Consider the following 72089-nt stretch of genomic DNA (forward strand, 5'->3'; position numbering starts at 1 on the left):
TCCATTCGTTTCAGGTGCCATCATGTAGTTTGTGGAGCTCTTCTCCCATTTCTGCCTCAGTTCAGCTGAGTTTGTCATCCATTTGCAAAGTTCCATACCAGCAGCCGCCAGTATCTCTTTGGCATTCGTCGTTATGTGATACGCCTCTTCCACTGAGCGTGTACTTGAAATGAAGTCATCTACGTAAAGTGACTCCCTTATTGTATTCACCACTTGTGGTTGGCTTGTTTCATATTGTTTTAGATGTCTTTGAATTGTCGCTGCAAGCAGAAACGGGCTTGGTGTAACTCCAAACACCACTCTCGTCATCCTCAGAATGCGCAGGTGATCATTCACTTCTCCATTCGGTGCACCTGAGAACCACAGGAACCTGACTGCATCTCTGTCCCCTTCTGCAAGACGTATTTGCAGGAATGCTTGTTTTATGTCTGCCAGAAAGGCGATTTCGTGTTCCCTAAATCTAAGGAGAACACTGAGCAGATCTGGATTCAAATTTGGGCCCGTAAATAAGCAGTCATTCAGCGACAGACAGCCTTCTTCATGGGACGATGCATCAAAGACCACTCTTAATTTTGTAGTTGCTTTGTCCTCTCTCAGCACTGCATGGTGAGGCATATAATACATTACAGAATCTGTGCTGCTGTTTGGTGTCACTTCCTCTGCAATGTTCTGGTCCAAGTAGTCCTCCACCACTTGATTATACCTGCTGAAGAGTGTGACATCCTTCTTAAATCTTTTACTCAGACCTTCCAGCCGTTTTTTGGCAACTCTGTAGTTGTCTGAGAGCCCTACCCTTTCTGGCTTCCATGGCAACTCCACCTGATATCGTCCATCTTTAAACATAGTTGTTCTCTCAAACATCTGCAGAGCCTCATCATCTTCTGGATTCTTTGTTGTCTCATTTGTAATACCCAGAGACTCTATTTCCCAGAATGCTTTCAGTTGCTTGGAGAGGAGTTTCTCTTCCTCACACGGAAGGAACATGCAGGCTGCCTCTGTAACACTTGATGCAGAAACCGGCCCCTGAACAGACCATCCGAAGGTGCTCTCCAGTGCCACCAATGTTTCTGTAAGTCTCTCCACCCTTCCTGTCACGATCTGCCAATAGTAGTCAGCTCCTATGAGGACAGCAAGCTCTGGTTCCTCATTGGATCCTGGGAAGTCAGCCAGTTGTAATCCTCTTTTCTTAAGCTCATGCTGGATCTGTTCACCAGGAACCTTCATTATTGCCGAGCACACTTGTGGGGTCTCCACAGCTTCTATTACAATACTCTGGCTAGGATCCCAGATATTTTGTAGCATAACCTTCACTATGCCGCGCTGTGATCTTGTGGGAAAGGAGGACCCAAATGTGTGTAGTGTCAATGTCTCTTGCCTTATTACTGGTAAATTTAGGCTCTTCACCAACGTTTCATGTATGAAGCTTCTTTGGCTGCCTCCATCTAATAAGCAACGAGCTATCCTTCTGCCTGACGGGCCTTCAATCCACACAGTGTTCTGTTCACCTGGTTTCACTCTTACTGAATGAGGGAGCACGGAGGAGACCACTGCTTCTTCTGGTTGGGATGGGGCCTGTACATCCACCCTTTCACCACCGCACACAGCAACGTGATGTCTCCGTCCACATTTCTCACAGGACACATTCTTGGTCTTACAGAATCTTGCAATGTGTTTCTGTCCCAAACACACAAAACATCTCCCCATTCTCTTTAACTTGTCCTTTCTTTGAAGCGTGTCATTATTTGGGCAGTTTTGCGATTTGTGATCGTCACTCTCACAGAATATACAGGTGTTTTGTTTCTGGCTGGCTGTGTACAGGGCAGCAGTAGATTGTATGCTAGGCCTTTTAAACCTCACATCGTTGAACGGTGGCTTGTACAGTTTATTTTCAGCTTTCTGTGGGTTGTACGACTTTGTCATTTGCAGCGCTCTTTCCCTGCTCTGAACCTCCTTCTGTAGGAATGTAACCATTTCTGACACTTTCCACTCTTCATCTCCATTTCTCTGACGGCTGTATTCAAGAGCTATATCATCTGGAATCATCTTTAGCAATATTGGGCATAACAAGCTTCCGTAGCTTTCTTACACTACACCCAATGACTCTAAACTTCTGATCTGAATTTCACATTCATCATATAGCTGCCTCAAAGCATGCACATCAGAGGATTTTTTAACAGGTGTGAGGTTCAGCAGTTTTGACATGTGCGCACTAATTACTACATCCTTTCTTCCAAATCGGTTTTGCAGTAACTCAATTGCGTTGTCATAATTTTCATCCGTCAACATTAGTCCTGCAACTGCCTTTGCTGCTTGGCCAGTGAGATAGGTTTTCAAATAGGTAAACTTCTCTCCTTTGCATAGTGCATCATTGTGGTGAATAACAGCTTCATATTGACTCCAAAACTCCTGCCACAAACTGGCATCTCCATCATATTTGTGAATGATCAGCTTAGGAAGCTTTACCGATGCTCTCTGTGCCAATGAATGAGCAGAGTTAGCGTCACTCACCCTTTGATGTGCGGCTCGTTAGCGGCAATCCTCATTTCTCTTAATTATGCGCCGTGCACGGCTCTTGGACAGGATGATGCGCTCCTTATATTCCTCTGTGCTTTCGATCTCCATTTCCAGGTCATCCAGAGCTGTTTTACGTTCTATTTCACTATCTAAGGCATACAAGCTGAGCTCCTTTGCCGACAGCATTTCCAGTAATGCGCTCAGATGGTCAGTGTCCGGATCTGGTTTAGCCATTTCGGAGTCAATTTGATGTACAAGTCGTGTGGTAGCACCTCTTATCGTCCCACGTTTCCGTTTTGTTCTTTCCATTTCTCTCTGATGCTCGTCATCTGCCACTCCCGCAGCTTCGGCGGCCGCGGCTCCACGTAAGTCCTGTTCGCTCATTTCTCCCGGGTTTCGGCACCAAAAAATGTTGTGGCGAATCCACTTAGCCAAAAAAATGGTTCGGACATCAATTGGAGAAACGATAGTCTTTATATAAGGCTTCAAAAGGGGGATGTACAACAAATAAACTGCTCGACATCAGAGCAACATATAATGGCTTCCCAAACTTTCTTTGCTAGCTAAAACCCAGAGTAACTTTCGTCTACCACAAAGGATTCTGGGAAACGCAGTTTCTAATGAAATAAACTGTTAAATGCTCCCTTTTAGCAGAAAATTAAATCTATAATTAACAGCCCTCACTAAACATGTGACTAACACTTAAATCACTTACAAAATAATCAAAATGCTGTTATCAAACAAAAACTGCAATAAAGTTACAACAATGGTCTTGTGGGGTGACCGTGGTTCAGGGGGTTGGGAAGCTCATCTTGTAACTGGAAGGTTGCTGGTTCGATCCCCAGCTCTGTCTGTCTTGGTCGTTGTGTTACTTCACCTACCTACTTCACCGTCTACTGGTGTTGGCCAGAGTGGCCAATGGTGCGATATGGCAACCCTGCTTCTGTCAGTCTGCTCCAGGGCAGCTGTGGCTGCTTCCACCAGTGTGTAAATGTGAAAGTGAATGAATAGTGGAATTGTAAAGTGCTTTAAGGGTCTCGAAATCCATTATTATTAACAGATAGCGTATTTTGGGTGATTTGATAGGATTTTATAATATATTATAATTAATATAATATAATAATTAATTAGTCCCAGAAGTAATTGCTTCTGTGTATCATCAGTACTAAGTATATTCAGTACTATGATACGGTGCTGTAGACTATTGGGGAAAGGGGACAACAGTCATTGTTTCATCAGGTAAGTAAACCATTTCAGCCAAATATCAATGCTAAAGTGGAATCAAATTTAATGTGTTCTTAAAAGAGTTTGCCATCAACACTGTGAAACGAAGTTTACTAACTTTATGTTATTCTTTTATTTATTTCATTTTTTTTATTGTTTTTTTGTCCACATTCTGCATTTAAAATAATTTAGAAAAATGATCTATACACTAACAAAATCTGGAACTTATAACAACAGTAATATATATAATAGCACTGACAGAGGCTGATGAACAAATTGGGATTCGGGGCATTTGAAATGATAAACATTTAAAGGCTAAAGTCTATCTTTAACTAATCTTAGGTGAAAATGTGTGCTTTATTATTGTTTTGCCATTGTGGTATATTAGCCACTTCAAGTCAACCCACTGTGTTTCCCCTGATGCCATGTGGTTCTCAGAGCGGAGATATGGTCACTCTTGCCTGTCTTGCCACTGGGTTTAACCCTCCTGTGATGACTTTCTCATGGACAAAAAGTTCCTTCCTTTGGTCCTCTTCCTTGACAAACACCATTCACTATCCTGCAGTACAGAAAGAGAATGTTTATACTGGAGTCACTCAACTCCGAGTGAGGAGACAGGACTGGGTTGCAAGACAGACTTTCCAGCGCAAGAAAATGGATGGATGGATTTCTATATTTATGAATAGTATGTTCATTTAAATTAATAATTCAATGCTTTTGCATACATACATTTGTGTACATCTTTTTTTTCAGTGCTGTTTAAGAGGAATCCAACTCATAAAGTGATTTCCTCTCCTGATGAGGACAGTACCTATTCTGCCTCCTGCTTTGCCAAAGAGTTTGCACCAAAGAAACATGATATCAAATGGCTGAAAAATGGAGCAGACGTCACCAGCAAAATAGATCTGATCACTACAGTTTCTGAATCAAGTGTACAACACAACAAGTTTTCACACAGTAAATTCCAGTGATGTGAATGAAGATACTGAATTCACTTGTGTTTACAGGAGGGCAAAGTAGATCTTTGAATAAAAGCGAGATAGACAACACACTAGGTGAGAAAAAAAACCAAAAAATGTTTTTTTGCTCTATGATTTTGTAATAAATCAAAATAAAACCATAAAACCAAGTCATATAGAATTTGTTTTGAGTAGTTTCTTTAACTTCTAATGTACTGATATGAAAGTGCTAGTTATTTCAACAGCTTCAACTTTTGGAGGAATTTAAAAATAATAAAAAAAATAAATAAAGATAAAGTTTGACGAGAACTAATAGCCAATAAATTGAGGTACAACACATAATACATAATTTTTTTTTCTCCCCATCAGATTTTTTCACAACCACAGATCTGAAAAACAGTACGTTACAATACACACACATGCGTACACATACATATGTCGTCATATATACATAATTTTATCTCATGTCTTGACTTTAAACTTATACATAATCTCCCTGTTTAGCTGAGTATCAATTCCTGATGGGACAGAGCCAGCGGTGACAATCCACATCCTCTCACAGCTGCACACTGACCAATTTTAGCCTGAAGATGAAATCACTCTGTGTCTGGTCACCATTACTGTCAATAAGATGTATATATGCTATTCTTTTTACTTATTTCAGTTTTTTGTGATTGATTTTTGTCCATATTATGCATTTAAAATAACTTACAAAATGATGTTGTGTAGACTACTAAAGAAGTGACACTTATTAGTATATAATAATATATATATTACTATATAATATTAATATTTAACACTAATGGAGAGTGATCAACGAAATGGGACATAAATCAGGACATTTGAAATGCTAAACATTTAAAATGTAATGTATTTCAAGATGGGATTTATTACGCAACATAATCAGCTCAAGTGTTTTCTCTTTAATCACTTCTAAGTGAAAATGTGTGGTATATTATTGTATTTCTATTCTGGTATCTTAATTACTGTTGTCTCCCCTTTCTTAGCCACTGCAACTGCACCCACTGTGTTTCTTCTGGCACCATGTGGTTCTGAAAGTGGAGATATGGTCACTCTTGGCTGCCTTGCCACCGGCTTTAACCCTCCTGCAGTGACTTTCTCGTGGACCAAAGGCGACACTGCCTTGACAGACTTCATCCAGTACCCTGCAGTACAAAAAGGCAATGTTTATACTGGAGTCAGTCAAGTCCGAGTGAGGAAACAGGACTGGGATACACAACAGAATTTCCAATGTGTTGTGAATCACGCTGCTGGGAATGCACAGACTCCTGTCAGACCAACATGTAAGCCTTATGCTAATTCACATTTAATCAGTTTATCTTATTCTATTTGACTTATAACAAGTTTACATGAAAGCTCTGTGAACATATACAAAACTAAACAATTTGAATGAATTTGCACATAAATGCACAGGCTGATATTGTTATAGTCTGTAAGATTTTTGTTAAGTCATTTAATTTCCTTTTCTTAGGTTATTTGAACTCTTGATACATCACATACATAATACATTGCTACAGTAAACTTCAGTGCACCTGCAGTGACTTTCTCGTGGACCAAAGGCGACACTGCCTTGACAGACTTCATCCAGTACCCTTCAGTACAAAAAGGCGATGTTTATACTGGAGTCAGTCAAGTCCGAGTGAGGAAACAGGACTGGGATACACAACAGAATTTCCGATGTGTTGTGAATCACGCTGCTGGGAATGCACAGGCTATTGTTGATCCAATTGGTAAGACTTATGCTAAGTCATTTAATTTCCTTTTCTTAGGTTATTTGAATTCTATATACATCACATACAAAGTACATTGCTACAGTAAACCTATTCAGTGCGCTTTTTCTGAAGTAATATTTCTTATAAATAATTACTGGGCCACATCTAGTGATTGCTTCTTCTAATAAGAGTCAGTTATTGAGTTAATCTCCAGTTTTTGTTTTTTGAAGAAATTATAGTAGAGGCTGACTTTATCGTAAATGCGCCCCAAGCTGCTTATGTTGATAAATAATCTCAACACAGAGAGGAATAACTGTTTGAACTTACAACCAAAACCCAAACTTATTCAAACAAAAAAAAACATAACCAACATAAAATCAAATATTTCACCTCATTAAATAACATGAAATATTGTTAAATATTTCAAAATTCATAATTTTTTCATAGACTTTGTGGAAACACACACACACACATGGTGGAATGAGAACTAGAATATATCCAAGCAGTCTTGCTCATGATTATTAAGCTTTGGTACATTGTCTTTTTTTTAATTCTTCACTCATACGCTGTATTGGGTGTCATATTTGACAGTTCAATGTCACTTGAGAAACAACTGGTTCAGAACTGTTTTTATCATCTAAGAAACATTTCTAAACTCAGACTACTGGTGTCAAAGGCAGAACTTGAGATGATTATTCATGCTATAAATTTTTTTCTCATCTGGATTATTGTAATGGTCTTTTTACTTGTTTCAGCAAATAAGCTTTGGATCGCCTTCAGACTGTACAGAATGCTGCAGCAAGACTTTTAACTGGTACTAACAAGAGGTCACATATTATTGAAAAGTACATTTTAGGTTTCATTTAAAAATTTTAGTTTTAACTTTTAGAGCTCTATATGGTGAAGCTCCACAGTATATCTCTGACCTGTTGAAACCTCCTTCTTCCCGAGCATTTAGATCGTCAGGTCAGAGGTTACTGTTGGTCCCATAGGTTCAAAACACGCTTTTCAGCCACTGGCACCAGGGCTCTTTCTGTTGTGTTTAATGCTGTGTAGACTTCATTGACTCTTTTAAAAAGCAGTTAAAAACATTTTTATACAAACAAGCTTTTAATTAATATTTTTGTCATTGTTTTATATTTTTATTTTATTTATGTTTCTGGTTTTAATGTGAAGCACTTTGTGATTTTTATCTATGAAAAGTGATATATAAATAAATGTTAATTACTTACTGTCCTAATGTTATTGTCCTCTGCGCCTGTCTGAAAAACAGTAGTATGCTTCTTTCCGTCTGTCTACATAATCCTTGTCCTTACTGATCTCTGCCTGTCTCTCTCCACTTTCACTGAGCATTAATACATTTAATTAACTTTAATATTAAATCTGTGTTTGCTTGCCAGTCAATTTATATGCAGAATAGAATACAATAGAATAGAATAGAATAGTCACATTAACTGGAGGGACTCAAACACAGGACTCCTTGGCTCAAAGGAAGGGTTTATTCACAAACACCGGGTGAAATGTACAACAGTGACAAAGTGCTATATACAAGGGATCAGGGCTCCAGGGAATCCACAGGGAAAAGCAGGTGAACAGTCTCACTCCTCTTCTGTCTCTCTTGGTGTCTTACCAGTCTCTCACTCCTCTCTCACACCAGAATCTTTGTAAGGAACAAGGGCAGGTCCACAGTGTCTGTACACAGGAAAACAATGTGTTAACACAAGAAGCAAAACCAAGGGAACTAGATTGCAGTGTCTCAGCCAGGATTTCACTGACACAGGTTAAGCAACAATCCAGCGAAGAGAAGTCTCGATTCTTCCCTTAAGTAAAGGCCAGTTAATGAGACGCAGGTGTTACCCATCTCCCAGGTATGTAGGCCAAAGGTGGGAGCCCACAATGAACTCCGCCCAGGTGACAGAGGGAGAGAGAGGGAGAGGGGAAGAGAGGAAAGAGAAAACACAAAGCAGATTATTTCTCAGGCAGATCTGCTGGACCGTGACAAGAATAAACCTTCATTATCCCAGAAATTTGGGTGTTACACAGCTCTTATAGCAGGGGGAAATATAAAATATAAAAGGAAGACACAAAGTGGTCCTATATACATAAGCAACTGAAGTTCGTATATACAGGTAACAATGTAAAGAAATATGTATAGAATAAATTGTACGGAGATAAGATAACCAAAAGGATGTTAAATTGTCTTATAGAGTCTGACAGCTGCTGGTAAGAATGACCTGTGGTCGTGCTCCATCCTACACTGTGGGTGTAAAAGTCTGCTGCTGAACGAGCTGTTCAGTGCTCATGCAGTCTCAGGCAGGGGATGGGAGCTGTTGTCCATGATGGATGTTAGCTTAGACAAAATCCTCTCCTCCCTAACCTGCTCAATGGACTTCAGAAGAGAGCACTGAAGCTCTGCAGTTCAGTTATTTCCTTTTGTGTCTACAGGAATCCAATTTTCTTTTGGACAATGTGCAAAGTAAAAGTGCTAAGTAAAAGTATATGCGCATAAGGAACTTGTTTGTATAGAAAATCAGTATAGTATGAACATTGTAGCACATTATTTATCTCAGCTTCTGCATATTATTCCCTGCTTCTGCATACACACATTTGTGTGTCCGTTTATGTGTCCGTTTACAGGAGGAAAAAATGCATTTTTGTGTACAGCGCAGCCCATGCACCAGTATGTTAATGACTAACCTCACATTGTGGATGGATTATCTCAGTTGTTCTCCTGACTTTAGTCAAAGTCAAAGCAAACTTTATTGTCATCTCTGCTTTAAACAATACAGTATATTGAGAGACAAGACGACGAGGTTCCAGTTCCATTCAGTGCAAAAAAAACAATAAATATAAGAAGAGTAAGAAATAAATATACACTTTAAGACTAAGGTAAAAGGATCAATAACAATTTAAATTTCGTAAACATGGGCAGGATTATGAGATGCAGCTGGTCAGAATGCTCTCTATGGTGCCCCTGTAGAACATGGTGAGGATGGGAGGAGGAAGGTTGGCAAGCTTTAGGCGTCTCAGGAAGTGGTGGCGCTGCTAGGCCTAGCAACATCTTCACAAAACCTAAAGGAATCCAGTTACTTTTTTTTCTCAGCTTCTAAAACTGTATTATGATATTCCATTTGGTGCTTAGTTGAACTTTCAAATATGACAAATATATACAATTTTGGTTATTGAATGAAATACGTGTATATGCCATATATATGTTGGCACTCAAATTTCCCTGTGCAATGTTTATGCAAACTTTCATTATGATTAGTCCACTAATCTTGGAGCATATAGTATGATGATAATAATAATAATAATAATAATAATAATAATAATAATAATAATAATAATAATAATAATAATAATAATAATAATAATAATAAAAGTTGCTGTTGTTTCTTTTATTTATTTCAAGAGAAAACAATACAAAGTTGTCACTAAAGGATTACATTTGCTCTCTCATTTTTTCTTTCAGACTAAATCATGATGTTCACAGGACGGTTCATGTATTATGACTGAAATGTCTAAGTTCTGGGGGTTTGAACAGCACCTGTCCTGACTAGTTTGAACATGTAATGCTTTGTTTTTCCATTGTTATTGATTACATTGTTTATGCTTTACAATTTTTGGCATTTGTGTTTTAGTTTTGTGCTAGATGTGACATGTATGTAAGACAAGTGAGAAATGCATTAAAAATCAATAAAGAAAACAAATAACTAACTATCTTCAGTTCTTCTTGAATTAAGAAAAATGCTAACTTGCCTTACAGAATACAAGTAATGACACATACTAATATAAAACTGTTTATCTTTTGAAAAATTGTGTTGTGCATCATCATGTTGTATTACTTTGATTTTCCACAAGAGTGAGACAAAGCTCCATGTGTATGAAATGCCTTTCTGTCAGTATTTTTACAGTTTTTTCTGATTGCTTAAGCACATTTTTTGTAACTATTGCCTAATTTTGCAAAACTCTTCACACAAATAAGAAAACCTGTCACCCAATAATCAAAACATTGTAGTTCTCTTGCAAAAGCAAACACAGCTAGATTAACTCTTCACACCTTCGTAAAAATGGTGTTTCCGTATCAAACAGTACACACAAGCCATCATCTACTAAGCACACAATGCGCCAACTGCACACTGATGGTATGAATACAAAACACATCTGGCTTTTGCTTTCTCTGTGCACAAGGTAGGCTATGTCAGTTTGAGCTCATACTTCTGTCATAGATCCATAAGCATAGAGGGATCCAAACTTCAAGTACTGGTGTTTATTCAAACACATCAAAACAAACACAAGTGTTTATTTCCAAGTATAGGATTATTTGCAATCGCCATAATGACTATATGGGTTACTTGGTCTGCAGTGAACATGCTTCCTCTGCCCCCAGCATCTGGTCATCTAGCAATTCTGTAAAGTAACAATTTCAGTATTTTTACATCAATGGTATTGGTGTGTTTCTCATTGGCATATGGCAGTGCTACAAATCTTTGTGCAAAGTGACTGTACTAACCGATTCTCATTTCAAGATGTCCTTATGGTACTTGCTACAGTGTAGCGGCTCAGTTTAGGCTGGACCCGTTGGCCAGCTACCCTCAGGGTCATTCCACGGTTGATTACATGGTCCACTATTGTAGCTCTGATGTCATCAGCAATTCTATTTCTTACTCTTCCTACCCTTCCTCTCCCCCCTCCTCGTCTTCCTTGCTCCTCCTTGTCCTTGTCGTCCTCTTCATCCTACTTCTTCACCTCCACGTCCTCTTCCTCGGCCTCCTCTACTTCTCACTCTTTCTGCTCCCTCCATTGTACTCCGCACACACAGCTTACCTGTATTATAGTGCTTAGGCTGATTGCAAAGTGAACTAATTATCTAAGAAAGTTTTGACATGTGAAAGTGTGCCAGACAGTTGGCAAATTAGTGTTAATGATAGCCATACATGTGTATACTTTTGCTAGGAGTGTGTTGGAAATTTGGTAATTGAGTGTTGTGCAGTGAATTGTGCCTACAGTTTTGCAAAGTGTGTGTTACAAAATTGCAAACTGAGTGCAAAGCAGTTTTTGTGCTTTTAGTTTTGCAAACTCAGTGAGTGGTTTTGCTATAAGTCTGAATAGTTTTAGAGATTGTGCTACAGGAATCACAGTTAGGGTTTAAGCATTCAGAAAAAACTGTAAAGCATGACTTGATAGTGCAGCAGTTTGGTAGGACATGCAGTCCAACTATAGTGTAGCACTGCACTCTAGTGGACGAAGTAATTATGACATGGGAAAGAAAGTAAAGCCAACTGCAAAATGAGATGATGCCACAATGAGTCCCATTGCATGTGGTGGATGAATGGGGTCAAGCACCATAATAAATAAATTAATTAATTAAATTAAATTATAACACAGGACATTTTCCACTTCAAACTAATATTCAACATGGCTTTGACTCAAAACCAAGTCTGCTTATGATTTTTTTATTTTTTTAAGATCATGTGGGAACAAATTACTAATTACTGAGAGCTTCCAAGTGTACTGATACTCTGTTTAATCCGTATAAGTCACAGTTATTATCAAATCATAGTAATGTGTGTAGAGGTCCCGGTTTGATAGTTTAACAAAAAAAATTTTTTAAATGCCCTCCAAAAGCTAGCACTATTCATCACTAGTCATGGAAAACAGAAAACATTCCAGGTTTTACTTGACCACTGTAGCCATGCTGACAAAGAGTCAAAGTCAAGCCAAGTATTCTGTTGCGTCTGCGCTTCCACAGGCCCCGCTGGTTTAGAAACTTATTCCAATTACAGTTTTTGCCCGTTGCTTGAACACCATGAACCCATGCCTAGACTAAAGTAACACAAGTTGAAGCTTTTGTTACCATACCTCAAACACATGTACCCCTACCTTAAACAAAAGCGCTGCTTTGCACCCCAGTTCCAATTATGCAACACACCTACTCCTTTATGCAACACACATGGTCCTGCATGCTACACTCCATTTCATACATAAGACACTTCGCTCACAAAATGAAATTTCAGGGTGCCATTCGGAAAACACATGTATCCAAAATACAAAACACATCGGGTAATTGCAACCACTCAAATACACACCTGAAGGCACTTACTTGCAAAACCGAACACCAATTAGCCAACTACAAAAAGCCCTCAGCGTAGCCATTTCAAGAACTTTGCTAGCATGGATGGAGGGAGAGCAAGAGGAAGAGGAAGAGGAAGAGGTAGAGGAGGAGGAGGAGGAGGAGGAGGCCAAAGAGGCCATGCACGGACCCATATTTCTGATGAAATAAGAGCAACTTTGATGGACCATGTCATCAACCATGGCCTGACTATGAGGGAAGCTGGGCAGAGAGTCCACCCACATCTAAGCCGCTTCACAGTGGCATCTGTAATACGAACATTCCGACTAGAAAACAGGTCTGTCTTCACCTCCATACCTTCTGCTCTACTCAGATGGTTCCATAGCACTGTTCTACAGTATATCACATTACCATATCAAGTGTACGGGGTGCTAATGCTCCTTTTGCAGCCAAAGTGGCTGATTCCTTATATTGAAGTACAGTGTTGTACAGTGGATGACACAGTACATACAGTAAAGTACTGTAAGAAAAATAAGCAAACCAATGACAATATGTGGTTGTATTCCTCCAGAATGACTCGAAGACCTTCTGGGGGAGGACGGCAACGCCTGTTCACACAACAGCAGGAACTTGCCGTTGTGGACCTAGTGAGGGCAGACAATGCCATCCGTCTCCACCAGCTACGACGGAAAATACTTGCAGACAGGCGAGTGTTCAGCAACATAGACCATGTGAGCATCACCACCATCAGACGCATCTTGGGTAAACACAGCATCACCATGAAGCAGCTCTACAGAGTCCCATTCGAGAGGAACAGTGACAGGGTCAAAGGACTTCGAGCTGAATATGTACGGGTACGTGTAACTGTCCCTTACATTTACAATAGAGTATTGGTGAAGTCCAGTAGCAGCTGAATATGTACCATATCAGTACCACATGGATCTATTCTGAGAGCTACACAGGTACCTGTGTGATGGGGTGAGGGTGCTGTATGTGTAGCACTGTAGTACAGTGATATGTTCCCCTTTTTTTCAGAGAATCTTGGCCATGGATGGAGCTGCACAGCCTCATGAATACATTTTCATTGATGAAGCTGGATTCGACCTGAGCAAAACAAGACGACGGGGTCGTAATGTAATTGGCCAAAGGGCAATTGTGCACGTCCCAGGGCAGCGCGGGGGAAACATCACATTATGTGCCGCCATATGCCTTCGAGGGCTTCTGCATCATCATGCAATACTAGGTCCATACAATAGCCAACACATACTCACATTTCTAGATGCTCTCCATGATATAGTTGTACAGAACAGACCAGATCAGCCCAGGTTTGTGGTGATATGGGATAATGTCAGTTTCCATCGGGCTGCTCTGGTCCAGGCCTGGTTCTCCAACCACAATCAATTTGAAGTGGTATACTTGCCCCCTTACTCACCATTTTTGAACCCTATAGAGGAATTTTTTTTCGGCTTGGAGATGGCGAGTATATGACCGCCAACCACATGCCCGCATGCCTCTTCTGCAGGCAATGGAACAGGCCTGCGGCGACATTGAGGTGACAGCGATCCATGGATGGTTTCGACATGCAAGAGGATATTTTCCCCGGTGCCTAGCGGGAGAGGACATTGCTTGCGATGTTGATGAGGTCCTGTGGCCAGACCCCAACAGAGCCCACTTATGCACAATTGTCATGGTTTTTTGTGTTTACAGTATAGTGTTTTTTCTATTGCAGTATTATTGTGTTGTTGTTGTTTTTTTTGCTTTATCTGAATTCATGGTACTGCAATGTACAATATTGAGTAGGTCTATTTGCGTTTTTGGTTGTTTGAAAATGTGTCTCCTGTAAATGTGCCTTCTGAATAAACAATGGAAATCAAGGACTGCAGTGTTTTATATAAAGAAGACTAGTGTGTTCCCCCTGATCTGTCAGTGTTTGCATATGATGCAAGTATGTGTCATTTTGTCAACAGAGTTACATTTTGACAAAGGAATGTCAGGTTTTGACAGCAGAGTTTAGGTTTTGGGAGTAGAGTTTCAATTTGGCACAGATGTGAATGGTATATTTCCCAGTGTTGTGTCATGTGTACTTGTGTGTACAGTTTGGCACAGAGAGCGGAGTTTTGCAAAATGTGTTCAAGCAGTGGGCAAAAACTGTAAACAAACACCCATTGTAAAAAAAAAAACACCTATGGTCACAAAAGGTTAAAACTGTGTGTGTGTGTGTGTGTGTGTGTGTGTGTGTGTGTGTGTGTGTGTGTGTGTGTGTGTGTGTGTGTGTGTGTGTGTGTGTGTGTGTGTGTGTGTGTGTGTGTGTGTGACCAAAAGGGTCATAAAGGCAGGAAGTTTACTAAACAAGAAAACAGAACCCTCACATAGGATGTGTCCCTATAATAAAACACTATAGTCTCCCCCACCATTCAACAGGCTGGGGAGGGGGTCAGAAATAAAGGAATGTCTTTAATCATATAGTTTGAACCAAGACTTTAAGTAACAGAATGACAACATTTAACAATTTGACTCCAACATATTCCTTTAACTTTAACTAGTAACTTAAACTAATGTAAGTCTATAACCAGCAAGCAACCAATAAGGTGATGTAATTTCTACATTTCACTGTGTGTTATACTTGTATAACTATGCACGTGACAAATAAAGAACCTTGAACCTTGAACCTTAATTTTCTGCACTGACACAAGATGGCGCTAAATATGTTCTAAAAACTTTTAACACTTATCTCTTAACTCATGCTTCACAGATAGTGTTAAATCTATGTCCGTTTTTTGACAGCAGGGGTCCTTGGTGTGAATCAGCCTTTATAGTTGTAATGTTTCATGTTTTCTTTAATGACTTCTGAAGTTTAGACTATTTCTCTCTTATTAATCATTCCATGATTATGCCCTTTAGACTCCATTCCTGCAAGGCTGCTCAAATAAGTTGCCTGATTAATAATGTTTAAATTCTAAATGTGAATAATCTGTCTATATTAAAAGGGTAGATACCGCAGGCTTTTAAGGTGGTGGTAACTACCATTGCTTATAAAGCTCTTACTTGATCCAGGTGTCTTATGTCCTATCTAATTACAGGCCAATCTCCAACCTTCTTTTTATGTAATAAAAAAAAAAAATCTTGTAAAACAGCAAACCAATCATCTGCAGAGGAATGATTTATTTGAAAAGTTTTTTGTTTTGTTTTGTTTTTCAGATTTCATAATTATAATTATGAATCATTGTAATACAAAAAAGCAAGTTATGAATGATCTTCTTATGTACTCTGACTGTGGACTCATCTCTATGCCTGTCCTGCTATACCTTAGTGCAGTAGTCCATAACATTTACTCCAGAAATTATAACACAATGCAGGTATTAAAGGCACTCTGCTTGTGTTGGTATAACTTTAATGTGGTAATATGCTTTTGTTTGTATGATTTGGCACCCTCTTGTGGCCACAGTTGGCACTTGGGAAGTTGTAATGCCCAGCTAGTTTGCTACAAGTGCTCAGTGGAGGTAAAACCTTTGCCCACGCATGCCTGTAAGTTTTCATTACATACTATAACCTTAACTATCTGATTTGTGATGCATGTGTAATGTGCATATACTGAGTTACTATTTCAGCTGTGTGGTCATTACTCATTTGTAAACCTACTTGTGTGCTAGCGACTGTATATTAGCATGTGTTGGCTAACTTGCTATGATCAATAATGCTAGTTAACTGAAGGTGATGTTTATGTTTAATTTAGGCAACCTTAAGATTTATGTTTTTTGCTGGTTGTCATGAAAACTAAGTTTCAATTAGTACATTATGTATGTTCAGTGAATGAGAAGGTAATTATCTGTTTTGTGTTTATTTAGTTTTACAAAAAGAAAAGAGAAAGGAGAGTAATGAAAATGGATAAAGGATACCATGTATAAGAAGCCTCAATAACATGGCCTGTAAACTAAGATAAGAGATAAGATAAGATAAGATAAGATAAGATAAGATAAGATAAGATAACCTTTATTAGTCCCACACGTGGGAAATTTGTTTTGTCACAGCAGGAAGTGGACAGTGCAAAAGTTATGACGCAAAAATTAGAATACAATAAGAATAAATACAGTACACAACTGTACAGAATAGAATAAAATAATATACTATATACAGTAGAATAAAATAGAATAAAAATATACAATAAGATAAAAATAGAATACGAATGCTATATACAACTGAGTAAAAATACAACGATGCCAGAAAAGATTATTGCACTTAGTGTTATTTCACATGTGTGGATGACAGCAGTGGGGAGGAAAGACCTGCGAAATCTCTCCGTCCCACACCGTGGGTGCCGCAGTCTCCCACTGAAGGAGCTGCTCAGTGCTGTCACAAACTAGAGATGCAGATCGAAGTAAAGAAGAATCTCAGTTCAAAGCATTCTCTTCTTCTCATTCTGTTCACTGTCTGTCAAACTGGATAAGCTAAACTACGCCCACATCTAGTGAGGACAGAACACTGCTGCTGTGATTTGAATCACACCTATCTGATAGATTCCAATTTAAGCATGATAATGAGGAGTCTTTCTCACACACAAAAGTTTGCTATAGATTTCCACAAGGCTCTGTGCCATGATCCAATACCTTTTACATTATACACATATTACTATTATTAGAAAACTGTGAAAACCATTTTTACTGTTATGCAGATGATACCCAGCTCTATTCATTTAAGATAATACAAATGAGCTGGTTACACTCAGAAATGTCTTAAAGGCCAGGATGACCTAAAAATCTTAGAAACATGATGTCTAATCAGATGCTTACCTTATGGCATTACCTTTGGCTCTAGTAAAGATTTGAGGAATCCTGGAGTCACAGAGCACTTTGCTCTGAGACTGCAAGCTTACTTAGTGGTCCCTGAAGTTTTCAAAAGTGCCCTGGAATAAAGGGAACCCTGTGAAAAACTTGCCTTGTAAAATGTAAAAAATACACATAAATTAAAATGTACCAAAGTAAAGCGATCTCTCTCCTTTCATCTCAGACAGCATGGTCTTACGCCTGTTTGCGACCATCCTTTAATTTACTGCCATCTTGTGGCTGCAGTTGGTTATTGTCACTAAAAGTTTTTACAGGCATGTGTCACACTAGCACCCAACATGCCTTGGTGATGCAGAAAATGATGGATTCACAGCCAGTGCACCTGATGGCTGTCTTCACACAGATGGTGGCTGAGGTGGCCCAAATGCACACAGAACAAGCAGCGTCACCTGGAGTCACTGCAAGCAGATAGACAGACTCGGGTGCTGTAGAAACTATTGTTCTGCATTGTCTTAGTGAAGTCTTTTGCTTTTACTCACAATTATGTGGTCCTATCTTTCTACAAACCCCCTGCTGAGCATGTTTCAGGTTTTTTATGATTTAACCAAGGATAAAGGAGCTCAAAATAGAAGAGGCTGGAAGAGTTCAAGTTCAAGTTCAACTTGAACTTGAACTTGAAGCTACATTTTCATTTTTCCTCAGTCATTTAAAAAAAAAAACAACTGATAAATTTATGGTATAGCTAAAGTAAAAGCCAATTATTCCTGTGTTCACATAGCTGCCTAGTTGCAGAGTAATTATATAATCCACCATGCCTCAGACCTTGCCTTTTAGAGGGGGCATGCTGAAATGTTCCCAAAAGAAAACTTGATGTATTTAATTACTGTGGCAGATGTTGTATTCATCAGATGTATTTCCTGGGATCTTTTGGAGCCAATCGCCTGGCTTGGTGGTGACTGCACCGAGTGCTCCAATTACCACTGGGACCTCTCTTGCCTTCCTTCCTTGCCACCTTCCACATCTTTGCGAGTTGTCCGTCTGTATCTGGAACGCCCACAGAATCTTAATTCGATCATTCTCAAACACCCTAGGAGGCATGTGGGGTGTTTTGACCTTAGGACTTCCAGGTCTCACTAGGCACAGATGTTTCTGTATATTATGTCAGCCACTTGATTGTGGCATTCCATGTATACCCTGCCTGCTAGCATCTTGCACCTTGCTGTTAAGTGCTGGATTGTCTCAGGGGCATCTTTATACAGCCTGCACCTGGAGTCTTGGCTGGTGTGGTAGATGCTCGCCTTTATGGATCTTGTAGAGCTTGTTCCTGTGCTGCCATGATTACTGCCTCTGTGCTGTCTTTTAGTTCAGCTTTGTCCACCTACTGGTGGAACCTCTGTATGTTAGCCACTTATATCTGCCAATGGTACATTAGTGCAGGATCCTGCCATTCCATGATTGTTGCTCCTCTTGAACTTGGATTTCAGCTGCCTGAGGTATTCACTAAGCACCCGGTCAGTTGTCACCATCTTTCTGATGTACTCCTGGATGTTTGTTGTCTCATCCTGAACAGTGGTACGGACAATAATTAGTCCTCGGCCTCCTTCCTTAAACTTAGCGTACAGTCTCAGGATTTTGGGGTGAAACCCCCCATGCATGGTCAGTAGCTTTCTTGTCTTGATATCAGTGGCTTCTATCTTCTCCTTTGCCTTTGGCCATCTTTTTATTCCAGCAGGGTACCTGCTGCCTGACCCTCTGCAGGTATTTGGTGGTTGAAGCTTTTCTAGCCGCCTGTTCTTAGTTCCTGTTTGCCTGTGGGATTCCTAAGTGCTTGTAGCTGTTCTCAGTGCAATGATGCCTTCTGGTAATGCAATCCAATTAGTTCTGACTACCTTCCCCCTCTTTGTTACCATCCAACTACACTTCTCCAGTCCAAACGACATTCCAGTATCGTCATTGTATATCCTTGTGGTGTGGATCAGTGAATCAATGTCTCATTCACTCTTCGCATACAGCTTGATGTTATTCATGTAGAGGAGGTTGCTCATGATTGCTCCATTTCATAGTCAGTATCCATAGCCATTCCTGTCACTGATCTCACTGAGGTGCTTCAGGCAAATGTTCCGTCTACCAGTAGCTGGTGTTTCACTCTTCTGGTATCCCTACCTATTTCTTTCTGTACCCCGCTCATCTATTGAACCATGTGCCTGTTAATCTTAGCCACTACAGGGCTCGCAAAATTTTAAAATCCCTGGTAGCCCTTCGGGCAGGCACTCTTTAGTTTTTGGTAGCCCGAAATAAATTTGAGTAGCCCGAATAAAAAAAGATTATTTTTATTGTATAATATTGTAAAGGAAACAAAACATCAATCAAAAAATTGTTAAAACACAAATTACAACAACTGTGTAAACATTACAATCAACTCAAATATCTGGTTCTAATTAAACAGAATTTTCTGTGAACTTGTTAGAACTGTGTAGAACATGAATTAGTCTGTGTCAGATCCTGAATCTGAAATTTCCACTGAAGTCTCGGATGAGAAAATGCCACTCTACGTTGAGGGCATAGCATCTCCTTCATCAGCTTTCTCTTCCTGTGCATTGCCCTCCATTTCACTGCTCTTTGTTCTTGTCGGGGTTTTATGATCCAGGTGTCTTGAACCTTTTCCAGAAAACATCCAGAAACGAATCGACTTGTCAGGGCAAAAAGATTCAACTGTTTCCCCATTAATGGAGAGTTGCATGCAGTCATTCAGTGTTTCAGGGTGTAGAGAGGTACGATGTGTTGTCTTCACTCGGTTCATGCAAGAAAATCCTCTCTCACAGATGGCTGTTGATGGACTAAGTGTCAGCATTAATTTCACCAGCAACAAGATATGAGAGAGATGTTCTGGATTCTCAGAGAGGAGATCTCTGTACAAGCAATCTACTTTGCGACCCCGGCGTTCTGCAAGCCACACTTTTAGATCCATCCATTCTTGTGGAATTTTCTCTTTCTCTTCTGCATCTAGCAAACAGGCAAAATGTGTGACAAGATAATCCACCTCTTCATCCCCATAATTTGCTAGTTCTTCTCTGGGGTAGGGAAGAGTGGAAGGGTCAAAAACCTTGAAACAAGAGAGAGGCTTTTCATGGAGATTTTTAAATCTGTTGTCCGTGTACTTGACTGTGTTGTCAATAATCTTCTGGATCTCTGCACCAAAGGTGTCTTTGTCTGTTCCCTCACCTCTTCTAGCAGGTCGCTGACTTTTTGTTAGCTGAGTTCCACAGTAGCAAATGCTACCATCCTGGTTCGCTGTGAACTTTGTGTCCAAGGTTTTCTGATATTCTCCTGGTTTTGTTTTTAGGCTGAGTAAGCGTGATGTTGTGCTCTCAACTAACTGATTTGTTCGTGTGATGTTTAGGTTATCATGCTGAAAATCAGTAGAGCACTTGGATAAGATGGTACTGTAGTCCAACATGAAATGCAGGAAGTGAACAAATTTCTCAGTCTTCATCTCCTGCACCACCCCCTTAGCCTTGGCTGCATCCTCGGCTTTGACATCACTTCCTTCTGCCATGTTCTCCATATGAACAACAGTGGGAGTGTAATTTTTTTCCACAGCCTTTAGACATCTCAGCCGGCTTGGAAGCCACCGTGTGCTCTTCAGCCCACTGAAATGTGCCAGCCTCTCATTTAGCAGTTCACTTATTTCTGTCAGCTCTCTTCGCTTCTTTGGGGAATAGTAGTACATCTTAAAGATGGTTTTCAGTGTATCTTCAAATTTTACCAGGTACTCACAGCCTTTCACGCTATCCAGCACGGCTAGCTCTAGTTTGTGTGCCACACAGTGGATTGTTATGATGTGGGGTATCCTCTGTTTCAGTCTCCCAGCTACTCCTGTTTTCTCACCCATCATCACTGCAGCACCATCAAAATTTGCACACACTACTTTCTTTTTCCATGTGTCCTCTCTGATACCCATGGTGTTCACTGCTTCATCAATAGCCTCTAAAATACCTGCAGCATTTGCACTCTTGACTGGCTGACATTTGATCATGTATGTGGCTATGTCACCATTATCCCTCACATACCTGACGTGAACCAACTCCTGTTCTATTATACCAGTGTCTGTACTGCCATCTGCAAGAATGAATAAGAACCTGCTTTCTTGAATTTCCTTTTCAATCTGGTCTCTTGAAGTTTGTGCTATTGCTCCAATAAACTCTCTGCAAGCATGGTCATTGAGGTAAGTGGAACCAAGATCTAGGCCATTTGCTTTCTGAAGTTTGCAAAGACTGCTAAATTTTGCCAGTGGTAGTTCACTCTTTGCAACATAGTACGCAGTTCTAAACAGCTTTTTCAGGACTTCTTGTTGTGCTTGGTTTATTTTTAGTATGGTTTTTGCAATTGGTGTTTGTTCTGGGACAGATGCTGCAGACTGAGCACCAATGCATTTCTTGTGATGCAGAGATTTCTCATGAGTTCTGATGGGGTCTTTCCTAAAATTACTGGTCCCAGTAACAAAGGCGCTTGTCGACTCAGCAATAGAGGGAAACTCACGACACACCTGGCAGAACATTATAAGATAAGATAAGATAAGATAACCTTTATTAGTCCCACACGTGGGAAATTTGTTTTGTCACAGCAGGAAGTGGACAGTGCAAAAGTTATGTGGCAAAAATTAGAATACAATAAGAATAAATACAGTACACAACTGTACAGAATAGAATAAAATACTATATACAGTAGAATAAAATAAAATAAATATACAATAAGATAAAAATAGAATACAAATACAAATACTATATACAACTGAGTAAAAATACAACGATGACAGAAAGGATTATTGCACTTAGTATTATTGCATATGTATGGATGTGTGTGCTTGATCAGTTAAAGTCTTTATTATGGAGTCTGACAGCAGTGGGGAGGAAAGACCTGCGATTATGCGATTATGTTATTTACCTTGTCATATTCTAGCCACAGAAATTCTTTTGTCCATGAATCCAAAAAACTGCGCTTTCTTTTTGCCTCGTAATCTGATTTATCATAACTTTTCCGCTTTGTGGTAGGCCTTTCTTTGCCTGTCCCTTCTTCATCCTGACCTGTCTTTTTTGGCTCAGCAGAACTAAAATACCTGCGTAAATCCATCTGTCTGTACACATGCCAGAGATTTTTTTTTTTAATTCTCTGCGCAGTCAACCTCTAGCACGTTTAAGCTTGCTGCGGGAGATTTCACGTGCCACGTTTGAAGAGTAAGCTAGTGAGTGATGTTGTGTCCTGTCTGACTATACCATATTGCACCACTAGAGGGTGGTGTCGTGAAATAAGAGGTAAGTGCAGTCGGGAAATTGTAGAGTTAGAATATAGTTAAGACGGCTATCTGATAACTCGATATGTCTCCCTGTTACCTCTACGATGTAAAGTTATGTGCTGCATTCATTAAAGAGCACTGTTCTTTGATGAGGACTCAGCTAATTACTCAGCTACATTTGCGAAAGAAAGCAAAGGCATTGTCATATATTTTTACTTCCTATGATAGCCCGACGGGCAGGGCTGAGATAGATTTTGGTAGCCCGACTGGAAATATCACTAGCCCCGGGACGTCGGGCTAGCGATTTTGCGAGCCCTGCACTATGATGCCTGGCAGAAGCTTCCATCTGGTACTGAGGCAGGTTATTGGCTGGTAGTTGGATGGGACAAGTCCTTTCTGGGGATCAGGACTGTCCAGCCTACAGTTAGCTATTCTGGGTGTCTCTCGTTGATTAGCAGCTGGTTCATTTGTGCTGCCAGATATTCATGGAGTGCAGTCAGCTTCTTTAGCTAGGCCTGAATTATGTTGGGGCCTGGTTCTGTCCAGCTCTTCATACTGGAGACCCTTTCTTGGATGTTTTCCACTGTGATGTTACTGGACCATGTTCACGGAGGTTGCCATGAGCTATTGTTAGCTATTGCACTAGCCAATGAGCATTGACTTTATGGGTTGTGCCCTTCTCCCATACGCTCTTCCAGTTCCATCTCCACCCTTGGATGTGCTGTTCTCATACTGTTCCCCTGCCACTGAGCGTACAGCTTGGATGGTTCCATGGTGTCCAGCTGGTTTATTCTCCTGCCTTCCATGTCTCTGGTATACCTCTTCAATCATCTGGCCAAGGCTGTGAGTCTTTACCTGGAGGGTTCCAAGGCCTAAAGTATGGGTAGTTTTCTGTACTTCTTATCAGCTTCTCAGGGTTCAAATTTCGATCTTCACCAAGATTCCATCTTTCAGGTTAGTTTCTATTCCATTCAATGCTCCTTCTTCCATCACACCTGGGGCTTGGTACAAAATCTCAGGTGGGGGCAATGATATCTCCCCCCCTGAATTGTTGTCCTGTCTCTCCCTTGCATTTGTGTTGTACCTCGTCGATCTCCAGCTGTGATAGCGGGTCCTTCTTCTCTTTTTTTTGAATGTTGGAACACTGAGCTACTAATTCTTTCACCGTCAGACTGGATGCTGGGTATCGAAGATTCCATAGGTCCCACATCCTCTTCATGTAACACCTTCCGCTGAGGTTACTTGAATATATTGAATGAATGTCTGAAAAAACCTAAAATGAAAGCTAATGTTACAGAGGCTTTGGTATGTTTTAGATTGTTAATATTATAGCATGTGATTTCGCTACAAGAAGTCGTACCATGAATAATTTAGCAGGGAAGAAGCATTCCTATGTAATAGAGCTGGGCGATATGAGATTTTTTCATATCACGATATGTTTTTTTCATTTCAGGCGATAACGATATCTATCACGATATAAGCCAAATAACTATATTTGTAAGATTTAAATGTGCCGTTGCTCAAAAGTAAAATGTGAAATAATCAGCAGCTTGTTTTTATTTAAATATTTATTTCCCATAATAAGTTCAACAGGGTAGATGTACTTAAGGAACATGAGACTTTTTCAGATAAATAAAGGCAAATATTGCAAACTACACAAAAGGCAGCCGCTAAAGCGTTTAAGTTTCAAAATAGAACAAACGAAACAGACTAAATTGTCAATTCCACTTAGAAACAAAATATTAATTCTAAAAATAAATCTTAGTTTGTTTTACAGAATAACAGACAAAACTGACTAACTTTTGTCAATATCAAATAAACTGAGAACTAAAAGGAAATTCTCAATCTCTCCTTGTTGTATAGCTGAGCTTTTCAAACAGTTTTAACAGTTACTTTAGTCTGACAAAAGCCGAATGATGAATTAGCGCTTCCAGTCAGAGACTGAGGCTACGTCCACACGTACACGGGTATTTTTGAAAACGGAGATTTTCCGTTTTCGTTTTAAAAAATAATCCCATCCATACATAAAGGCAGAAATGAAGGAAAACGCTGCTATGAACATGCCAAAGCAGCAGGTGGCGCTAGATTCCTAACCGTGCAGAAATGTTGGCCAATCAGAAGTCTAGAAGCCTCGGTGGGAAAAAGTAAACAAAGCTGCGGCATAGAAGCAGAACCGAGTCGTATGTGTGGAGGGACAGCAACTGTGTGTATATGTAAGCATTTAAACACTGCAGAGAGTAGAATTAACAGTAATAGTATTGTAGAAATTCATTTCACCGAAACAATAACGTGGCGCACAGTGTGACGCATGCACCAGTTTATTGTATTTCCAGACTTGCTTTCGGCACAATTTACAGTGCACGCTACTCTGTTTTTTGTCAGACTTGAAATAGCCGAAATACCTTCACACTACAGAACTTCTATGGCTCTTCCGTTTGACAATCTCTCCGGCATTGGAACCATCATCTGTTTTCTCTTCGGTCACGCTCGGTTGATTTTTCTAGTCGGCACACTCATTTCCTCCATTACCCGCTGGCTGCTTCCCAAACAAACACACGTGCGGCTTGGCACTAGTGCTGTACGTAACAAGTCACGCGACGTGACGCTGCGGCTGTGATTGGTTCGGCTCTGCGCTACTTAGTTTGGATTGGCTGACCTTTTTTTATTTTATTTTTTATTTTTTTTATTTTAAGAGGACAAGAGCGGCCAGGTCTATCGCGATAGCTTAATTTCTCTATCGAGTAAAAGTTATATCGCGATACATATCGTTATCGTTCTATCGCCCACCTCTACTATGTAATGAAGACATCATTCTAACAGTAACACGGTTCACTATTTTACTACCGATGATGAAATTCAGTCAGTACATTAGTCAAAAGACCAAATATAGGGAGTGCAGAATTATTAGGCAAGTTGTATTTCTGAGGAATAATTTTATTATAGAACAACAACCATGTTCTCAATGAACCCAAAAAACTCATTAATATCAAAGCTGAATGTTTTTGGAAGTAGTTTTTAGTTTGTTTTTAGTTTTAGCTATTTTAGGGGGATATCTGTGTGTGCAGGTGACTATTACTGTGCATAATTATTAGGCAACTTAACAAAAAACAAATATATACCCATTTCAATTATTTATTTTTACCAGTGAAACCAATATAACATCTCCACATTTACAAATATACATTTCTGACATTCGAAAACAAAACAAAAACAAATCAGCGACCAATATAGCCACCTTTCTTTGCAAGGACACTCAAAAGCCTGCCATCCATGGATTCTGTCAGTGTTTTGATCTGTTCACCATCAACATTGCGTGCAGCAGCAACCACAGCCTCCCAGACACTGTTCAGAGAGGTGTACTGTTTTCCCTCCTTGTAAATCTCACATTTGATGATGGACCACAGGTTCTCAATGGGGTTCAGATCAGGTGAACAAGGTGGCCATGTCATTAGTTTTTCTTCTTTTATACCCTTTCTTGCCAGCCACGCTGTGGAGTACTTGGACGCGTGTGATGGAGCATTGTCCTGCATGAAAATCATGTTTTTCTTGAAGGATGCAGACTTCTTCCTGTACCACTGCTTGAAGAAGGTGTCTTCCAGAAACTGGCAGTAGGACTGGGAGTTGAGCTTGACTCCATCCTCAACCCGAAAAGGCCCCACAAGATCATCTTTGATGATAGCAGCCCAAACCAGTACTCCACCTCCACCTTGCTGGCGTCTGAGTCGGACTGGAGCTCTCTGCCCTTTACCAATCCAGCCACGGGCCCATCCATCTGGCCCATCAAGACTCACTCTCATTTCATCAGTCCATAAAACCTTAGAAAAACCATCCATCCATCCATCCATCCATCTTCATCCGCTTTGTCCGGGGCCGGGTCGCGGGGGCAGCAGCCTAAGCAAAGAGGCCCAGACCTCCCTCTCCCCAGCCACCTCCTCCAGCTTATCCGGGGGAATACCAAGGCGTTCCCAGGCCAGCCGAGAGATGTAATCTCTCCAGCGTGTCCTGGGTCTGCCCCGGGGCCTCCTCCCGGTGGGACATGCCTGGAACACCTCACCCAGGAGGCGCCCAGGGGGCATCCTTGTCAGATGCCCGAACCACCTCAGCTGGCTCCTTTCGATGTGGAGCAGCAGCTGCTCTACTCTGAGCCCCTCCCGGATGGCCGAACTTCTCACCCTATCTCTAAGGGAGAGGCCAGCCACCCTTCGGAGGAAGCTCATTTCTGCCGCTTGTATCCGCGATCTCGTTCTTTCGGTCACTACCCACAGCTCGTGGCCATAGGTGAGGGTAGGGACGTAGATCGACCGGTAAATTGAGAGCTTCGCTTTTACACTCAGCTCCCTCTTCACCACGACGGACCGGTGCAGCGTCCACATTACTGCAGCTGCAGCCCCAATCCGTCTGTCGATCTCCGGCTCCCTTCTCCCATCACTCGCGAACAAGACCCCGAGATACTTGAACTCCTCCACTTGGGGCAGGAACTCATCCCCGACCCGGAGTGGGCACTCCACCCTTTTCCGGCTGAGAACCATGGCCTCAGATTTGGAGGTGCTGATCCTCATTCCCGCTGCTTCACACTCGGCTGCGAACCGTTCCAGTGCGAGCTGGAGGCCCTCACCCGATGAAGCCAACAGAACCACATCATCTGCAAAAATCAGAGATGAGATTCTGAGGCCACCAAAGCGAAAGCCCTCCGCCACTTGGCTGCGCCTAGAAATCCTGTCCATAAAAATTATGAACAGAACCGGAGACAAAGGGCAGCCCTGGCGGAGCCCATCACCCACCGGGAACGAGTCCGACTTATTGCCGGCAATGCGAACCAAGCTCTTGCAACGGTTGTATAGGGATCGAATGGCCCGTAGCAATGGGCCAGACACCCCATATTCCCGCAACACCTCCCACAGGACACCCCGAGGGACACGGTCGAATGCCTTCTCCAAGTCCACAAAACACATGTAGACTGGTTGGGCAAACTCCCATGCACCCTCAAGTATCCTGGAGAGGATAAAGAGCTGGTCCAGTGTTCCGCGACCAGGACGAAAACCGCATTGTTCCTCCTGTATCCGAGGTTCGACTAACGGACGAACTCTCCTTTCCAGCACCCTGGCATAGACTTTCCCAGGGAGGCTGAGGAGTGTGATCCCCCTGTAGTTGGAACACACCCTCCGGTCCCCTTTCTTAAAGATGGGGACCACCACCCCGGTCTGCCAGTCCACAGGTACTGCCCCTGATCTCCACGCAACATTGCAGAGGCGTGTCAACCAGGACAGCCCTACAACGTCCAGAGCCTTCAGAAAAACCAGTCTTGAGATATTTCTTGGCCCAGTCTTGACGTTTCAGCTTGTGTGTCTTGTTCAGTGGTGGTCGTCTTTCAGCCTTTCTTACCTTGGCCATGTCTCTGAGTATTGCACACCTTTTGCTTTTGGGCACTCCAGTGATGTTGCAGCTCTGAAACATGGCCAAACTGGTGGCAAGTGGCATCTTGGCAGCTGCACGCTTGACTTTTCTCAGTTCATGGGCAGTTATTTTGCGCCTTGGTTTTTCCACACGCTTCTTGCGACCCTGTTGACTATTTTGAATGAAACGCTTGATTGTTCGATGATCACGCTTCAGAAGCTTTGCAATTTTGCAACTGCTGCATCCCTCTGCAAGATATCTCACTTTTTTTGACTGTTCTGAGCCTGTCAAGTCCTTCTTTTGACCCATTTTGCCAAAGGAAAGGACGTTGCCTAATAATTATGCACACCTGATATAGGGTGTTGATGTCATTAGACCACACCCCTTCTCATTACAGAGATGCACATCACCTAATATGCTTAATTGGTAGTAGGCTTTCGAGCCTATACAGCTTGGAGTAAGACAACATGCATGAAGAGGATGAAGTGGACAAAATACTCATTTGCCTAATAATTCTGCACTCCCTGTATATGGATCCTTTAACTGACCGTTAGTTGGCACTGGGAATATGATGGGCACACCATGCAGTTAATGGGATCCTACCATTAACTGAAAGAGAGAAGGGGGGCAGAAGTTCCGAAGACAGCAAGTGTAGTGGTACAGTCGAGGTATACAGAGAGATGGGGAGCTGGATTTAAATGCAAGCGTGTTAGGAAAATTTAATAAACGAATGAAAACTTAAAATGATCAGCATCTGACTGCATGTCAGTGATATTGGGTGTCTGAATGTCTAAATAAGTCTCATAGGCCTAAATGCAAGTTTTAAGACATTTATAATTCCTGTTTGACCTGCTGCGCACCAAAAACAAGCACAAGCAGAAATTTTGGACTTTTTACTGTATTTTCATAAGTTTTACAGCTTTTCCTACTGATAAAAACCTCCATTACGGACATTCATAATACACCAAGCAATTAAGCAATAAACAATTAACCTGTCAAACCTGAATGCCCACACTACTGGAAGCAAGAGGGAGAACATCTGGTTTAAAGGGATGCATCACCAGATCTGTTATTTAAATATAGACGTGTGGTATCCACAGAAACATCAGAATCTCAGATAAAAGCTTACAAAACCATTTCAACAACCACCAAGCAGATACAACAGCAAACGATTAAAGAGCACAAGAGGACATTCTAATGAACTCCCAGTTGCCTTGGCTATTTTGCTTTCACCACAATAAAATCACACTGCTGCACTGCTCTAAGTCTCTGCGTGTTTTGTTTCCCACCAAAAATCTTTATTTTCTGCATTATTCAGAAAATATACAAGTGAACGGTATTGTCAGCCTCTGTTTTTTTTCCCCACAAAAAGAAAGCCTAATTTCTGCTATTCAGTACTGAAGGAACTTTCACAAATCATGTCAAATTGCACAAAGCTAAGTTATGTCTGTTTCTCACTTTCTAATATAGAAATTTTTGCTAGACAGTGAATGGATTTCTTAGAATTTAAGTCCAAAGAGCTGTGCTGACAGATTGCTTTCTTTGTTGCAGCATTTTGTTTATCACTTAGAAAAACAGTAAAATGTGTACCTTTTTCACACTGATAGAAAGGGGAGTTTCACTGGTTGAGCCCACTTAAGATCAAAGTGGTCTGTATGCGGCCCATGATGTAAAATGAGTTCGACACCCCTGGTTGATACAGTACAAACATTTTCTATAGAATTATGTCTTCATTACTTAGGAATACTGCTTCCTGCTGACTTATTCATAGTGCTATATCACATGCTATAATATTTCATAACTAAAACACAAGATAGCGAATGAGCCTCTGTAATGTAATGCCAGTTTTTATTCAATATATTTAGATATTCATTCAATTGATCAAGGTATATAGTCAGACTTTTATTGTAATACACACTACCACTGAACCCAATGGCATTCAATCAGTACTGATCCTGAAACAATACAATGGCAAAAAACAAAACACAAAACCACTAACTTAAAAATAAATTATTAATATTTTCTAACTATTATTATGAATAAACAAAAACTTAGATGTACTCATCATGGAAATGTATAGGGTAATTTGTTTTCTCACTGTGCGATTAGTGCTGAGATTTACAGTCAATGTGCTTTCTATCTATTATTTTAATATTTTTTTAAGTATTGTTTATATGTCGTTAGTTTTTCTTATTTGTTTTTGACAGTGATTTAATACATTTATAACAGCAAAATCAAAAAGTAATAATTGTTATTGATTTTTTTAAACAACAACAACAGCAAAAACGGTGCTATATCAATATACCTTCTTGGCAGATGCATGTGTACATTTCATGACTACCAGAACCATCATGGTTTAAGCATAAATTGATTGTTTATAACCGGTGAGATTGAGCTGCATACTTGTGAATACCTACTTTTTAGTTGCTTGCAGTGCTAAAGAACATTGTCTTTGCATAAAGAGATCGGCATACATTGACAAGATAGCTGAAATCTGGGTCAGATCTCAGCTACACACCTACAAAGTTTCATGACTGTATCGTTGCAGCGTGAGTGCACTGACTAATCTGTCCACTGAAAGACAGACATGCAGCTTTTGAAAAGTACTCAAAACCAACTTTGCGGTTGTCTCAGCATCAATAGGGGTCCCCAGGACTACATTTTTCTACAATGATGCAAACACAGTCATGCAAGGTGAAAACAACACCAACCATGGTGTTGCCACTGGTAATAAAATAATAGCTATAAATATTTTTAATAAATACACTTACTGATTTCTACTGTAGCACTTCTACTGTACCTTTTAGAATACTGTGGAAACAATTGCCAGTCCTCACTATTAATTTAACTCCAAGGTTAATTAGAGAAAGGACTTGATGAGAAGTCCTTTAAAATTGCCCAAATTAAAATTGTTCTTTAGCTATTGGACACTTTTCTTAATGTTTCTTGGACAACTGTCTGTCATTTAGACGTTTCTCCCATTGAAAACGCTACATCCAGATGAACAGGATCAGAATGGGATTTATTTACCTGGATGATTGAGCATGCATCAAAACATCATTTAGATGTTGTTTCACACTCATGAGTCCTCAGGTAGGTACACAGGTAGACCTGATAGACATTATATTACCCAAAGTATTTGCTTATCTGCCTTCTTACACATATGAATTGAACTGAAGTGATATCCCATTCTTAATCCATAAGGTTTAATATGATGTATGACGCTTTGCAGCTCTAACAGCTTCAACTTTTCTGGGAAGCCTTTTGACAAGGTTTAGGAGTGTGTTTAAGGGACGTTCTGACCATCAGGCACTGATGTTGGACGTAAAGGTCTTGCTCAGAGTTTCTGCTCTAATTCACTCCAAAGGTGATCTTTTGGGTTGCCAGTGAAGTTCCACACCAAACTCACTCATTTCTGTCTATATGAAGCTTGCTTTGCGCACTGGTGCAAAGTCATGTCTAATGCAAAGTCATGTTAGAACAGGAATCCTCAAACTGTTCACAAAAATTTGGGAACATGAAATTGTCCAAAATGTCTTGGTATGCAGAAGCATTAAGAGTTCATTTCACTGGATCTAAGGGGCCAAGCCCAACTCCTGCAAAACAACCCTCCACCAACCCCTCCACCAAACTTTACTTTCACTTTTCTGGAGTCCAGTGGCATTGAGCTTGGTGATGTAAGGCTTGGATGCAACTGCTTGTCCTTGGAAACCCATTCCATGAAACTCTCTACTGACTGTTTTTGAGCTATTCTGAAGGCTACATGAAGTATGGAGGTCTACAGGGATTGACTTTGCAAAAGTTGGAAACCTCTGCATACTATGCACCTCAACATTTACTTACCCCACTCTGTGATTATACATGGGCTACTACTTCGTGCCTAAGTTGCTGTCATTCCCAGTCACTTCCACATTGTTATAATACCACTAATAGCTGATTGCGGAATATTTAGTAGCAAGAAAATTTACTAGTGGGACTTGTTGCACAGATGCCATCATATCACAGTACCATGCTTAAATTCTCTGAGCTACCTGAGAGTGACCCATTCTTTCAAAAATGTGGTAGGAACAATGAACATGCCTAGGTGCTTGATTTTACTGTATATGCGTTTTGCCTTGGAAGTGAATGGAATGCCTGAACCTCAGTGATTTGGATGGACAAATTATTTCTTTTGGCAATATAGTGTGCAACCCAGTATTAGCAAAGCAAAAGGTATATATGGGCCAAGGATTTCAGAGAATGGTTGACTGCAAAATGTCTCTGTAGGTTCTCAGTCATCTAGGTAATGGTAGTTTTGTGTTTGCTTATTTTTTTGAAAACCTTATCACGGAAGATGATAGGTAAAACATCTTCAAAAACCTAAAGATGTTGCTTTGTTCCCATGTTGATGCAAATGATTTTTCATCAAAATAATAAAATGTGGATTTTTTTTTCATTTTTAAAAAGTTTTACCTCCGAACCTTAGACAGTTCTTTTTATGTTGATCTAAACAGATTCCAACTAAACTGACGACACATTGCACTTTGATATGATCTCAGTTATTATATTTCTTTTCTTAATTTTTGTTTTCAAAAACAGAAGAACATTTGTAAAAACAGCACAAATAGGATAATATTTGCGGAAACAAGACAGATTACTAAAAAGACTAGATCAGCTGGATATTAAGATGTGACTCTTTGAGATGTTTAATGCATAAGAGCAAAAGCTGAGGCTGTGTTTAAGAAGATCAAGAAAGAAAATAATCAAAGAGAAAATACAAATTAATAAATAACTGGTAGTAATAATGAATATAACAATAACCAGATTGGCAGCCTGTCCAGGGTATACCCTGCCTCTCACCCTGTGACAGCTGGGATATGTGCGAGCTATCCGTGACCCAGAATTGGATAAGTGAAAGAAAATGTATCTATCCATGGATGAATAACAAAAATTATTATATATACAATAATTTCCCCATTTTTGGATAAATAAGTGCATTATTGTAAAGTTACAATGCTATTAAGGTTACAATGATAAGGAGGAAATGTATTGGTGAGAAATGTATTGGGGTGACACTCCTGAAATGATTCTGCATTTGTCCTACTCCCTTTCATTGAAGGAAACTTCAATGAAGTGAAAAAATATATATAAAGGAGGCATGATCAGAGGCCCCTGGGTAACTTGAGGGGCCAAGACCAGAAGACCAGTGAAAATGTTGATTTGTGTATTAGAGACTTTCCTCAGTTTTAATAGTTACCAAGGTTGACATTAGGGGGCCAATTCCAGTCAATTCCACTGATTGCTGATTACCTGTTTCTCAGGTAATCAGCAATCAGTTAACTTCAGTAACACAGATGAAGTCACTGCTGAACCCATGCCTTGCCTGTTATTTTATTTCAGACTGAATGTGCTGAAAGTATGCAATGCAAATCAAAGTAAAACAAACTCACGTTCAAATCTTAATGCTCTACATCAGATTATTACCAGAAGAAGCACTGAGTTGAAATTCATCAGCAACTTTCTTACATTTGTCTTCAAAAGGTTTAACCTCCTAAGACTCGAACTCTTCCACGGCATGCATTTTTAATTTCTCTTTGATATTTGAGCATATTGGGGCCCGATGAATGTAAAAACAAAGAATTACGAGATTTTTTTTTTTACCTCATTTTTGTTTCTGAGAAAAATGAAAGCCACATATGAGGACATTCATTTAAAGTTTAGATGGAACAGTAGCAGTATAACGTCCTCGTAAGTGGATATCAGGCACTTGTAGAGCAAAATTGAGTATTTTGATCTAAATAACCCAAAATGATGTCCACATTTGTGGACGCAAGGTCCTAGGAGGTTAAAATTGATATAACACGTATAAAAAGGCATAAAATATTGAATATTAATTAATTTTTGCTAATTTTTGTGCATAAAATGAAAAGATTAAAACTCATAAAACAATTTTTAAAAAGTGGCTTTCCATTTGATTCAATTTTATATGATGGATTATGCATAAAAAATAGAATTGGGCTGAAAGGTCTAAAGGTCTCTATTACGTATACAGGTTCACGTTTTTTAAAAGTAACTAAGTAACTAATTACTTTTGAAAATAAGTAATGAGTAAAGTAACTGGATTAGTTTTTGGAGAAGTAATCAATAATTAGTTACTATTTACTTCTTTCAAGTAACTTAACCAACTCTGCTACTGACATTTGAGTTAAATAATTCCCAGAATACCATTCGAGAGTCTTTAATTACTTAATGTTGCTTTTCTCCGTATCTTTGCTGACAGGGTCGAGTGAAATTATTAACATTAACATTGTGGGATACTATCCTTTTAGGTACCCACATTGAAATATGCATTTGGCAAAAGCACGTGAACAGAATAGTGCGAGGTTTAAGTGCCAGATGGAATTATTATATTATCAAAGTATATATAGTCATAGGGTTTTCTTGTTCTTATGATGATGTCCACGTTTGGGGAATGTGCTCTTTTGATGGCGTTTATTAACAAACCTGTGATGACACAGGCTTGCGTTTCTGCGTGCACTCTGTGTCCATTCGGATTTTGATTTCGCTGTGCCTCCAGCTTACAGGGTGAAAAAAAGAAAGAATTCATAGAACAGAGCACTCTATAGATAGGGTGCTATAAATAACGCCACTGCACGGTTTATAACTGTATGCCAATTGGGCAAATATGCCTGTATAAGTATCATAGGTTTCACTTGTTTACAGCCAACAAGGGTGCGGCTTTATCGCTACTTTATATGCGCCCGCGGAGTTCACTTAAGTTAAATAAGTACACACACACAGAGAGAAACATATACACATACACACGGCCTACTTCCATAGTTCATTTGCGGAGAGGGAGAGAGCAAGATAGAGAGAGAGACTCAGACTAATTCCTCCACGCAGCCTGTGCCAATGCGCAAACAGTCTACGCCGTGGGATAGGTCTCCCCCAAATTGAGGCTGCGCTCTCAACGATCATGCGATTGAATGACGAGCGCGTCATGCTTGTCTTCCTCCTCTGCTGTTCGCTGCGATCGGTGGCTCTGCGTTCCGCAATCCCCTGGGATACTGTACCGCCCTCGATGGCTCTTCTATCGCCGTTCCGCTCCCACTGAATGGCTGTCCGGAGCGAGGAAAAACGAACCAGCGCTCTGCATCAGCTTCCCAGCGAGGGGGTGAGTGTCTTGTTCGGCCGTCAGTCAGTCGGTAGGGTCGTCTGATGATCCACCGGCGGCAGCGGCGGTGGAGGAGGAGAAGAAGGAGGAGTGGGTGGTCACCGTTAGATTTTTTAGGCTGATGGAGCAGGAGGGGGGGGGCAGTCCAGCAGAAGCACCAGCAGCAGTGGGGCAATTAAAGTTTGGGATAAGTGCGCGACTTTAAGGGGAAAGCTGGTCCAGGATGGCACAATCTAAACTTTCTATTGCCCTTTTCAGCCTAACAATAATAATTATAATAAAAATATAGCTCGTTATCAGCAGCGGAGCAGAACACGTTTAACTTAACGAGCCTCACAAAACATGAGAAAATTCAACGGCAGTCCGTTTGTTTCTGTCTCTCGCTTTTTTTTTTGGCACGGCAGCTCTTGTGAGCGCCGGCTGCAAAAAGAATTGTGCCTTGTTGTGCTCCCCCCACCAACCACCCCCCCTGCTCCGTGCCGCACTGGTTCCGTCTGGCTCGCCCTCAGCTGCTGCGTGTCCTGGGATGACCTGTTGATGTCGGTAGAATGGAGAATGGCAGGGGGAGCGATTTCCCCCGTCGCCAAAATATTTAAATAAGCAACATTTTGGGCCTGACTAACCGGCGTCGCAGCACGGCTACCTCGTCCGCTCGGCCAGTAAGTGCTTTGTTTACCTTTGTGAGTGCGGAAATGCTTGACATTGTGCAGCTGGGGCTGAGTGTGCGCGAGGTGGATGGTACGCCGGGCGAACCCAAAATATTTTAACTGTGGCGTTAGCTTTAGCCGTTAGCCACCTCCCATAGGCCGTGCTGCGGATGGAAGGAGAGGGCAATCAGATATTTCAGCGCTGACAGCCACTTGGAGGAGGGGGAATGGAGGGGGGATAGGGACTCCCGAAGTGGCCCGATTCCTGTAAAACTACTTTAGATTCGTCTAACCGATTGCCATTTGAGGGCACGTAAACAATCGCACGCCATCCTGGATTCCCCCTTAACGCATCCATGCTGTCCCTACCTCCCAGTAGCCTCCCGGCTGGGTAGGCACGGATCGGACACCCCCAGGTGGGTTAAACAACTCCTTATCCTTCTACACGTTATTTGGCAACACTTTCAGCACAGAGGCACACACATTAAAGGAAAAAAAATCAGAAATGTGAAGTTAAAAAAGTCTGTTTGTAAAACAATCAGCCTTCTTGCTGTGAGGATAAGCAAAAGTCAGGCCTGCCAGGAGCACAGCTATGCAAGCATGGGCGCATATAATGAGGAAATGCCTATAGAGGGAACTGTGTGTGCCAGCTGCATAATGATCTGAAAGGTTTGAACCAACATAAGAGTTTGGTGGAATAAGTTTCAAAATAGGCTGAGAACCAGTCCATCATAACACAACTTAGCCCCCCTTGAAATATTCTAAAGGCTGCTATTAAAAGTGTAAGGTCTTTAGTATGTTGTATGTCTGACCTACTTTCCTCCCAGGGCTGGCTGGTATGAGAGCTAAGCTACAGGGTTAGTTGGGGTGAATTTCATTTGCTCACGCTGTTGCTGCTGCACTCTACTGTATATATTTAAGGACCTGAGATTATTCTTCTCATCCCTACAGGCCCCCGCTGCCCCTCCTTAGTGCACAGGGCCACACACACATGTGCGTGCACACGCTTGCATTCTCGCTCACTGTTGGGGCAAACTGTGCAAACACACCCCTGCTCTCGGCCCAGTGTTTGTGTGTCTTGATGTGCAACCATGTGTGCTTACTGTGGCTCGCCAAACTGTAAACAAGCAGTATTGTCTAATGTCTGTGTGTGACTCAGTGTGCCTTTTGTGGGTTTGTTTGAGTTTGTGTGTGTGCGCATCTGTGTTTTAGTATGAGGGAGAGGGGAGCTTGAGTGAGATGGAGACAAAGAGAGCATTTCTCTTTACCCTGGAGCTTGGCGAGGTCCCAAATGAAAGGCTTTGGATATGATGGGCTGGCTCGCTTCAACCCTCATCAGTCAGTCACACTAAAGTTTGCTTTTTATGCCTCTCACAGGGTGGGCTTCAGTCACTTTGCTCTCACATTATCAGATAGTATCTTACACTGATAACGCTCTATGTGTGGGTGCATGTAGGTTCAGCAAGCATTCATGCAACACTTTTAAGTGGTAATATATCTCTGCATTGCAGGCCTGTACCCTCATCTGCGCGCATAGAAATACTTATGACGGGCCTTGTGCTTTAAGTAAGCACGAGCAGTGCAATGCCATGTAGGCTGATCAATGTATCTGTTGTTTGCATTGCTCTTATTGAGGGTACAGAGGGCATATACATGCATGTGAATAGCACCTCCGAAATTGCTGTTTATAGAACGTGCTATCACAAAGCATAGCTGGTGTAACACCATCGAAGCATGTTTACATACCTTCACAGTATCAAGTGAGTAATGTAATATACCCTGCTTATAGCCCTCATAGCCACAGCAGAGGGAACGTTGGCTCATTTTAATTTAATATTGACAGGCATAATCTATCAATCTTAGAGCGGATATGGGGCAAAGGGGGGGCATGTTTGCCTCTGACTGTTGACTGAAGTGAATGGAAACATGCTATGCGGTTTTTGTTTAGGCCACACACACAAACACACGTTTGCACATAGAATACCAGAACATGACCCAGTTATCTGAGGACACGGGATTTTATAGCTCACAGAAGACACAGAAAATAAAAAGGCTTTCAGTAGCTGTTGGTGCCCAGCACCAACAGCTACTGCAAGGTTGAAGTGACGTATAGGATTAATGAAATGTAGATTATCCTGTGGAAGTTTCAACAAAACTTAGTTTGAAATATCAGAGTGCTGCGAGCCTGCCAATACTATTCGGTAGACTGTGCGAAGGAGAAAATGCGGCCCATGTCGTTTGGGTTTTTCAAGAGATATATTGTTTTAATTGTGGGGAACCTTCCTTTAACAGACAGGCATTTCATTATGAATACTTTGGCCTAACAGTAATAAAACAGGCCAGTTAGATTTGCTCGGCGTTTTATTGCATTGTGTTAATGTGAGGTTCTGACATTCCTCAGCTGTTTAGCTTCTCTTTGAGCTTTCTTTCTTTTAACATACGTAGCTGTGTTACATTACACCTTCACCCCAAAATGCCTGGGTGGGGAGGGATCACTGCAACGAAACAAGATGAAGCTGAAACATGCGACAGCAATCATGATTAATGCGATGTAACCCACTGAAAAGTGATTCACAAAGAAAGTTTATTATGTATCAAAATGTCACATGAAGAACTACTCCACAGTTGCCGTATAAATATTCTCATTCCGAGTTCTTTGGCAAATCAAAGCGAGATCTGGAGACGGTCTTTCAACATATTGTTTGTAGTGGTGCAGTCAAAGGTCTCCTAACTGTTACCAGTTGCAAGTATAGTGGCGGCCCTGCTCTTTTCTGACCAGCCTCATGGTCAAAGTTTATCCACATATCGGCAAGACCAACAGGAAGGAGCTCATACTTGGTAAATGACGGCGGTTTTCACATGCGATTATATCTTTGCCCGTTCTCACACGTGGCCTAGCTGAAACATGCAGGAGGCAGCACCCGAGGCATCAACTCTCTTAGCATGAGTTTGCCAATTACTTATTACATATTAGAAGTTCTAACATGGAGCGCACTGAAAGTTTAGTTTAGTGTGGTCTCCTTATTGAACAGGCTTTCAGTTAAGATGTATGAAGAACTGGATTGTGAATATGAAGAATGAATTTACCTGAATTAAAACAAAAATCCTGTGCAAAAAGAAATATATCAACCATCGTTATTTGGGTTGGTTTGATAATAGTTGTAGTTGTTTTGTATGAAAAAGGTCTGATTATACATGTAGTTTGAGTTGGGTGCTCTTCCGTATCATGGGAAAAAATTCCATGGAGAAAAAGAGCGTGTTTGGGGGAGTGGGAATTTGGCTCAGTATTTCCATATATGAAGTCAATCCTGTTTTTCAGTAACCAGCATTTGGATCTATTCACTTCCTCATTTGTCCTCTTTGTTTGTTTCTGCCTGTCTCTATTCATTCCCAACAAGACCTTTTTGGTGGTGTGCATAGGCGCACCATGGCCCAGACCCTCCAGATGGCGATCCCAAACTTCGGCAACAACGTTCTAGAGTGTCTGAATGAGCAGCGGCTGCAGGGACTCTACTGCGATGTGTCCGTGGTGGTCAAGGGCCATGCTTTCAAGGTACTGGTGCACTGTTTCTCTTATTTGCACTCAACTGACTGAAGGTCGTGGTTATAATGAAGAAGAAAAGACCCGAGTGTAAACAAAAAGTCCCGTGGCAGTCGTGCTCCATGGAAAAGGAACGTCATTATTCTTCAGAAGAACTGCTGTTTGGACATTTTCTTCTTTTTTTTTTTGGGTGGGGGGGATGTTGCAACATGTAACTTTTTGCAGCAGAGGCAGATGATGCATCATTCGGTGTGAATCCACATTTGTGCAAGTTTCTAGCTCCAGTATATAAGATGTTATTAATGTTTGTTTTAAAGATTGTCTTTTACGGGTTACAGGTTTTCTTTCATTTGCTGAGTAGTTTGAGTTATCCTGTCCATTAGAGACAATGTAATTTGTGCATTGTATTCATTCCTCAGTTAAATATTGGCCTCTAACGTTTTGTTTTTTTACCTTCTCTGAGATCTTTCACTTTGAGTAGGGCCTTCTTTTTCAGGGACATTGAAAGAACTCGATTAGTATTTTAAAAATGAAAGTACACTGAAGAGCTACTAAATCAATATGTTAATAAATCATTGGCTGGTTGTAGAACAGGGGTGGGCAACTCCAGGCCTCAAGGGCTGGTGTCCTGCAGGTTTTAGATGTGTCCTTGATCCAACACAGCTGTTTCAAATGACTAAATGACCTGCTCAACTTGTCCTGAAGTTCTCCATAGGGCTGGTAATGAACTCATCATTTGATTCAGGTGCAATGACCCAGGGTGATATCTAAAACCTGCAGGACACCGGCCCTCGAGGCCTGGAGTTGCCCATCCCTGGTATAGAAGCAGTTTACCAAAAGCTGTCAGAAGGGTTAATAATACAGGAAAACAAAGAAAACCCCAATTATCATATAACCCCCTGTGAGCAAGGGCGTTGGCGACAGTGGGAAGAAAAAACTCCCTTTTAGCAGGAAGAAACCTCCATCAGAACCAGGCTTAGGGAGGGGCAGCCATATGCCTATTGCAGTGTAACAAAGGGAGGATTGAAGGTTAGCCAATCAAGCCCTAACTATGTACTTTATTAAAAAGGGAAGTTTTAAACCTAATCTTAAAAGTATTGTTTATTGTTGTTGTTTTTTTTAAACGAAGCTATACCATGAGAAAATAAATTCTCCAAAACATCTCACTAGCCCTTAATAAATCAGTATATTGTAATATGTAAAATGATTTTTAAATTATGTTTTCTTTTTCTTTTTTTCTTAGGCTCATCGAGCAGTTCTGGCTGCTAGCAGTTCTTATTTCCGGGATCTTTTCAGCAGCAGCAACAACAGCAATGGTGGAGGTGGCGGAAGCAGTGAGGCCGGCCCAGCCGTAGTGGAGCTCCCGCCGGCCGTGCAGCCTCAGAGCTTCCAGCAGATTTTGGCTTTCTGCTACACAGGCCGTCTTAGCATGACGGTGGGGGACCAGTTTCTTCTCATGTATACTGCCGGCTTCTTGCAAATCCAACAGATCATGGAGAAAGGCACTGAATTCTTCCTCAAGGTAAAGCTAAATAGAAATAGAAAGTGAAGTAGCAGAAAACCTAAAGTCATTGTTTCATCAATTTGAACTGGTAAATTACAGGTTGAGATTTCTGTTTTGAGACTTTCTGCAAGGTAAGATCTATCTATTTGCTGACGCAAAGGTGATATATGCATTTATTGGTAGGTATCCTCCCCCAGCTGTGACTCCCAGGGCCTTCATGGAGAGGAGGCCCCACCTTCAGAGCCCCAGAGCCCTGTAACACAGACCAGTAACGGTGCAGCCCGGCCCGCCTCCTGTCTGACGCCGCTCCCTCTGGTATCACGAGTTAAGATGGAGCAGCCAGCGAGCCAACCAGAGGCGGCCACTCCTTACTCAGTGGTTTGCACTCCTGTAGCCAAGCGACTATGGGAGGGTGGCAGCACCCGAGATGGAGGTGGGGTAGGCTCAGGGGGAGGAGGAGGTGCCAGGAAAGCAGCCCGTTATTCCCAGGAGGCAGTGCGGGGCAGCGCTATCCAGAGCCCCGGAGGTCTCGGACTGGCTGTGGGTATGGGTGCCACCACGACCAACCTCGTGGGAATGGTGGCCGGTGGTGGGATTGGTGGCGGTGCCAGCACCAATGGGAATTCTGCAGCAGGGCTTATCATGTCAGAGGGCGCCAGCCCTGGCACCCTGAGTACCTATGCTAGTGACTCACCTATCAGCTACCATGATGACGAAGAAGAAGAGGAGGGGACAGATGAAAGTGCTGAGGAGCAGTACAGACAAATCTGCAACATGTACACCATGTACAGTATGCTCAACATGGGAGCTGCAGGTAATGGACAGAATAGTTATACCAACACATACAAATATATCTAGCTGAAGTTTTTCATTACACCTTGATTACATATTTGTATCCTTTATTTGGTTTGTCGAGACATTGTAACAGCACAAAATATTCTCATAAATATATTTTTATAGTTGATTCGAAATTTTTCCATATGTGGATTTTCTAGCTGCTGGTGAGCGTGTTGAGGCTCTACCAGATAACACGGAGACGCGAGGTCGGATGCGTGGCAGAGATCTTTCATGTCTTCCTGCAGAACTTATTGCCCAAATAGGCAACCGCTGTCACCCCAAACTATACGAGGAAGGAGATCCTGCTGAGAAACTAGAGTTAGTCTCAGGTATGTTTCTCTGTGTGTGTGTGTGTGTGTACCTAAAGACAGCAATATTTACAACTAAATTTAAAAAAAGAAAAGAAAGAAATTCAAAATGATTAGATTTGAGAGACAAAAATATCCAAATTTCATAGAATTGTCTTGGCTCGCTGTCTCCAAAATGTCAAACTTAACATGAGAAACCTGCAGGTGGGTGACGGATGAAAGAAAAACTGAAACCCTCGACCTTTACACTAAAGGGAATCCAGCAGCTCTGTGATGCTGTTGGGCGGGATGTTTTGCTTTTGTGGTTTAGGTCTGCTTGTATCTTTAGAGGCAAGCAAGGAATAAGAAAGAAAATGCCATGTGTGATCTCCTTTTTCTTATGATGAAACATTTCCTGTTGGGAGTGGTGTCCTCCACCCATCTGCAGAGCGCAAGGGGTCACTGAATAGTTTGGATATAAAACTGATGTTCACTGTTTGGCTTAAATCACCTCTTCTCAGTCGAGTTGAATTGGTTGATGGTTGATGAGAATCAAGCATCTTCTACAGCCATCGTCAACCATCAACAACAAAACAGGAAAAATCTTTTTTCTAGTGAAGTACCAGAGACTGAGAATCTAAAGTGCAGCATAGCTGTTGTGGTGGCCTGATACTGTTGTTGGATTTTCTTCTTTAATTTGTTTTTTGTCCATAAGTGTCAAAACAAAATATTTAGCATGTGGTTTGTAGAAAAAAAAGAAAGAAAAATACTTTGATTCTGCTACAAGTGTATCAAAAATGAAGTCTTTACCTTGATCTAAACTACAGAAATCATAGATACATTTATACCAGACTGTCGTTGGGTCATTATCTGATTCGTAAATATAGCCAAGCTGCTTCAAATCCTGCTTATACTGTGCTGGCAGTGTTTTAGGAATTCTTGTCATGCTGAAAAATTGAGCTGTTCCCAATTAGATGATTTCCAAATGATTTTGCATAATGGATCAAAATCTGTCAATATATTTCTGTGTTCATATATTTAATCAGTTTTAACAAGATATCTAACACATCTGACTGAAGTGCTTATAGGTTGCAGACACTCAGTGTTGTATCTCTCTCCTGACCTCCTCTATATCATTGTGCATGCTCAGTCCTCCTCCTCTATACACACTGACAACAATTTGAACCAAAGAATTCCAAATTGGGTTCATTACCCCATAAGACCTGTGGATACTGATTTTCAGTCCAGTTCTTGTGTAATTTGGCGTACCTCAGCCTTTTCTCCCAGTGTTGAGTCTACAAGTGGGAATCACCAGATACTCCACAATACGATATTATCACAATGCTTCACTCATGGTACGATATTATTGCAATTTTTAACATTTTGTGACATGCTGAGTGTTGCGGTGAAATATATTGTGATTTATCACGATTTCCAACTGCACATTATGTCCCTAAAATTAAACTTTGTTTGTACTGATATTATCCAACACGATAAAGTTATCTCATTTCAGTTATTTATTTATTTTTTGCTTCAAAATTAGATTGTGAAGCAAACCAACACTGTCCCTGAATTATTAAAACAATTACATTTGTATTCAGCAACCTTCCTGTTCTATATGAGTATAACCAGAATACAGCCAGCTGGCAGTCAGCTGAGTCGAGTCCCCACGAGTTATCCTTCTTCATAAAGGCTCATTCAGACTGATTGCAACATGTTGGAAATCTGTCTGCATTTCTAAATTAAAAGTTTCTGTAAACCTTCAGTATTTTGTCTAAGGGAGATTGCTGTCAATCCAAGTCAGGCTGCGACTACTTGCAGAAAGGTTGCTTCCTGTCAGATGACACGAGCCTGCTTCTTCGTACTATATCGATATTTGGTATCCCTGATATCGCCACACAAAATATCACAATACGATACTGTATCTTTTTTTTTAGTTTTAATTTTAGTTAAGTCAGTGTTAAGTGACTTAACATACAAAAATCCTTCCTCTGGAAATGGTCAGCAACAAGGACTGAAAATGAATAAACAAAGAAGCTGATGTCCAAGGGAAAGTAGTTCTTCAGAAAGCCGGAAGAACTATTGCTCTAGACCACGATAAAAAAAATTACAAGTCTGGCTCCTTGGAAGCAAAATTAAAGATAAAGAAATGAGCAGCTGGTTAAGAGTTTTGCACAGTACTGCATATATCAGAAATATGTTATCAAACTAACTTATCTTATTTATATATTTATCTGATATCACAAGGGCAGCAGGGTGGTGTTGTTGTTAGTACTGTTGCCTCACAAAAAGGAGGTCCTGAGTTTGACTCCAACATCTGGCCAGAGCCTCTCTGTGTGGAGTTTGCATGTTCTCCCCACTTTTGCGTGGGCACTCAGGCTTCATCCCACTGTCCAAAGACATGCAGTTAGTGGGGCTATTTTAACTGATAATTGTGAAATTGCCCATGGGTGTGAATGTGAGTGTGAATGGTTATCTGTCTTTCTGTGTTAGCCCTGCGGCAGGCTGGCAACCTGTCCAGTGTGTACCCTGCCTCTCACCCCATGATAGCTGGGATAGGCTCCAGCACACCCACCACCCTGATAAAGATAAGGGGAAGAGGACAGATAAATCTTATATAACATAAAATAAAAATAAATAAATATTTTATTTTAGTGTTGTTTTTAGGTGAATAGTTTTATCTGCCTCAGTCTGCAGTCTGGAAATGAATGACATTATGGTTAAAGGTAGAGCTGAACTATTAAATACATATAGGCAGTATAGTATGAGGTCTAAATAGGACAAGGCAGGTAGCACTGATATATATTCATATCTTCAGAGGACGCTGTCCTCAGATGACTGAGATTTGCACTGGCAAGCAGAGCTGTATTGCACATGTGACTCAGTTTGTTTATGTCAAGGACATACTGTGACTGTGCGTGTTACCTTACCATTGGGGTTACACACTTCACTCTGCAGCAGCATGTGCCTGTGACAGAGCAACCTGAAGCAAGTGTTTCAGGGTAGTTTTATACTACATTTGTAAAAGTCAAAGGAATAAACTGAAGTAATGAAACCAAATCAAACCTCAAAGCTGTGACATTTAACTGGCGCACAGGCTTCTCTCTCCCCACCCACAGCTGCAGTGTGATATGAATCAGAGCTGTTGCTAGATAAATAAACTCTCCATTCCAGTAACCGAAAGCGAAGATCCTGACTGTATCATTGCTGTACCTGACCCACAAAAGTTGAAGAAGGGAAATGCCATAAAACGAGATGGCAGATAATCTCAGTAGATAATCTACAGTGATAATAAATGGTCTCAATTCTTTCTGGATTCTTTGCAGGTACTTCTGTGTATATATCACGAGCTCAGCTAATGAACTGTCATGTGAGTGCAGGGACCAGACACAAGGTGCTGCTGAGGAGGCTGCTGGCCGCCTTCTTTGACAGGTTTGCTTCTTCCCTCGATTTGTCTGGGTCTATTTATGCAAGTGTTTCATGCAAAGCGTAGTTTTAATATAGAAATTAAAGTTTTTTTTGTTTTCCTTTTTTTTTGTTTTTTATCTGCTGGCATATGAAGGATAAATCAACTATTTTTGTGTTTCCTCTGTTCTGTCTACCTCTTTCTTATTTTTTTGATGTATCAGGAACACTCTGGCCAACAGCTGCGGGACAGGCATTCGCTCGTCCACCAATGACCCGAGCCGCAAGCCCCTGGACAACAGAGTGCTCCATGCAGTCAAATGTGAGCGTACATGTTTTGTCTGTCTGTGGGTGTTTGCCCACAAGCATGCAAACAATTTGTGCATGTACTGATGGAGGGGAATGTACATGCATTCACACTGCATGCACACACTGTGTATTTACACTGTAAACTAAGCCGTATCATAATCGTAGCTGAATTAATGAGTTAGCTGTGTAATGTCTCAGTTTTCCTTTTAGGTACATTTAGATAGTACTAATAGTAACAACAATAATATTAATCTTTATTAATACTTGGTAATTTTTTTTTTAAAAAAAATCCACATTACAACGTGCCTCACAGCAGCAACAAAACAAGCATAGTTTTTTTTTTTTTTTGGTTTTGTTGTTTTAAAAGCATAAATAAGATTTGCATTGGTATGATTAGTGTTTGGCAATAACTCTGTGACCGCTACATAGTAACATTCACCCTGAAATCAAGTGTTGACATCAGACACACCAGAACAGAGATATTGTCCTGCTTATAGTGAGGTGATTATTTGTTCAGACGTTCTATAGTTTTGAGTTTTGCGAGTTGCCCTTTTTCTTTACAGCTTTGTGCTTTTTCAGTAAAAGCTTGCTGAAAGTGGAAAATGTATCCATGCTCACCATAAAATCAGATTTAAAGACATGTAGCTGTGAGCGGGACTCGTGACATCACTACTAGTCTGAAGCCTGTGTTGCACAACACACATAATACATTGTGAATAGCATTTCAGCAGCACATGAAACACTTTCAGCAGTCTTTTTGTGTAAAACTTAAACCAAAAAAAATATGTATGTTCATGTTTGCAATCGAGGGCTGAGCAAAAAATATATTTTTAGAGTTGTTAAAGACAAAATAATCATATTTCACTTGTTTACTGGATCATACCAAACTAAAAATGGACATGCATCACATGACTGGTTGTAGCTGATGGAGTTGTGGAGTATGCCACGTCGTTATTCTGCCCAGTACAGAGCATATTTACTGTGGTGTGAGCCAGTAAACAAGTTAAATGTGACTGTTTTGTCCCTGTTGACTTGAAAGTTTACATTTTGCTAGCTTTTCACATTTAGTTTTTGGACTACATTAATTGGATCTTGGGTTCAGTATTCCACTGAGGTTTTTGCCAGTTGAAGCCTGACCTTGTTTTAGAATTTCTAACAAGGTAACAGAACTACTTTCATTTTTATTATTTGCAGAAAAACATCTCCTGCCCAAAATATTATGCAAATCATAGCATTTTTGTCTTTGAACATGCCTGGAGGGGATACTCTATCATTCTCTTGGCACCTTACATGTAGGTGATGTGCCAAAACCCCTGTGGGTGAAAAACAAGAAAAAAAACTGACTGTGCCACCCATTACTTAAACCAAGCAATTTCTGTTTCAGTAGTGAATATTAAAAACATTCCCCTGAAGTAGATTTTTACTAGAAATCAGTCAGCAAAACAATTGTTGCTTTGTTGAGGTCACGCCACATGTGCTGGGGTTTTCTTATGCATTTTGCATACTGTAACGTTAGCCAGGATAATAAACACTGAACATGAGAGACAGCTGGATAAATAACTTGGCTGGTGTTTATAAAAGATTGCAATTGTCTAAAGTGTTTCAGTTGAATTTTAAACCGAGCAAGTGTTGAGTCGCATATTGAATAGACTTTCTTTTGTCAGTCATGAGTCGTTTTCACATATGCTCTGCAGCCCTGATCATTTCTAGAACTTACTCAGCAGAGGTGCTCATGAGAAGGAAGATGTCCGATCCAGTCGAGTTGCAGTGTTCTTTAACTTGCGGAGATTGTGTAATATCAAACTGTGCCAATAAGCAAATAGCACAGGTGATCATTTGGTACACGCAGGTAATAACACAGGAATATTGCCTATTGGTTGTCACTTCTGCTTTCTCCGCACTCTCTCTGCAGGCATTTCCATCGACTGTGCCACAGAGTTAATTCCAATTCTGTGAACACCTCTAAAGCAGGCTGTTTCATGCTGTATGCTACACATAAATAGGAACAACTATGGAAATATCCTCTTCTGATTCCTTTGAAACTGTCGGAAGTTTTTTGTGTGCAAACTTCTATAGAGACTGTCGTGGTTAAAATCAAAAAGAAAAAGCCATAGCTGTAGTCATTTCCCTAAACACTGTAACTCTCATACAGCAGGCCTCTGTGTGCCTATTAGTCCTTTAACTCCTCCTATACAATAAGGAGTTCAGCAGCTAAACCTGGCACACAGGTACGTCTTAGATTCCTGAAGGTTCTTATCTATATCAGCCATTGGGACATCATCATGCTGCCTAGGAGCCACCTACAAATGGATTAATATGATCGATTTTTAGCATTTCTGCATTTATACTCCTTGCAACATTGTATTGTTTTCATTCTGTGACCGGAGCATTTAATTTATATCCACAAAACTTGAATATTGGAATATATCTGATATATTATGTTGCCTGGCAACTATCTAAATTTAGAGCAGGACCTAAGCATTGCAGGCGGTCCATAAAAAATTGACTCACTTTTATACTGTCAGTCCCATATAATCCAGTATAGTCCTTAAAAATATTTATTAACAAAGCTATTACCCCTTTTAGGTTTTTTTTGCCAGCATCACAAATAGATCAGATCATACTGTAGTATGTGCATGTACTTGGAATAAATCCATCTTCATTCAAATATTGGTGAAAGGGATGCTTTTGTCTGTTGTGGGTAGAAGACAGGCAAAAGGATCTGTCAGTACACTCGTGAAATTCGTTCTTGGCTCCAGTCACATCATAAAAGTGTGATCAGCCTAATTATTCCCCCCCCCCCCCCCCCCCCCCTCTTTTTGTTTTTTGTCAGTTTATTGCCAGAACTTCGCAACCAGCTTCAAGGAGAGCGAGATGAACGCCATTGCAGCCGACATGTGCACCAATGCCCGACGTGTGGTCCGTAAGAGCTGGATACCCAAGCTAAAGCTACTGATGGCGGAAAGTGACGCTTACTCTGCGTTCCTTCCTGATGGTGTCAAGACAGAGGAAGACGCCCTGGGGGCGGATCCAACCTTCGACCCTGCCTCATTGGAGTCCGCCAGTGGTGCTGGTATGGAGTCGGGCGGCTCTTCAGGTGAATCGCTACCAGGTGTGGGTGGGGACGGAGGACCGTTATTTTGAATGTTTGGTGACGCACATACCAGTATTCCCCAGTTGCGCTTGCCTTCTCACTCTTTGGCCCACGCTGATCTCTCACATCTTGACTGTCTATACTACACTGTTAGGGTCAACAGTTGTTGCCCTGATGTAACCAGGACTTGAAAACTTAAGGTTTTTTTGCTTTGACTGTATAATGGAGGTAATCAAGGAAAGGAAGGGCGTAAGAGGGTCTTTAGTTGTGTCCTAACTGCCCTCTGCCTCCCCTTGTCTTTTTAAGGTGTGTAAACACATCCACTGTTGCATATTAAATACATTCCCTGAGGTGCTGGTGGTTTGGGGGGAGGGCAGGGAGTTACTGGTGCAGCCTGAGGAGGAAGAGATGGCTGGATGGACAGATTTCCAGGAGCAGAAGTGACGGGTATATTGAATGTAAGTGTCGGTGGCATTTTTCTCTATGCAACCCTGACAACTTGTATTCCAGCCTCGGGAAAGAAACTAAATTTCAAAATAGATACATTATTAAAACAAAGTAACACTACCTGTTCTTCCTCCTCTTGCATCTTCCACTGATCACCCTGCAAGTATTCTTCAGCCTCACCTCACCTTTCTTGAGACCAGAGAATCTCACTCGAGTGTTTCACTGTGTGCTGTCTTATAGAAATATATCTCATCTGCCTATTTTTATTTTCTTTGCATGTTTCTCTGTCTGTAAACTGAAAAGTGATCCAGTAAGAAGGGTGAAAGCTTTTTACTCAGAAGATTGTAATGGGGGGAAAAAATGAAATTTGAAGGGCAACAGGTAATCAAAGCTGGTCATATTTTTAGAAGACAAAAACTATATTTATACAAGTGCCCATGCCTAGAATGGTGTGAGCAAAGAGAGCAAGAGGGATTGTTTTAAAATCTCAGTATTCAGCTTTTATTGAAAGAGGGCTTGTCAAGTAAGGAAAAGTGCTATTTTTGCAGGAGTACAATAATAATAATGAAAGGAGTCTTATCATAAGAACCTCAGTCATTTATTTTTATCCTTATTTTACAGTGAAAGTGATGGAATGAGCAGTTGAACTGCTAAATTTGACACATTTCATCTTTTGTCCACTATCTTTAAAGGAATAATAAGACTGCTTCCGCTGGCACGACTGTGACTATGATTAGCATTTCTTGTTAGGTTGTGAACCTGCAACATTCGCCTCCTTTGATACAGCATTGGCCCACAGTTTTGAAGATTACTTTTGGACATTTATAGGTTACATTTATCTGACAGCTCTGCTAGTTTAGCCTTCGAAGAAAAATTCCTAAAAGGAGGGAGGAACAAAGTGACGTTCACAAGAAATAATTGTGAAATGAACAAGTGCATCTTTCAAATCTTGACGTCAATAAGCTGGTGGGCACAGTGATGTCGCAGGGAGGCAATGCTGCTTGAAGCAAAAAGGTTTTAATGGTACTGTGTGTATGTGTGTGTTCGACATAGTTCTCTGGTAAGAAAGCCAAGTTTGTATTGTGAAGATGTGTCTTTGGTGTGTGGCTTATTCATGTATGCAATGCACCACCTCTTTCATCTGGAAATTCAAAATGAGTTTTATTTTGAAGTTTGAAATGATTTTGCACCTTCCATGAGCGATAAGAGTGGTGGTTTCTGCACCTTATTGAGAAGAACTAGTAGTTCATGCACCTTTTGAGAAGTGTTGTGTAGCAATCAAACCCCTTTAGGTGGAATTTGCCTTGTTGTTTTTTTTTTTTTTTTGTTTTTTTTTTCTTTCTCCCATGCCTGCCTGTATTTGTTGTTTAGTAGTGGCACGAACGCCTACTGTAAATAATCAAGAAGACTGTTGAGTTGAATCCCAAGTGTTCTTCTTTTTTTCTGTTGCTGAATGTGTCTGATTTAAGAAATGTCAACAACTGACCTTTTGTATGTGGAAGTTGGTGTTTGCTAGAAACCTTCTGAATGCATGTTAATCTGTTAAGGACGGAGGTCAGTACAGGGGATTCATTCTTACATTTGCAGGTGGAAAAACCTGAAAGTAGTCCGGGTCTGACTCGGAATGTGTTCTTAACCTGATACGTTCGCACGGACTGATTACTTTCTCTTTCAGGAATTTTTTGAAAGCCAGGAAGATGCTGATGGTTCCTATCAAAGGCAGTTAAGTCTTACTGAAAAGAAATAAAATGACTAGTGGCATGATAAAGATTCTAGCTCAGCATATTTTCATTATTGTTTCAAATTCTAGGTTGGTTTAGGTGGGTGATACAGTATATGGATGAAACATAAATGCAGTACCTTGTGAGCATTCATTAAGGGTAATAACAAAGAAACCTCAGTTTTGCATTTGACTGTAGATGCCACATGAGCACCCCTCCCCCACATACCTCAAGTATCTTTGAAGACTGTTGTGCTTCCTGTCCCTTATGCAGCTGGTGTCATGTTTCACTCCTCCAAGTTTATTCATGCGCTTCATAAAGGCAAAGCAGTGGTTTATGTTTGAGCTGAATTATAATGTCTAGCTTTAATTTGTGTAGAGGTTTTCACAAGATGTTGCTTCACATTGTTTTAAGTATGACTATAATTTTTTTTCAAATCACCAGACTTGCCAGGCATGTTAAAGTTGCCATAATCAGCTGAAAAGTTTGCTTTGTTACATGCTATTACTCAGAAGAACTGTCATTGAGTCTCCAAATAAGATAAAATATGACCAATTAAGATTTCAACGTGAGAAACACGTTTCTGTTTGTCTCCCACAGTAATCATATTACTCAGTGACCCACTGAATGACTTGTACTGTATTGTGAGTCATTAACGAGAGCTCGGCTACGCCAGTGAATTGGTGTCGACTCTAATGAAGCAGCTGCCCAACCCGTATACGGAAATGTCCCCACTGCACCATTGACCTAGTAAGATTATGCTGCTGTTGCAGCTTCAAAGCTTTTACTACATATAAACAGTGATTAGGGCCCATGTTGCCATCAGTTCAACAAGTTCAGTTGAAATAAAATGTGGTTCCGGGACATTTCGGGGGTTTCACCCTGAAGTAAAAGTTCACTGACAGCTAAAAACTCCCTTATTCATAACTTGATTGCTCAGTCGCTCAGTCCTCCATCATCACTAGGTATGTGGGTGTTACTCGTTTTTAATTTGTGTTCTTTTGAGAGCTCTCTTGCTTTTTTTTTATTGCACATTCTAAGCAATTTCTCTACCTTTCAGCGTACGTGTTTACACTTACAAAATGTAGACCTACACACTTGAATGGATAAGGTGTGGCACGGCATTGGGAACCTTTTGTCACTAAACAGTACATAGATAAATATGATTATATACATGTATAGATAAATACTGTATATTATATATAGACGCACACATAGTTTGTTTGTTGTGCACTCGCAGCATGAGGTATATATTTACCCAGATACAATGCTTCTCTTCACAACCTGTGCAGTTATTGGTCTGCCCATGTCTTTGCCCCTGCTCTTTGCCCTCTGTAACCCTGTAGCACCAGTGGACCTCCTGTACTGCTCATCCTCTTTCTGTGTTCCAAGTGCCAATAACTTTGTGAAAGCCCTGTAACTGTGACCCAACATTATCAAAGGTAATTGCACATTAACAACTTTAAGATAAATGAATACAAATCATAGAGAAAATGTCAAAAATGGAACAAATAATGAGTATCTTAATAAAAGATTTGTAACAATTTCTCCAAGACTCCTCGTTTTTGTGTTTCCTTAATCGCTTTAATGGTGTTGCCTGTCATTTGCTCTCATGGCGTTTGCTCACTGGTGAACTTAATTGAATCTTACTTTATTGCAAATGATTTAATGACACAGCTCTGCAATGGTTAGCACTACTGTGGTTAGCACAGCAAGAAGAAGTGTACTTTAATGTAATTTATTTAAGCACCGTTCATAAACCTAATTTAAACTCAACGCTTCAGTGTTCACACCTGGAAGCTGTCATGTATGACCTGTCGCTTTCATACTGTATGAACGTGTCACACACAGTTGTTTTTGCCATCATTTGTTTACAGTTTTGCTTTGACATGCTTGAAAAGAGCTTCCTGATGAGGTGTTAAATAATGGGTTATATTTCATATTTGGATAAAAGGATCTGAAGCACCGTCACTGTCTCCATTTTCATTGCATGCATGACCTTTTTTTAAATCTTTGTTTTAAAAACAGATGTCAAACATGCAGGACAGAAAAGTGTCATGTAGGCTTTTAAATTTCTATTGTTAAGTGCACCACCCAGTGTTACAACAAATACAGGAAATTAAATCACTGAAACTGTTCAAACATTGTATGATCTTGTAGCTCAACAGCTCAAATCTAACCTTATGGTGATATTTACAGTAATCTTATACTGATGAAGAGCAAACATTAAAACTGGAGCATTGGGAAATACAGCTATAAATTGGTTTCTAGATGAAGAACTGATCTATATACAATAACCCACATCTGATATCAAAGATTTGGCTCCTTGTTAAATTGCTGTTTAGTTGGCTGCCATTGTAATGGAGTGTGTGGTAAAGAGGATTTTAAATAGGATTTAAACCTCTGAATCTCTTGTTTGAAATACCTTTTTAAAAAAGTTGTGATGCTGTATAAAATGTAAAAGGAAAAACAGAATGCAGTTGTTTGCATGTTAAATAAAATGATATTTTGTTCACAGTAAATATATCAGATGTTTAAACTGAGACATTTTAGTTTTTAAACCAAAGCAAATGTTGTTCATGAGCTCAGAACCCCAGGCCTAAATCTTGATTAAACTATATTAATGGTGGGTGGGTTGGTTTTTTTGGGGTTTTTTTTAAAACAGCTAAAAGGCTTGAGCACTGAGGGACATGGTTAAGTGTATTACATTCATAGATTCTCAAAGATGCTGATCTGAAATTGAATCGAATCTAAGGCTAATTTGATTTATTAGAACAGACATGGTAAGAGCTGCCATCCCATCTCCATCATGGATACAGTGTTTTATATGAATGTACTAAGGAAGCTATTAACAACTTTTTCCAACTCTATCTTCTCTGCATCACATGTTAGCCAAGGTTAGCAAGACAAAACTCATCTCTTACAATGTTAAAGCACCGAAGCTCATTTACTTGCAAATGCTAGCCATGTTTGCATAAGAAGCGCAGGTCGTAACTGATTTCAGAACAGTAAAGCTGAGCCAGTGCCAACTTTCCTTGCACTCTGGTCTGCCCTCAATTTTATCTATAATGCTCATGCGCAAACCACCAGAAAAAATCCGCTGGTCTCTCAGCTTGCCCAGCTCCGGTCAATATTCAACAGGAGATGGACACACCTGTATTACAGAGAGAGCTATTAGACTGAAATAATCACAGCTTTCAGCAACAAAGCTGGCTAGGGGCCACAACATGGCAGAAATGTAAAGGCTGAATGCACATATTAATTGAAAGGCCAGGAGCTTTATGACTGTGCTGTCTGAGATGAAAGAGATGTTATTTTGGTGTATATACATATATGTCTATTTTTAGATTTGACAAAGCAAGCATTACTTTCCTTGTAATGTGACCAAAAGATTCTGAGAATCTAGGGAGCTCTCTGTGCACATGTGACAAGGATGAACATTAATACTGGATGATGATTGCTGGGCCCTCAGATGGCGCTACCCAGTGGCTGATTTAGAAAATTGTACATGGGTGGACAAAGGAGGAGCAACAGGTCTAGGCAGAGTGGCAGATACCTCTTCAGTGAAGTATGTGAAAATCCCCAGTATGTAAATGGAGTCAACAAAATATCCACAAACACACTTTAAAACTATTTATTGTATCATTATCTCTTCTAAGAAAACAAAGGTTTTGGACAAACAATTAGTTTATACAATGGCTCTACAGCTGGGGGCAGTTGCCCCTCTTTAGAGGGGAACTGGACTGAGGCTAAGTCAAAAATCTGATTTTTATTTATTTATTTATTTATTTCATTTCTTTGAAAAACATGATGTTGCATTCTCTGGACTAAAGAGTCCACCCAGCTTGTTATCAGCGCTCACTGGACTGGACTTGTTGCACAGGTGGCATCTATCACTATCAATTTGCTGAGCTGCTGAGAGCGACCCAGTCTTTCACCATTGTTTGTAGGAGCATTCTACATGCCTAAGCGCTTGATTTTATACCTGATTTAAATTATTTAGATGGGTGAGTGAATAATTTTGGCAATATAATGTATTTCTGCAAAACAAATCACAAGTGCTAAAGCACAGATATGTTTGGGAAAGGTCAGTTTAATGAACAAAGGATTTAAGAGGCAGACTTTTGAAATAAGGAAAGAACGTTTTCACAATATTCAAATTTTGGAGCTCCACTAGTAGACTATATGCCACCTTTCGGTTGTCCCTAGAGTCTAAGAAAGACAAGCAGGGATAATAGCTTGTTCAATTTTTCACAAACTTGAGAAGTTAGCAAATACTGAGATATCAGATTGTGACAGTTTATTGATTAGGATATCTATCACATAGCCTAAATTTTTCTCAGCTGTCCCTAGCTTGATTCCTGGCTGGTTTTACTTTAAAAGCATGTTATTTATCCCTCTTCACTCTCTCAATATTCCCTGTCTTCTCCCTCTATGATGAGAAAAACAAAAATCTCCAGTAAAGTTTAAGCTTTTAAATGGAATGATTAAAGTGGAATTTTTGACTAAACATTTTATTTAAAATTTGAAACTAATGTGTAATAAAATGATTACATGAAAGTAAATATGTTGCAAAAAAAATATTATGTTTATAGTATTAGACTTGCTCTCAGACCTTTTGACCCAATATATATTTTACACTATTCTACTGTTACATTCCCATGTAGATGGCAAGCTATTCTTCAGATGTGGAGTACAAGCATTGCTTGCGCAAAACAAATCGTCTTCCAACATGATGGCTGCTGCCCCCTTGTGGACCACGAAGGTATTGCTTTAGGCCAATCCTATAATGAATACATAGAAGAAAGAAAGAAAGACCTTTAACAAGCGCATTTATTCATATCACAATTCAATAATACAAACAAACGCTCACAAAATCAAAGGAAACATCACAATAAACCACCCAAACCCACACACACTTATGTCCACGTGTAGTTAGCAAAACAAATACACTAAATAATAATAGTACTCTAAAAACGCAAAACAAGTGCACCATCCTCCCTCAATGAACATAAAACATTTTGAATACACCACAAATCTGTAAACATATGTAGATTACAAGTTACACTATAAAAAGCATGCTCCACTTTCAATCTTGATGCAACTAACCCCTTAAAACTAAGTGCTGCATCAGTCCAACCCTGTCCAAGCATTTTATTCTTCCTTGTTTTCCAAATTGCTAACTTAGCCATACCAAGAAGGAAACTGATTAAGACATGAGCCTTCTTTTTAGAAGCTCTGTACTTAAGACTAAAAACAAAAAAACAGCAATAGAAAAACGCTCACCCAGGGCTTCCACCCATTCCTGCAATAAACTAAACAGGCTTTTTAACCGTACACAGGACAAAAACAAGTGTTCCAGTGACTCCTGTTGTTCACAAAACAGACATCCACCCCTAGTCGGGTCAAAGCTCTGTGTCTGTTCGTAGCTATCAATCCATGTATAATCCTCCACTGGAGGTCACCCACCCGTTTCTCAGCGGGTGGCTTATACAGGACCCTCCATCTGCCCTTCGGGGCAAGGTCTGAACCAAAAACCTGAGTCCACCTCGACTCCCTGACCCCTGCTAGAGAGCACAAGTTCAGCACCTTGACACAACTTTGATACAGGTGCTTCTTCCCACATGAACTGAGAACACCCAACACCGGTGTTCTCAAAGAGAGAAGCAGTCCATCCTCCTCATGCCAGCCATCAAAAGCTGGCACAGTTGAAAGTACTGGAAATATGTACTCATATCCATTATGCCACTGGTCAGCCAGATTGCAGCGTCCAGCAAATACTTTCAGTGACACGGGTAAGGACTCCCAGACCTCTTCAAGGATCCTCTTTAAGATCCTGGTGGACTTGATGTTAGTAAGGTCGCACATCCTTTCTATCGATAGTCTTGCGAGGTGACCCAGTTTCACAATCCCAGCTTGAATGAACTTGGTCCTTATTCCAGGTAATGACAGCAAACAATCCCGTACAAAAAAGTCATTGTGAAACAATGGTTCCTCAAAAAGCCACAGGCCGGGTCTAGGGTCAGGGTCACAGAAAATCTTCAGCGTTTTCCAAGCATCCAACACTGAACGATAAAAAGGTGTTAAACCCGTCATCTCAAGCTCTGAAGAAAGAAAGAAAGAAAGAAAGAAAGAAAGAAAGAAAGAAAGAAAGAAAGAAAGAAACTGATTTTATATAGGATTGAGGTCCTGAGACTGTCTAGGGCAGCGGTCCCCAACCCCTGGGCCTCGGACCGGTACCGGTCCGTGAGTCGTTTGGTGCCAGGCTGCGAGAGCTGAGGCTCAGGTGTGAAATGTATAGTTTTCAGGGTTTTTATCGGTTTTCAGTGTTATTTTGTTATCGTTTTTATCGTTTACTCAGTTTTCCTTGGTCTTTTCACGTGTGTTAGGAATAAATTTCTTTTTTTCGGTACCGGTACTAGTTTTATTTTGTTGTATTTATCCACGACACCTTAAAGGCCGGTCCATGAAAATATTGTCGGGCATAAACCGGTCCGTGGCGCAAAAAAGGTTAGGGACCGCTGGTCTAGGGCATTCCATGACACTAATGTGTTTCTTCTTTAGCCACTCCTTTGCTACCTTGGTGTTATGTTTTGATGACTGTCATGCTGGAAATTGCAATTAATTGTGGCAATGGCTAGTGTGTAGCTCGGGAATGCTTTCGTTTTTCTGGGATTTAAGTGATGCCTCACTGATGTAAAGTAATGCATTGCCTGATAAATTTGAAATGCAATGTAGATATCTGATACTGAATGAAGACATTAATAATGCATGACCAGAACAAAATGCAAGGCAGCCGTAATGCATCAGCTTATTCTCGTGTACTACAATTATCAGAAAACTGAATACTCCACTCGTTAAGACAGGAAATGCTTTGTTATGATTTTGTTTCAGCAAAAAAAAGAAAAAGAAAAAGAAATTAAAATTTAAAAAAAAAAATCCAATTTTAAATGGCAAATAAAATGTTACAATTAAAGAGCAGATGACTTACTGCCAGACATGATGTGCTGTGTTATAAAAAGTTGCTAAATGCGGTATGACAGACTTCCTATCTCTGTCCTTGCGGCAGCAGATCAGAATCATTCTGTTGTGTTCCTAACCTCTTACTTTTGGGCGTGATCACCATCTCTTTCATCGTATTTGCATTCAGAGACAAATCTCCCAGACCACACAGTTTTTCCTTAGGTGTTATGATCTGCAGTTGAGACTCTGAGGTGTACAAAGTGAACACGGTGGAGGCACTGTCCCCTGTGGAGCTACTGTACAACAGATCACCAAAGCAAACAGAGTACTCTCCAATCACAATTCCTGTGGTCTACAGTGGCTTGCAAAAGTATTCGGCCCCCTTGAACTTTTCCACATTTTGTCACATTACAGCCACAAACATGAATCAATTTTATTGGAATTCCACGTGAAAGACCAACACAAAGTGCTGTACATGTGAGAAGTGGAACTAAAATCATACATGATTCCAAACATTTTTTACAAATAAATAATTGAAAAGTGGGGTATGCGTAATTATTCAGCCCCCTGAGTAGAACTTTGTAGAACCACCTTTTGCTGCAATTCCAGCTGCCAGTCTTTTAGGGTTTGTCTCTACCAGCTTTGCACAGAGACTGAAATCCTTGCCCATTCTTCTTTGCAAAACAGCTCCAGCTCAGTCAGATTAGATGGACAGCGTCTGTAAACAGCAGTTTTCAGATCTTGTCACAGATTCTCGATTGGATTTAGATCTGGACTTTGACTGGGCCATTCTAACACATGGATATGTTTTGTTTTAAACCATTCCATTGTTGCCCTGGCTTTATGTTTAGGGTCGTTGTCTTGCTGGAAGGTGAACCTCGGCCCCAGTCTCAAGTCTTTTGCAGACTCCAAGAGGTTTTCTTCCAAGATTGCCCTGTATTTGGCTCCATCCATCTTCCCATTAACTCTGACCAGCTTCCCTGTCCCTGCTGAAGAGAAGCACCCCCAGAGCATGATGCTGCCACCACCATGTTTGACAGTGGGGATGTTGTGTTCAGAGTGATGTGCAGTGTTAGTTTTCCACCACACATAGCGTTTTGCATTTTGGCCAAAAAGTTCCATTTTGGTCTCATCTAACCAGAGCACCTTCTTCCACATGTTCTTATGGCTTTCTGTTAACAATGGCTTTCTTCTTGCCACTCTTCCATAAAGGCCAACTTTGTGCAGTGCACGACTAGTAGTGGTCCTATGGACAGATTCCCCCACCTGAGCTGTAGATCTCTGCAGCTCGTCCAGAGTCACCATGGGCCTCTTGGCTGCATGTCTGATCAGCGCTCTCCTTGTTCGGCCTGTGAGTTTAGGTGGACGTCCTTGTCTTGGTAGGTTTACAGTTGTGCCATACTCCTTCCATTTCTGAATGACCGCTTGAACAGTGCTCCGTGGGATGTTCAAGGCTTGGGAAATCTTTTTGTAGCCTAAGCCTGCTTTAAATTTCTCAATAACTTTATCCCTGACCTGTCTGGTGTGTTCTTTGGACTTCATGGTGCTGTTGCTCCCAGTATTCTCTTAGACAACCTCTGAGACCGTCACAGAGCAGCTGTATTTGTACTGACATTAGATTACACACAGATGCACTCTATTTAGTCATTAGCACTCATCAGGCAATGTCTATGGGCAACTGACTGCACTCAGACCAAAGGGGGCTGAATAATTATGCACACCCCACTTTGCAGTTATTTATTTGTAAAAAATGTTTGGAATCATGTATGATTTTAGTTCCACTTCTCACGTGTACACCACTTTTTATTGGTCTTTCACGTGCAATTCCAATAAAATTGATTCATGTTTGTGGCTGTAATGTGACAAAATGTGGGAAAGTTCAAGGGGGCCGAATACTTTTGCAAGCCACTGTATATGTCAGGTAGTCAGTAATCCAGAAGATGGTGGATGTCTTTGCTTATTTTTCCAGTAGATTCTTAGGCTACGTTCACACTGCAGGCGAAAGCGCATCAAATCCGATTTTTTTGACCCTATGCGACCCATATCCGATCATGGTATGACAGTGTGAACGGCACAAATCCGATATTTTCAAATCCGATCTGGGTCACTTTCGTATGTGGTACTGAATCCGATACATATCTGATGTTTTAGAAAGCGACTGCTGTTTGAACGGTCATGTCGCATTAAATTCATCTTTTACGTCACTGACACAAAAAAGACACCAATTATCAGCTCCGGAGAAGACATCGCGAACGCTTCCTGGCCATCCAGTGTAGATGTTAGTCAAACTGTTGGGAAGACAACATGAACATTTTATTTGTACTGTATAATCTGCAGATTCTGACAGAAATCTGCAGCTATCCTTTGAAGCACCGCTACTCTAAAACAGCAATAAGGATAATTATTAGGTTATGTACATTATTATGTAAATAATTAACTTCAAGCAAAAATTGGGAAACGTAAAGTCCGAAGTCTTTATATTAAGGGCCATCAGTCAAACAATGTTGTTTGGTCTGGGTCTAAACACAGCTCGTTGTGTGACGTCTTCTTTTGCGCATGCGGGCCGCTTTGAGCGTTCACACTAGATGTCACGGCCAGGCGGATCAGCTGCACGCTGATCAGCCCTCTCTGTCTCTCTTCCTCTTCTCTCTCGCCGGGGCGGAACTCACTGTGGGTTCATGCCCTTGGCCCACGCCCTCGGGAGATGAGACCCAGGTGTCTCATTAAGGGGAGCAGCATTTAAGCCAGGAGGTGACTGCTGTTCGTCGCTGGATCGTTGTCTACCACGCAACCTCTTGGATTTTTCCCCGTGTGTTTCCCGTGTGGCAGTGTTGGAGTGTGAACCTGTGATCGTGTGAGTGGATATTCTGAAGAACGTATGCTTTCCCTTGGACTTCCCTGGAGACCCCTTCTTCCCCCACTCAGCTGTATATAACACCCCCCTGCACATTCTTGTATATACACCTGGTGACTTGTAAATAAACTCTTCTTGTAAGCATCAGTACCGGAGTCCTGCGCTTGAGTCCTCCTTCCAACCGTAACACTAGAGCGCGTTTGCTGTCGCATTTTATTTGTAGTGTGAACGAGCAGACAAAAAAAATCGGATTTGATCAAAAAATCGGAATTGAGCATTAAGACCTGCAGTGTGAACGTAGCCTTAGTAGCAGCTGAATTGTGTTAGGTGCATTTAAGGAACCAAAGAAGGTGATCCTCACAGTGTAGCCATTACTATCTAGATGGGAAAATAGTTTTTGCACTACTGTGACTGTTTCATCCACCCTCAATTTTGGTTGATATGCAAACTGCACAAGATATATTTTCATTTCTGGTGGGCTGAGATTAGTATTTTTATCTCCCGTGAGGAAGCTGTGGTTTGAACACAATTACTCAATAGTTATTAACCTCTGATGGTGTCAACTTCAGTACAGGAACCAGAATGGATGCTTTTCCACAACACCAGTATCTTCTCCTGCTTCAGACTCAGGTTGTAATTGTGACCCACCTATGCTCTCCAGTCTGCCCTCTAGCTATCTGTCACCTTAAACCCAGTGATTTTATTTATTCCACTCAAGACATCCCTTGTTTTAAGCCCCCAGATTCCTCTTGTATGAGTTTTTGGATTTCCTCAGTTTCACCCTAAGGCCATGCTGCACTCTCATCAGTTCTTCCCCATCTCCAGACCTAGAGAGTAAATTCTTTATGAGCACATATTATAATTTTTTAATAGGCCGCAAACGCCAACATTTTGAGTCACTTCCATAAAACAACCACGAGAGGGCAGTCTTTAACTGCTATCTAGCATTTTGTCACAGGGGACCAGAAACAACTTTGAATTTACCGAGGTTAAAATTGACCTCTACCTTTAATGCGGGAGCACAGAAAAATGATTGCAGGAGCAGTCATTTTTACACACAGTCTGCTCAAAGTCTGAGCAGAAAATAAAGCTCAAATCACTTCACAATTCATCTGGTAGGTGATTTTCTTAAACTTGTGTAGCTTTTAGATGATGTAGATGTTTAGTCCAGATAAGTCTACATCTAATCTGGACTTTCTGTCTCGTTCTCCCTCTCCTAGTTTTCTCGCTTCTCTTTGGTAGATTTGTTTAGGGTTTTCAGTCTATGTATTACCTGTTTTACTAACACTGAGAGTTAATGCAAATGCAACATTTGACAATTATCTCCAGGACTTTTACTTGCTTACTCTGTAAAGAGATAAAGGGAAAGTCCCACAAGTGTCTGTGAAACAGCTTTTGGGGGAATTATAATTGATCTCCTAAAAATAAATCACTGTGTATAAATAATGCCTCTTCAGCTTTTTTTACGATTTTGTTGAAGGCCTCAAACTAAACTGAAATAACCAAAATGTTGTCAACTTTCAAAAATGTGTCAGCCTAAGTCTATTTTTCCAAGTAAGAACATGTTTCAGGGGTTCAGACCTATCATTATCGAGAATTTATGTTTTAGTGAGAGGCATTCTCAAGAAAAAACAATCACCTGCATGCCAGAAATTGCTTAGGAATTACGCAGCTCGAGATTCAAAGTCTTCGCGTTTCCTTCATGACCCAAAAATCTTATGTAGCACATCTTTAAACCGGTACAGTATACAGTAATTTTTAAAGGTTTAAACTTCTCATATTTATGTTATATTTCATGTAGACCGCTCTGGCACTGAAAAGGGAAGCGGGCACACTGCGGTTTCTGATCACCCCATAATGTAGCAGAGTGAGTTTCATTGTCCAAATATGGTCTGAAGGAAGCAGCAAGCACTGACGCAATCTGGTGTTGTTACTTTAAATGGCTTCAGGAAAGCAGGGCTCCCATTCACGTCATGGGTTTTCCTTTGCGCTGGCCCACTACAGCCGGATGAACTAAATATGGGCATCTGTGTGTGCGTTTGTGTGTGTGTGTGTGAGAGAGAGCGCAACACACTCCACCTCCCATTTTTCTTTCTTCCTGCAAGAGGAAGCAACACCCTGGGGGGATGGGTGTCATTGGAGAACTCACAGACTGATTGGATTTAACCCTAGAAGTGAAACGTACCGGTAGTTCGTCTCTGGAGTAAAAATGTGACTGAAAAAACAAATAAACAAAAACGATTGAATTTATGCACTTCTTAGTAAATCTGCTACAGATTGCCTGCAAGCAGTAGAAGCTTGTTGAGTGCAAAAACACAGGTAAATAATTTCCTTAGGGAGAAATAATAATAATAATAATAATAATAATAATAATAATTATTATTATTATTATTATTATTATTATTATTATTATTATTATTATTATTATTATAAAAAACCGCATTGTTGCAAATGAACAGTGTCATTAAAAGAGACACTATTGACTCTTTTAAAAAACACAGCCAGACTCCAATTTTTACATTTATTTATGAATTGGTACTAACTGATGTCAGAAAAGGGCCTTTTCAAGAAATTATTGTTTATTCTCTTTTCCATTAATTCACTTATGTGTTATATATCTCTACAAAGATCTCCAATAATGTATATACCTTGGACACTTCATAGACACTAATAACTGTATATAGGTTTATATCATGTGTAATTCATATTTATATTTTGATGGCTCATATTCACTTAGCGCGCTGTTTTACATTATTTTTTCATTATTTCTAGATACAATAAAGCTGACTTTGAATAATTTTAGATATTGTTTATCATAATAATCATCGCTGTTGATATTATTAGTAGTAGTTATCGTTGTTGTAGTAGTTTTATCACTGGGCGAGTTATTTTCTGCTTTGTGTGTGTGTTTTGCAGCTTACAGTAAATAGTCGAGCTTGTTGTGTATCTTCGAGGATTAAAATAGCTACAGTTGTCTAACCAGCTGGTGCACGGCTGTTTGAAACAGGAGTCCGGGTATGAGGCCGGTGGGCGGGCCTCTGTCGTGTGACGCTGCACTGAGTGACGTCAAAGAGGTGATAAATAGCTGTCTCGCGCTTCGTCCGTGTCTGTGTGAAGTCAGAGGGGGAAACACGGGATATACAAACCTTTTGACTGTTTGTCTGGGAGTAGTTTCAAAACAAGCCGTGACATGGAGGTCAGCGCAGAGGCCAAGAGGATCATGGTCGTGGCTTTGGGGAAACTGTACAGCTCCCGCACCCAGCGAGGGGGTCTCCGTCTTCACCGGAGTCTCCTGCTCACTCTGGTCATGAAATCTGCCCGGGACATCTATCATGCGGCCCAGGCGACAGCTCAAAGTGCCGCCCCGACATGTGAACCACAACACCCGGCTGTTAATGTGATAACCACAAGGCCAGCTGCCGCTCAGGGGCTCCAGAGTCCCGCTTCTCACCCAGCTGAAGAGTCACGGACCGCCGGTTCATCCACGGAGCTGCGCTGCGCGCCGCACGCGCACGACCACGCGGAAAACAAGGAGAATGTGTGCCCGTCCGGCCCCGCACAGCACTCCAGGAAAAGACGGGGCAAAGCGGCTGCTGAACCGGACTTTCTGCCCTGCAAGAAAGCAAAACTCGAGCAGGTGAACTGTCATCAGCAGCTCATTGTCAGCTCCGTTTTGAGTGACTATGTGAAGTGCAGTAGTGAACTGCGAACAGCCCCAACCCTCATTCCCGTGCAGACAGCCATCGCAGCGTGTTGAAGACCTGCTGAAATTAAAGGCAGTGAACTTTTTAAGGCCTGGATGTCTGGACGTGTCCATTTTGCAGGCTATACCTGCTCCAGGGACTGGCTTTGGATGGATGACCCAAGAGTCCCAGTCATGGGTGAGCAAGGAAGCCCCGGAGCATGCCCACCGTGGAGGTCTCAGTGACTTGTGATCTAATTTATGACCTCACCTGTTCAGAGGCGGGACTATCATTACGCCTTAAACTAGACTGTATGAATTGACTCTATGTACATTTTACACAAGTGTGTTTGGGGACCATGCTGTCAAAACAGCAAATGTACATTTTTACTGAAGTTTTTTTTGTTTTTTTGGGGGGGGTTTTTTTTTGGGGGGGGGGGGGGGGGTGTAAAACCTTGAATGACTTTATCTACCTCAGTATTTATTAAACCTTTGGTATCTAATATGAATCTGAAGTCGTGTGTTGTTTATAATCTGTCATATCGTATCGTACAGATAGCACAGTGAGAGACCAAGGTGTTGTGTGTAATGGGTGGCAGGGTGGAGCGCTGTGAGGTGCAAGAAAACCGTGTGAAAGTTGGATGTGGGTGTTTGTTTGTCAGTCTGACAGGAAACTGGCTTGGGTGTTTTCCTCCCCCATGCCTCTTCCACCTCCAGGCTGATTTGCAGAACAAAAGCTGGGACAATTCCAAGGATGGGGGGCTCTAAAGAATGAGGAGGGGGAGGCTGTCAAGCCTTTTGACTGACCAAACAAGGAGAACAATCGGGGTCCTGTTGCCATCCAAGAACTACACTGCTGTTTTTTTGTTCACATTCGTATGCATTCCATACGCTCTAAACCTATAAACGTGGATAAAGCTCTTGGCTCTACTACTATTTGAGTGTTGCAGCAATTCACAATTATTTAAACAAATCAAATAATTAGACCTGTTTTTCAGACATTTCCAGATTATTATTTTTTAATCTGTATTTAAAGGTTTAAAAGGCTTATGATTGTTTAGCTCTACGGAAAGCAGTTTGTGAGTTTGTTATGTTTTTAAAACTCAGTATAAAAGTCACAGCATGAAGCAAGTACAACAGGGATTCACCCGCCGCTGTTTTTGTGTTGGGGGAAGGGGGTTAAGCCTGGAAAATAGAAGCAGGAATGTGGGGGAAGTGCCTGTGTGGCCTCCACGAGGCCTCAACTTGTGCAGCTTAGTCTTCCGGCTGAAACCGGAGGGCCCAGAGAGGGGCTGGGAGGAGTGGCCAGAACTGTCTCTACATGCCTGTGAAAATACACATCAGACACATGAAACTTTTAAGTGCATGTGTGTGGCTTTTCCAGTGCAGACTGCTTCTTTACTCCACCTTCACACTTTTTTTTTTGTCCACACACAAGCTCATTTGGAATTTACATGCTGACAAACTCAAGTCTTCTTCGTGGGGAAGCATAAAGGAACTTATTTATTATATACTTCAGAACTGAAATACAAAATACAGGGGAAAAATAATTCAAATTAGACCAATTAAAGCAACTCAGATGACTCTGTCCCTTAATCAACCCTGATATTTAAAGGTTTGTAAATCTTATATTTTAACCCTTTAAGACCTACCATAGAACCAAGTCCGCCAGAGCTTATATTATATTTTTACATGCTGTGGAGCCATTTTTGGGAGCATTTCAAGTTGCTATACATCAATACAACCATTATAGCCCAGATTTTAATAATATGTATTCATTAAGTGCATAGTAATTACATAAATTGCAAAAAAGTGCAATAAACTACAAAAAAATTGAAAATCGTTTTTGATTTTTTAACATATATTTGTAGTTAGAGAAATTTAAGAGGCTTATCCCTCAAAACTGTAAATACAAAAAAGTTGCACAAAATAGTTTCCCACCACAGGAAATTTATTTTGAGTGTCTTCATAGTTTTATTTTTGAAATACACCAATTTTTATACACTGCAGGAAAAACGAAAATAAATATTATACTGCAAATTTGCAAAAAAGCAGCATATGCATCAAAATAAACTATTTCCAGCAGTGCAATATGAGTCCTAAGCATCCCAGAAACGACACAGAAAGTCATAAAGTCAAAGATAACTTTTAAAAAGAGCAGTATAGGCCCTGAGGCCCTGATCGCAAAAAAGACTACATTTCCGCGAAAATGACGTCACTTCCGGTTTCGGCCAGGTAATGGCGGAAATGCAAAAGTTCGCGGTGACGTCTATTCCAACGTAGGAAGTGTTTTGAACAGCTGATCGGACCGGCAAAGCGTGTTTCTGGAATATTATGTTTTTGTTCCTGCAAGCGCTTTTTATGCAGTTTTTGCAAAGCTTTATGTGGAAGGAAACCGTGACCTAGGACAAGCTGATGGCACAATATGTAAGTACAACTCCTCCGGTTTCATATGCAAAAAAAATTTTTGCGCTAGCTTACGTGGTTGCAGTGCTACCGGGATTTAAAAATAGTTACGCATAACAGAGCGTTCCCGCTCCGATCGGCTCTAAAGGGTTAAGACACCAAATATGTCAAATCACTGTCACATCAGAGACCAACCTCTCCATGATTATCCACCATCCTCCAGCACTCAATACTTGTTGCTTTGCCAACATCTTCAGCTAAATTAGATCTGACTGCTGTGTTAAAATGAGGAAGCTAAATGAGCTGACTGAGCCTTTTCAGGCAGATGTGTCAGCGAGCCTCAGCATAGTGTTGCAGAATGGAGGAGGCCTGTTTAATTACAATTCATTTTTATGCTGAGCAAATCATCATATTGGGTGTGATTATTATGATTACTGAGAATATTGTAGCTGACAGGCATCTGAAGTCTTTACGTTTCACCAGTGAATCGCGTGAATTTCAACAAAACACGTGTTCCTGAACACGTGACCGCTGACTGCCCTTACACTGCCCGGAAGGTTTCTGTGTCTGGTGTTTGTGCTCACACCAGTTGCTGCTGATGGTAAAAGCAAATATGGTTTAATACCACAGTTTTCTTAAATTCTCGAAGGAGGGAAAAAAAAAGAATGAAAACAAACAACAACAAAAAAAGAGAGTAACTGGATTTTATCCATTAGTATGTGAGCAACCCTGATCCAATTTTCATGCAATCATGAGAGCACTTTAAAAGGAGCTGGCCATTTTACTGCGCTTCTCAACTTTTCCAAAGTAATCTCCAAAAAGATAGCAGGGTCACTGACAATCTCTCTGTTCTCTGACTACTTCATAAAAGTCAAAATGTGTAATTAAAGTGTAAAGGTGAAAATTGTAGCATCATCAGTTCTGCAACCTCCAGATCAGGGTCCTCTCTTTTTGTCAGTAAATGGATTGCATTTATATAGTGCTTTTTTGGGCACCCAAAGCGCTTTACAATTCCACTATTCATTCACTCTCACATTCATGCACTGGTGGAGGTAAGCTACAGTTGTAGCCACAGCTGCCCTGGGGCAGACTGACAGAAGCGAGGCTGCCATATCGCGACGTCCGCCCCTCTGACCAACACCAGTAGGCGGTAGGGTAAAGTGTCTTGCCCAAGGACACAACGACCAGGACAGAGAGCCCAGGGATCGAACTGGCGACCTTCCGGTTACAGACGCGGTTCCCAACCCCCCGGTCGCCCAGTACTACAGTACAGTACAGTACTACCATCTCCAAACTCATCGCAACCCCTTTTTATTTTGCTGCTATCCTTCTGTCATAAATCAGCCCTGACAGTCATCTCCAGCTACCCCACCCTGCCTGCAGTCTCTTCTTCACCTCTCTTGTGCACTGTCTGTGCTTCGGGTGACTGACCCCAGGTATTAAAACTTATCTGTCTTCACTACCTCTTCTCCTTTTATATTCACCTGTCTCCTTCTCATTTACACACATGTACTCTATCTTACCTCTACTGACTTTTTTTCCTTTTCTTTCCAAAGCATGCCTCCACCACCTGTCCAGGCTTTCCTCCACCTGTTCCCTACTCTCACTACTGATTAGAATCTAGTCTGTCAAGGTTGTAGTCCATAGAGACTCCTGCCTGACCTCATCTATCAATGTGTCCCATCACTACTGCAAACAAGAAGGGGCTCACAGCCAAGCCCTGATGTAATCCCACCCCCACCTTGAACCCATCTGTCATTCCTACAGCACATGTCACCACTGTTTCAGTGTCCTCATACATGTACTGCACCAGCCTCACAAACTTCAATTCCTCATAGTACCAAATATCCTCTCTTGGCACTTTTTGTTATACACTGTTAAAAAACTTTAAAGGAACACTTTGAAAACACATCAGATCCCAATGGGAAATATTTTGTTGGATAGCTATACTGATATGGACTGGGTAAAGTTTTAGGAATGAAAGGATACCAAAGTGATTAATGGAAATGAAAATTACCAACCTACAGAATCCTGAATTAAAAGACACCCTGAAAATTAGAGTGAAAAATGCTGCAGACTAGTCTACTGTGCCAAAATGTCATTGCAGCAACTCAAAATGGGTTAGGGCTAGCAGTTTATGTGGCTCCTGCCTGCTTTTATGCATGCCTGACAATGTAGGCTATGCTCCAAATGAGATGACGGATGATGTGCTGGGTTGCCAGTTTTGACAAATGCCAATTGGGCTCCTTGTTCCGGGCAGTGAGTACAGGGTCCACCAGATGATGTCTGGCCCTCAGGCAACCCTAATGAAGTCTGTTTTTGCTTGTTTAGTCATAGATATTTATAACAGTGGACTGAGACTTTTTTACCAGTATTCCTGTACTTCCTTCAATTCTGTGACTATCCCACATTTTCTTTGCTAATCCTTCATAAAGTTCTTCGTTTGGTAATACATTTACCTGCTATTTTATTAGGTATACATTGCTAACAAAGTGGTTTTGACTTAAGAGCTGTTCACAGATCTTGGTCCTTATCGACATGATTACATCATGCAGTTGCTGCAGATTTGTTAGCTGCACATCCATGATGTGAATATCTTGTTGCATCACAACCCAAAAGTGCTCTATTGGGATGAAATCTGGCCAAGTGATTATTTGAGTTTTGTGATATGGTGCATTACTCTGCTGTAAGCAGCCAGGAGAAAACGGATACACTGTGGTCATAAAGGGGTGGACATGCTCACCAACAATACTACAGGTAGGCTGCGGTGTTTAAACAATGGTCAGTTGGTACTAAGGGGCTCAAAGTGTGCCAAGGGAATATCCCCCACACCATTACACCATGACCACCAGCCTGAACTGTTAATACGAAGCAGGGTGGAGCCATGTTTTCATGGTGATTAGGCCAAATTCTCAGCCCTAAATCTTAATGCTGCAGCAGAAATCGAGACACATCAGAGCAAGCAGTTTTTTTCAATCTCTCATTGTCCAGTGTTTGTGAGTGGTGCGAATTGTAGCTTCAGTTACCTGTTCTTAGCTGACAGGTGTAGCACCTGGTGTGATCTTCTGCTGCTGTAGCCCATCTGCGTCAAGGTTCAACATGTTGTGCATTTAGAGATACTCTTTTGCATAGCTTGGTTGTAATGAATACTAATTTGAGTTACTCTCACTTTTCCATCAGCCCAAATCAGTCTGGCTATTCTCCTCTGACCTCTCACATCAACATTTTTACTCAGAGAACTGTCGCTCACCAGATACTTTCTCTTCTCCATAATGTTCTCTGTAAACCCTAAAGATGGTTATGTGATAAAATCACTGTGGACCAGGTGATTTAGGATCACTTAAATCACCTTTCTTCCCCATTTGGATTTTCAATTTGAACTTCAGCAGGTTTTCTTGACCACGTCAGCATACCTACACCGAGTTACTGCCATGTGACTGGCTGATGATATATTTCCATCATCCGTGGTTGACGTGCTGTACCTAATTGAGTGTATTTCTTTAAAGTGATTATAAAAAGCAGAGTAAAAGTATAAACAACAAAAACACCCAGCACGCCCCTGCGGGCGGTTTATCCTTCAAGCTCGGGTCCTCTACCAGAGGCCTGGGAGCTTGAGGGTCCTGCGCAGTATCTTAGCTGTTCCCAGGACTGCGCTCTTCTGGACAGAGATCTCCGATGTTGTTCCCGGGATCTGCTGGAGCCACTCGCCTATCTTGGGAGTCACCGCACCTAGTGCTCCGATTACCACGGGGACCACCGTTACCTTCACCCTCCACATCCTCTCGAGCTCTTCTCTGAGCCCTTGGTATTTCTCCAGCTTCTCGTGTTCCTTCTTCCTGATATTGCTGTCATTCGGAACCGCTACATCGATCACTACGGCCGTCTTCTTCTGTTTGTCTACCACCACTATGTCCGGTTGGTTAGCCACCACCATTTTGTCCGTCTGTATCTGGAAGTCCCACAGGATCTTAGCTCGGTCATTCTCCACCACCCTTGGGGGCATCTCCCATTTTGACCTCGGGACTTCCAGGTTATACTCCGCACAGATGTTCCTGTACACTATGCCGGCCACTTGGTTATGGCGTTCCATGTATGCCTTGCCTGCTAGCATCTTGCACCCTGCTGTTATGTGCTGGATTGTCTCTGGGGCATCTTTACACAGCCTGCACCTGGGGTCTTGCCTGGTGTGATAGACCCCAGCCTCTATGGATCTTGTGCTCAGAGCTTGTTCTTGTGCTGCCATGATTAGTGCCTCTGTGCTGTCTTTCAGTCCAGCTTTGTCCAGCCACTGGTAGGATTTCTGGATATCAGCCACCTCCTCTATCTGCCGGTGGTACATACCGTGCAGGGCTCTGTCCTTCCATGATGGTTCCTCGTCTCCCTCCTCTTTCTTGGGTTTCTGCTGCCTGAGGTATTCACTGAGCACTCGGTCAGTTGGGGCCATCTTCCCAATGTATTCTTGGATGTTCCTTGTCTCATCCTGGACTGTGGTGCTGACACTCACCAGTCCCCGGCCCCCTTCCTTCCGCTTAGCGTACAGCCTCAGGGTGCTGGACTTGGGGTGAAACCCTCCATGCATGGTAAGGAGCTTTCTTGTCTTTATGTCAGTGGCTTCTATCTCCTCCTTTGGCCAGCCTATTACCCCAGCAGGGTACCTGATCACGGGCAGGGCGTACGTGTTGATGGCCCGGATCTTGTTCTTACCATTCAGCTGACTCCTCAGGACTTGCCTGACCCTCTGCAGGTACTTGGTGGTTGCAGCTTTTCTAGCGGCCTCTTCATGGTTCCCATTCGCCTGCGGGATCCCCAAGTACTTGTAACTGTCCTCTATGTATATATATATATATATATAGTATATATATATATATATATATATATATATATATATATATATATATATATATATATATATATAAAACATGTGCTTACTTTCACCATGACTGCAAATCCTTTTTGTAATAAAAAATAAACCAGTTGTTAGCTGTTTTTTTGTGATAATACTACACAAAGGTAATGTGGCCAAGAAATATGAGTACAGTTTTAAAGTTCATGTGTGGCCTTCACTTTCTGTGAGTAATGCTTACAAGCGTTTATTTTTCTTGACTGACTGACAGGTGGAGGAAATGGACTGAGAAACCTATGCACTTTCCTAGGGCGCACACACACACACACACACACACACACACACACACACACACACACACACACACACACACACACACATGCAAATTCAAAGCTGAAGAGGACTTGGCGCACAAAAAAGAAATG

At 41.0% G+C, this 72089-nt stretch overlaps 4 protein-coding genes across 7 annotated transcripts; 3 read left to right on the top strand and 1 right to left on the bottom strand.

Annotated features, from left to right (window-relative positions):
• The first annotated feature begins 13056 nt into the window (after positions 1 to 13056).
• Positions 13057 to 13991, top strand: LOC146671434 (uncharacterized). Its single transcript, XM_085405166.1, has 2 exons — positions 13057 to 13357; positions 13539 to 13991. Exons 1-2 carry the CDS (start codon positions 13076 to 13078, stop codon positions 13989 to 13991), a joined length of 735 nt encoding a protein of 244 aa, XP_085261292.1. The 5' UTR covers positions 13057 to 13075.
• A 5841-nt stretch (positions 13992 to 19832) lies between these two features.
• LOC146671435 (zinc finger protein 862-like) lies at positions 19833 to 23796 on the bottom strand. Its single transcript, XM_085405343.1, has 3 exons — positions 23662 to 23796; positions 23266 to 23432; positions 19833 to 21489 (listed from the first exon to the last, which is right to left on the bottom strand). Exons 1-3 carry the CDS (start codon positions 23794 to 23796, stop codon positions 19833 to 19835), a joined length of 1959 nt encoding a protein of 652 aa, XP_085261469.1.
• Positions 23797 to 33110: 9314 nt separating this feature from the next.
• Positions 33111 to 51278, top strand: nacc1a (nucleus accumbens associated 1, BEN and BTB (POZ) domain containing a). Of its 4 annotated transcripts, XM_085403635.1 has the most exons (9): positions 33111 to 35124; positions 35187 to 35191; positions 39170 to 39324; positions 40556 to 40834; positions 41000 to 41630; positions 41812 to 41982; positions 45267 to 45372; positions 45570 to 45667; positions 48488 to 51278. In XM_085403635.1, exons 1-9 carry the CDS (start codon positions 34937 to 34939, stop codon positions 48796 to 48798), a joined length of 1944 nt encoding a protein of 647 aa, XP_085259761.1. In that variant the 5' UTR covers positions 33111 to 34936; the 3' UTR covers positions 48799 to 51278. The 4 variants fall into 4 exon arrangements, with proteins under 4 accessions (XP_085259761.1, XP_085259760.1, XP_085259758.1 ...); XM_085403634.1 differs by lacking the exon at positions 35187 to 35191 and having other exon boundaries at positions 34952 to 35124; XM_085403632.1 differs by lacking the exon at positions 33111 to 35124 and having other exon boundaries at positions 35147 to 35783.
• A 12542-nt stretch (positions 51279 to 63820) lies between these two features.
• On the top strand, positions 63821 to 64838 carry ier2a (immediate early response 2a). Its single transcript, XM_085403636.1, has one exon. It carries the CDS (start codon positions 63924 to 63926, stop codon positions 64488 to 64490), a length of 567 nt encoding a protein of 188 aa, XP_085259762.1. The 5' UTR covers positions 63821 to 63923; the 3' UTR covers positions 64491 to 64838.
• The last annotated feature ends 7251 nt before the right edge of the window (positions 64839 to 72089 follow it).

The sequence above is a fragment of the Rhamphochromis longiceps genome, linkage group LG4 (genome assembly GCF_057381845.1).
Source record: "Rhamphochromis longiceps isolate RC_006_pf linkage group LG4, R_longiceps_female_GT1.1, whole genome shotgun sequence".
Taxonomy (NCBI): Eukaryota; Metazoa; Chordata; class Actinopteri; order Cichliformes; family Cichlidae; genus Rhamphochromis; species Rhamphochromis longiceps.

Bases quoted from the DNA above. Each gene is read 5' to 3' on its own strand.
- ier2a (XM_085403636.1), top strand. From the start codon at position 63,924: ATGGAGGTCAGCGCAGAGGCCAAGAGGATCATGGTCGTGGCTTTGGGG.
- nacc1a (XM_085403635.1), top strand. From the start codon at position 34,937: ATGACGAGCGCGTCATGCTTGTCTTCCTCCTCTGCTGTTCGCTGCGAT. The intron at 40,835-40,999 runs GTAAAGCTAAAT...ATTTATTGGTAG, and splicing joins GCACTGAATTCTTCCTCAAG to GTATCCTCCCCCAGCTGTGA. The intron at 41,983-45,266 runs GTATGTTTCTCT...GATTCTTTGCAG, and splicing joins GAAACTAGAGTTAGTCTCAG to GTACTTCTGTGTATATATCA.
- LOC146671435 (XM_085405343.1), bottom strand. From the start codon at position 23,796: ATGAAGAGGATGTGGGACCTATGGAATCTTCGATACCCAGCATCCAGT. The intron at 23,433-23,661 runs GTACAACACAAA...GGAACCCTCCAG, and splicing joins CACAGCTGGAGATCGACGAG to GTAAAGACTCACAGCCTTGG. The intron at 21,490-23,265 runs GTATGGGAGAAG...CCATGCTTGCAG, and splicing joins GGAGATGGAACTGGAAGAGC to AGAGTTTATTGGAGCAATAG.
- LOC146671434 (XM_085405166.1), top strand. From the start codon at position 13,076: ATGACTCGAAGACCTTCTGGGGGAGGACGGCAACGCCTGTTCACACAA. The intron at 13,358-13,538 runs GTACGTGTAACT...CCTTTTTTTCAG, and splicing joins TTCGAGCTGAATATGTACGG to AGAATCTTGGCCATGGATGG.